The 72,089-nt window shown below is 33.6% G+C and overlaps 2 protein-coding genes across 2 annotated transcripts; one reads left to right on the top strand and one right to left on the bottom strand.

Moving 5' to 3' along the window:
* The first annotated feature begins 12,895 nt into the window (after positions 1-12,895).
* LOC131616754 (protein NRT1/ PTR FAMILY 5.4-like) lies at positions 12,896-17,598 on the top strand. The gene is made up of 5 exons (XM_058888187.1): positions 12,896-13,121; positions 13,198-13,415; positions 14,741-14,983; positions 15,116-15,399; positions 16,597-17,598. Exons 1-5 carry the CDS (start codon positions 13,028-13,030, stop codon positions 17,477-17,479), a joined length of 1,722 nt encoding a protein of 573 aa, XP_058744170.1. The 5' UTR covers positions 12,896-13,027; the 3' UTR covers positions 17,480-17,598.
* A 6,098-nt stretch (positions 17,599-23,696) lies between these two features.
* LOC131620120 (uncharacterized) lies at positions 23,697-37,073 on the bottom strand. Its single transcript, XM_058891139.1, has 3 exons — positions 36,941-37,073; positions 36,486-36,811; positions 23,697-23,726 (listed from the first exon to the last, which is right to left on the bottom strand). Exons 1-3 carry the CDS (start codon positions 37,071-37,073, stop codon positions 23,697-23,699), a joined length of 489 nt encoding a protein of 162 aa, XP_058747122.1.
* Positions 37,074-72,089: the final 35,016 nt, after the last annotated feature.

Raw genomic sequence — 72,089 nt, 5'->3', positions numbered from 1 at the left:
TTCTAATTTAATTAAAAACAAATTCTACTTGTTTCATTTTTCAAACAATTATGTTAAGAAGTTATATGATTACATGAAATTCTTATATATCATATGGGAAATACCATTTTAATCAAATATTAATAAGTTACTATTATTATAATTATTATATTGATAAAAATAGTATTAGTATTAATAAAATATTATCATAATTATTATTATTATTATTATTATTATTACAATATTGAAGAGAATTTTAGCATCGAACTAAATTAAACTTTGACCGAAGAATAGTTTTAGATTTTGAAGAGGTTGAGAGTCCGTTTGAACGAACTTTAAAAAAATAGAATTTTTTTTGGTATTTTTGAAAATAAATTTTCTTAAAAATTACAATTTTTTTATATTCGTTTTTTCTAAAGTGAAACACTAATTTTGAGATTCTATAACATAAAATGACATTATTAAAGGGATAAAACTTAGGTACAATTCTTTAGGGGTGATTCTTACTATTTTCCAATGAAAATATGACAAGTGTATAATTTCCTCTTACATGTATGCAAATTTCTCCTATTTCCACTCACTAAATGATATTTAAGTATATTTGTCATGTTTTCATTGGAAAATAGTAAGAACCACATCTAAAGAATTGTACCTAAGTTTTGTCCTTATTAAAGACCAAAACTTAGTCAAAATTATAATTTTTCAAAAATTTATCTTTTAAAAATAATTTTTTATGAAAATCTATTTGAAATAACTTTAAAATTAAGTGAATTTTTGAAATTTTAATATTCAATTTTTTTCGTAAATAGAAGAAATATCTAAAATTATATTTTAAAAATTTATAATTTTTTTTATACAAAATTATGTAACTCTATAAAAATCATTTAAAAAAAAAACAAACTGAACCTAAAACACAGTTGTGAGTTTTTCAAAAAAGTTGATGGGTAGCTGAAGAGAGAAAGATGCAATCCCATTGACTAATTTTCATAATTTTTCAATTGATATAATTTTAATTTTGATAATTAATACAATGTTAGTGTTAATTTTTGTAATTGATACAATGTTAATTAATATGTTAAATGCATTTTCTAATTTAATTAAAAACAAATTCTACTTGTTTCATTTTTCAAACAATTATGTTAAGAAGTTATATGATTACATGAAATTCTTATATATCATATGGGAAATACCATTTTAATCAAATATTAATAAGTTACTATTATTATAATTATTATATTGATAAAAATAGTATTAGTATTAATAAAATATTATCATAATTATTATTATTATTATTATTATTATTATCAATATTGAAGAGAATTTTAGCATCGAACTAAATTAAACTTTGACCGAAGAATAGTTTTAGATTTTGAAGAGGTTGAGAGTCCGTTTGAACGAACTTTAAAAAAATAGAATTTTTTTTGGTATTTTTGAAAATAAATTTTCTTAAAAATTACAATTTTTTTATATTCGTTTTTTCTAAAGTGAAACACTAATTTTGAGATTCTATAACATAAAATGACATTATTAAAGGGATAAAACTTAGGTACAATTCTTTAGGGGTGATTCTTACTATTTTCCAATGAAAATATGACAAGTGTATAATTTCCTCTTACATGTATGCAAATTTCTCCTATTTCCACTCACTAAATGATATTTAAGTATATTTGTCATGTTTTCATTGGAAAATAGTAAGAACCACATCTAAAGAATTGTACCTAAGTTTTGTCCTTATTAAAGACCAAAACTTAGTCAAAATTATAATTTTTCAAAAATTTATCTTTTAAAAATAATTTTTTATGAAAATCTATTTGAAATAACTTTAAAATTAAGTGAATTTTTGAAATTTTAATATTCAATTTTTTTCGTAAATAGAAGAAATATCTAAAATTATATTTTAAAAATTTATAATATTTTTTATACAAAATTATGTAACTCTATAAAAATCATTTAAAAAAAAAAACAAACTGAACCTAAAACACAGTTGTGAGTTTTTCAAAAAAGTTGATGGGTAGCTGAAGAGAGAAAGATGCAATCCCATTGACTAATTTTCATAATTTTTCAATTGATATAATTTTAATTTTGATAATTAATACAATGTTAGTGTTAATTTTTGTAATTGATACAATGTTAATTAATATGTTAAATGCATTTTCTAATTTAATTAAAAACAAATTCTACTTGTTTCATTTTTCAAACAATTATGTTAAGAAGTTATATGATTACATGAAATTCTTATATATCATATGGGAAATACCATTTTAATCAAATATTAATAAGTTACTATTATTATAATTATTATATTGATAAAAATAGTATTAGTATTAATAAAATATTATCATAATTATTATTATTATTATTATTATTATTATTATTATTATTATTATTATTATTATCAATATTGAAGAGAATTTTAGCATCGAACTAAATTAAACTTTGACCGAAGAATAGTTTTAGATTTTGAAGAGGTTGAGAGTCCGTTTGAACGAACTTTAAAAAAATAGAATTTTTTTTGGTATTTTTGAAAATAAATTTTCTTAAAAATTACAATTTTTTTATATTCGTTTTTTCTAAAGTGAAACACTAATTTTGAGATTCTATAACATAAAATGACATTATTAAAGGGATAAAACTTAGGTACAATTCTTTAGGGGTGATTCTTACTATTTTCCAATGAAAATATGACAAGTGTATAATTTCCTCTTACATGTATGCAAATTTCTCCTATTTCCACTCACTAAATGATATTTAAGTATATTTGTCATGTTTTCATTGGAAAATAGTAAGAACCACATCTAAAGAATTGTACCTAAGTTTTGTCCTTATTAAAGACCAAAACTTAGTCAAAATTATAATTTTTCAAAAATTTATCTTTTAAAAATAATTTTTTATGAAAATCTATTTGAAATAACTTTAAAATTAAGTGAATTTTTGAAATTTTAATATTCAATTTTTTTCGTAAATAGAAGAAATATCTAAAATTATATTTTAAAAATTTATAATATTTTTTATACAAAATTATGTAACTCTATAAAAATCATTTAAAAAAAAAACAAACTGAACCTAAAACACAGTTGTGAGTTTTTCAAAAAAGTTGATGGGTAGCTGAAGAGAGAAAGATGCAATCCCATTGACTAATTTTCATAATTTTTCAATTGATATAATTTTAATTTTGATAATTAATACAATGTTAGTGTTAATTTTTGTAATTGATACAATGTTAATTAATATGTTAAATGCATTTTCTAATTTAATTAAAAACAAATTCTACTTGTTTCATTTTTCAAACAATTATGTTAAGAAGTTATATGATTACATGAAATTCTTATATATCATATGGGAAATACCATTTTAATCAAATATTAATAAGTTACTATTATTATAATTATTATATTGATAAAAATAGTATTAGTATTAATAAAATATTATCATAATTATTATTATTATTATTATTATTATTATTATTATCAATATTGAAGAGAATTTTAGCATCGAACTAAATTAAACTTTGACCGAAGAATAGTTTTAGATTTTGAAGAGGTTGAGAGTCCGTTTGAACGAACTTTAAAAAAATAGAATTTTTTTTGGTATTTTTGAAAATAAATTTTCTTAAAAATTACAATTTTTTTATATTCGTTTTTTCTAAAGTGAAACACTAATTTTGAGATTCTATAACATAAAATGACATTATTAAAGGGATAAAACTTAGGTACAATTCTTTAGGGGTGATTCTTACTATTTTCCAATGAAAATATGACAAGTGTATAATTTCCTCTTACATGTATGCAAATTTCTCCTATTTCCACTCACTAAATGATATTTAAGTATATTTGTCATGTTTTCATTGGAAAATAGTAAGAACCACATCTAAAGAATTGTACCTAAGTTTTGTCCTTATTAAAGACCAAAACTTAGTCAAAATTATAATTTTTCAAAAATTTATCTTTTAAAAATAATTTTTTATGAAAATCTATTTGAAATAACTTTAAAATTAAGTGAATTTTTGAAATTTTAATATTCAATTTTTTTCGTAAATAGAAGAAATATCTAAAATTATATTTTAAAAATTTATAATATTTTTTATACAAAATTATGTAACTCTATAAAAATCATTTAAAAAAAAAACAAACTGAACCTAAAACACAGTTGTGAGTTTTTCAAAAAAGTTGATGGGTAGCTGAAGAGAGAAAGATGCAATCCCATTGACTAATTTTCATAATTTTTCAATTGATATAATTTTAATTTTGATAATTAATACAATGTTAGTGTTAATTTTTGTAATTGATACAATGTTAATTAATATGTTAAATGCATTTTCTAATTTAATTAAAAACAAATTCTACTTGTTTCATTTTTCAAACAATTATGTTAAGAAGTTATATGATTACATGAAATTCTTATATATCATATGGGAAATACCATTTTAATCAAATATTAATAAGTTACTATTATTATAATTATTATATTGATAAAAATAGTATTAGTATTAATAAAATATTATCATAATTATTATTATTATTATTATTATTATCAATATTGAAGAGAATTTTAGCATCGAACTAAATTAAACTTTGACCGAAGAATAGTTTTAGATTTTGAAGAGGTTGAGAGTCCGTTTGAACGAACTTTAAAAAAATAGAATTTTTTTTGGTATTTTTGAAAATAAATTTTCTTAAAAATTACAATTTTTTTATATTCGTTTTTTCTAAAGTGAAACACTAATTTTGAGATTCTATAACATAAAATGACATTATTAAAGGGATAAAACTTAGGTACAATTCTTTAGGGGTGATTCTTACTATTTTCCAATGAAAATATGACAAGTGTATAATTTCCTCTTACATGTATGCAAATTTCTCCTATTTCCACTCACTAAATGATATTTAAGTATATTTGTCATGTTTTCATTGGAAAATAGTAAGAACCACATCTAAAGAATTGTACCTAAGTTTTGTCCTTATTAAAGACCAAAACTTAGTCAAAATTATAATTTTTCAAAAATTTATCTTTTAAAAATAATTTTTTATGAAAATCTATTTGAAATAACTTTAAAATTAAGTGAATTTTTGAAATTTTAATATTCAATTTTTTTCGTAAATAGAAGAAATATCTAAAATTATATTTTAAAAATTTATAATTTTTTTTATACAAAATTATGTAACTCTATAAAAATCATTTAAAAAAAAAACAAACTGAACCTAAAACACAGTTGTGAGTTTTTCAAAAAAGTTGATGGGTAGCTGAAGAGAGAAAGATGCAATCCCATTGACTAATTTTCATAATTTTTCAATTGATATAATTTTAATTTTGATAATTAATACAATGTTAGTGTTAATTTTTGTAATTGATACAATGTTAATTAATATGTTAAATGCATTTTCTAATTTAATTAAAAACAAATTCTACTTGTTTCATTTTTCAAACAATTATGTTAAGAAGTTATATGATTACATGAAATTCTTATATATCATATGGGAAATACCATTTTAATCAAATATTAATAAGTTACTATTATTATAATTATTATATTGATAAAAATAGTATTAGTATTAATAAAATATTATCATAATTATTATTATTATTATTATTATTATTATTATTATCAATATTGAAGAGAATTTTAGCATCGAACTAAATTAAACTTTGACCGAAGAATAGTTTTAGATTTTGAAGAGGTTGAGAGTCCGTTTGAACGAACTTTAAAAAAATAGAATTTTTTTTGGTATTTTTGAAAATAAATTTTCTTAAAAATTACAATTTTTTTATATTCGTTTTTTCTAAAGTGAAACACTAATTTTGAGATTCTATAACATAAAATGACATTATTAAAGGGATAAAACTTAGGTACAATTCTTTAGGGGTGATTCTTACTATTTTCCAATGAAAATATGACAAGTGTATAATTTCCTCTTACATGTATGCAAATTTCTCCTATTTCCACTCACTAAATGATATTTAAGTATATTTGTCATGTTTTCATTGGAAAATAGTAAGAACCACATCTAAAGAATTGTACCTAAGTTTTGTCCTTATTAAAGACCAAAACTTAGTCAAAATTATAATTTTTCAAAAATTTATCTTTTAAAAATAATTTTTTATGAAAATCTATTTGAAATAACTTTAAAATTAAGTGAATTTTTGAAATTTTAATATTCAATTTTTTTCGTAAATAGAAGAAATATCTAAAATTATATTTTAAAAATTTATAATATTTTTTATACAAAATTATGTAACTCTATGAAAATCATTTAAAAAAAAAACAAACTGAACCTAAAACACAGTTGTGAGTTTTTCAAAAAAGTTGATGGGTAGCTGAAGAGAGAAAGATGCAATCCCATTGACTAATTTTCATAATTTTTCAATTGATATAATTTTAATTTTGATAATTAATACAATGTTAGTGTTAATTTTTGTAATTGATACAATGTTAATTAATATGTTAAATGCATTTTCTAATTTAATTAAAAACAAATTCTACTTGTTTCATTTTTCAAACAATTATGTTAAGAAGTTATATGATTACATGAAATTCTTATATATCATATGGGAAATACCATTTTAATCAAATATTAATAAGTTACTATTATTATAATTATTATATTGATAAAAATAGTATTAGTATTAATAAAATATTATCATAATTATTATTATTATTATTATTATCAACATTGAAGAGAATTTTAGCATCGAACTAAATTAAACTTTGACCGAAGAATAGTTTTAGATTTTGAAGAGGTTGAGAGTCCGTTTGAACGAACTTTAAAAAAATAGAATTTTTTTTGGTATTTTTGAAAATAAATTTTCTTAAAAATTACAATTTTTTTATATTCGTTTTTTCTAAAGTGAAACACTAATTTTGAGATTCTATAACATAAAATGACATTATTAAAGGGATAAAACTTAGGTACAATTCTTTAGGGGTGATTCTTACTATTTTCCAATGAAAATATGACAAGTGTATAATTTCCTCTTACATGTATGCAAATTTCTCCTATTTCCACTCACTAAATGATATTTAAGTATATTTGTCATGTTTTCATTGGAAAATAGTAAGAACCACATCTAAAGAATTGTACCTAAGTTTTGTCCTTATTAAAGACCAAAACTTAGTCAAAATTATAATTTTTCAAAAATTTATCTTTTAAAAATAATTTTTTATGAAAATCTATTTGAAATAACTTTAAAATTAAGTGAATTTTTGAAATTTTAATATTCAATTTTTTTCGTAAATAGAAGAAATATCTAAAATTATATTTTAAAAATTTATAATTTTTTTTTATACAAAATTATGTAACTCTATAAAAATCATTTAAAAAAAAAACAAACTGAACCTAAAACACAGTTGTGAGTTTTTCAAAAAAGTTGATGGGTAGCTGAAGAGAGAAAGATGCAATCCCATTGACTAATTTTCATAATTTTTCAATTGATATAATTTTAATTTTGATAATTAATACAATGTTAGTGTTAATTTTTGTAATTGATACAATGTTAATTAATATGTTAAATGCATTTTCTAATTTAATTAAAAACAAATTCTACTTGTTTCATTTTTCAAACAATTATGTTAAGAAGTTATATGATTACATGAAATTCTTATATATCATATGGGAAATACCATTTTAATCAAATATTAATAAGTTACTATTATTATAATTATTATATTGATAAAAATAGTATTAGTATTAATAAAATATTATCATAATTATTATTATTATTATTATTATTATTATTATTATCAATATTGAAGAGAATTTTAGCATCGAACTAAATTAAACTTTGACCGAAGAATAGTTTTAGATTTTGAAGAGGTTGAGAGTCCGTTTGAACGAACTTTAAAAAAATAGAATTTTTTTTGGTATTTTTGAAAATAAATTTTCTTAAAAATTACAATTTTTTTATATTCGTTTTTTCTAAAGTGAAACACTAATTTTGAGATTCTATAACATAAAATGACATTATTAAAGGGATAAAACTTAGGTACAATTCTTTAGGGGTGATTCTTACTATTTTCCAATGAAAATATGACAAGTGTATAATTTCCTCTTACATGTATGCAAATTTCTCCTATTTCCACTCACTAAATGATATTTAAGTATATTTGTCATGTTTTCATTGGAAAATAGTAAGAACCACATCTAAAGAATTGTACCTAAGTTTTGTCCTTATTAAAGACCAAAACTTAGTCAAAATTATAATTTTTCAAAAATTTATCTTTTAAAAATAATTTTTTATGAAAATCTATTTGAAATAACTTTAAAATTAAGTGAATTTTTGAAATTTTAATATTCAATTTTTTTCGTAAATAGAAGAAATATCTAAAATTATATTTTAAAAATTTATAATATTTTTTATACAAAATTATGTAACTCTATGAAAATCATTTAAAAAAAAACAAACTGAACCTAAAACACAGTTGTGAGTTTTTCAAAAAAGTTGATGGGTAGCTGAAGAGAGAAAGATGCAATCCCATTGACTAATTTTCATAATTTTTCAATTGATATAATTTTAATTTTGATAATTAATACAATGTTAGTGTTAATTTTTGTAATTGATACAATGTTAATTAATATGTTAAATGCATTTTCTAATTTAATTAAAAACAAATTCTACTTGTTTCATTTTTCAAACAATTATGTTAAGAAGTTATATGATTACATGAAATTCTTATATATCATATGGGAAATACCATTTTAATCAAATATTAATAAGTTACTATTATTATAATTATTATATTGATAAAAATAGTATTAGTATTAATAAAATATTATCATAATTATTATTATTATTATTATTATCAATATTGAAGAGAATTTTAGCATCGAACTAAATTAAACTTTGACCGAAGAATAGTTTTAGATTTTGAAGAGGTTGAGAGTCCGTTTGAACGAACTTTAAAAAAATAGAATTTTTTTTGGTATTTTTGAAAATAAATTTTCTTAAAAATTACAATTTTTTTATATTCGTTTTTTCTAAAGTGAAACACTAATTTTGAGATTCTATAACATAAAATGACATTATTAAAGGGATAAAACTTAGGTACAATTCTTTAGGGGTGATTCTTACTATTTTCCAATGAAAATATGACAAGTGTATAATTTCCTCTTACATGTATGCAAATTTCTCCTATTTCCACTCACTAAATGATATTTAAGTATATTTGTCATGTTTTCATTGGAAAATAGTAAGAACCACATCTAAAGAATTGTACCTAAGTTTTGTCCTTATTAAAGACCAAAACTTAGTCAAAATTATAATTTTTCAAAAATTTATATTTTAAAAACAATTTTTTATGAAAATCTATTTGAAATAACTTCAAAATTAAATGAATTTTTGAAATTTTAATATTCAATTTTTTTCGTAAATAGAAGAAATATCTAAAATTATATTTTAAAAATTTATAATTTTTTTTTATACAAAATTATGTAACTCTATAAAAATCATTTAAAAAAAAAACAAACTGAACCTTGAACCTAAAACACAGTTGTGAGTTTTTCAAAAAAGTTGATAGGTAGCTGAAGAGAGAAAGATGCAATCCCATTGACTAATTTTCTTAATTTTTCAATTGATATAATTTTAATTTTGATAATTAATACAATGTTAGTGTTAATTTTTGTAATTGATACAATGTTAATTAATATGTTAAATGCATTTTCTAATTTAATTAAAAACAAATTCTACTTGTTTCATTTTTCAAACAATTATGTTAAGAAGTTATATGATTACATGAAATTCTTATATATCATATGGGAAATACCATTTTAATCAAATATTAATAAGTTACTATTATTATAATTATTATATTGATAAAAATAGTATTAGTATTAATAAAATATTATCATAATTATTATTATTATTATTATCAATATTGAAGAGAATTTTAGCATCGAACTAAATTAAACTTTGACCGAAGAATAGTTTTAGATTTTGAAGAGGTTGAGAGTCCGTTTGAACGAACTTTAAAAAAATAGAATTTTTTTTGGTATTTTTGAAAATAAATTTTCTTAAAAATTACAATTTTTTTATATTCGTTTTTTCTAAAGTGAAACACTAATTTTGAGATTCTATAACATAAAATGACATTATTAAAGGGATAAAACTTAGGTACAATTCTTTAGGGGTGATTCTTACTATTTTCCAATGAAAATATGACAAGTGTATAATTTCCTCTTACATGTATGCAAATTTCTCCTATTTCCACTCACTAAATGATATTTAAGTATATTTGTCATGTTTTCATTGGAAAATAGTAAGAACCACATCTAAAGAATTGTACCTAAGTTTTGTCCTTATTAAAGACCAAAACTTAGTCAAAATTATAATTTTTCAAAAATTTATATTTTAAAAACAATTTTTTATGAAAATCTATTTGGAATAACTTCAAAATTAAATGAATTTTTGAAATTTTAATATTCAATTTTTTTCGTAAATAGAAGAAATATCTAAAATTATATTTTAAAAATTTATAATATTTTTTATACAAAATTATGTAACTCTATGAAAATCATTTAAAAAAAAACAAACTGAACCTAAAACACAGTTGTGAGTTTTTCAAAAAAGTTGATGGGTGGCTGAAGAGAGAAAGATGCAATCCCATTGACTAATTTTCATAATTTTTCAATTGATATAATTTTAATTTTGATAATTAATACAATGTTAGTGTTAATTTTTGTAATTGATACAATGTTAATTAATATGTTAAATGCATTTTCTAATTTAATTAAAAACAAATTCTACTTGTTTCATTTTTCAAACAATTATGTTAAGAAGTTATATGATTACATGAAATTCTTATATATCATATGGGAAATACCATTTTAATCAAATATTAATAAGTTACTATTATTATAATTATTATATTGATAAAAATAGTATTAGTATTAATAAAATATTATCATAATTATTATTATTATTATTATTATTATTATTATTATCAATATTGAAGAGAATTTTAGCATCGAACTAAATTAAACTTTGACCGAAGAATAGTTTTAGATTTTGAAGAGGTTGAGAGTCCGTTTGAACGAACTTTAAAAAAATAGAATTTTTTTTGGTATTTTTGAAAATAAATTTTCTTAAAAATTACAATTTTTTTATATTCGTTTTTTCTAAAGTGAAACACTAATTTTGAGATTCTATAACATAAAATGACATTATTAAAGGGATAAAACTTAGGTACAATTCTTTAGGGGTGATTCTTACTATTTTCCAATGAAAATATGACAAGTGTATAATTTCCTCTTACATGTATGCAAATTTCTCCTATTTCCACTCACTAAATGATATTTAAGTATATTTGTCATGTTTTCATTGGAAAATAGTAAGAACCACATCTAAAGAATTGTACCTAAGTTTTGTCCTTATTAAAGACCAAAACTTAGTCAAAATTATAATTTTTCAAAAATTTATATTTTAAAAACAATTTTTTATGAAAATCTATTTGGAATAACTTCAAAATTAAATGAATTTTTGAAATTTTAATATTCAATTTTTTTCGTAAATAGAAGAAATATCTAAAATTATATTTTAAAAATTTATAATTTTTTTTTATACAAAATTATGTAACTCTATAAAAATCATTTAAAAAAAAAACAAACTGAACCTTGAACCTAAAACACAGTTTTGAGTTTTTCAAAAAAGTTGATAGGTAGCTGAAGAGAGAAAGATGCAATCCCATTGACTAATTTTCTTAATTTTTCAATTGATATAATTTTAATTTTGATAATTAATACAATGTTAGTGTTAATTTTTGTAATTGATACAATGTTAATTAATATGTTAAATGCATTTTCTAATTTAATTAAAAACAAATTCTACTTGTTTCATTTTTCAAACAATTATGTTAAGAAGTTATATGATTACATGAAATTCTTATATATCATATGGGAAATACCATTTTAATCAAATATTAATAAGTTACTATTATTATAATTATTATATTGATAAAAATAGTATTAGTATTACTAAAATATTATCATAATTATTATTATTATTATTATTATTATTATTATTATTATTATTATTATTATTATTATTATTATTATTATTATCAATATTGAAGAAAATTTTTGATAATGTGACAATAACGCATCATCATGTGCAATTTTATATCATTAAGTTGGTCTCAAATTGAGGCTTAAAAATCCATGAATTTTTTTAAAAGAAAAGACTAAAATTGCGAAGTTTAAAATAGAATAATTAAAATAAAATAAAAAAAAGAAAATTAAAATTGTAATTAAGTTAAAGTTATTTTGTCAAGGTCTTCGATTTTTTTTGGCAAATCAAACCTACCTATAGATAAAATATTTAATATATTACATTAGTTTGACCAAATTAAAATAAAATATGATGCATTATATTTTTTAAAATTAATTATGATAAAAAATTAATATTTATGACATTTTTCTCCTATACTCCCTCCGTTTTTTATTATAAGTCGTTTTGGAAAAATATTTTGTATTTTAATATAAGTCATTTTACAATTTCAATGAATAATTAATGCTATTTTTTCTATTATATCCTTAAATATTTATTATTCTCTCTCATTTCAATTATATAAATTTATCTTCCACATGTCATTAATGAAGGATAATTTTGTAAAAAACTTCATAATTTCTCATTTTCATACAACAATTATTATTTTTCTTAATCTGTGTAAAAAGTCTAAAACAACTTATAATAAAAAACGGAAGGAGTATAAAACATTATTCATTTTCCTAAAATTCATTGTATTGTTTTCCCATTACTTCTCCATATACTCACCATGTTCAAAAAGTCCAATATGACCATACTTTAAGGTCAAGAGACATGAAAATTTAATGTATACAAGAAAAGTCAAAGAAATAGAATTAGAAAGAGAAGTAACCAAATTAAACAATTTTTTTATTCTCCACCCTAAATTTCTACTAGTGCTCTTTTTCTCACACCCCCACACCAAAATCCAAACATAGTAGTCCCATAATTTTCCTATAAAATCCCCAAATAACCCTCTCAAAAACATGATCTCATATTCCAACTCACCCTCACAAAACTCCACAACCAAAACCAAATCATGGCAGATAGCCCAAGCAAGAGCAAAACCAACTCCCTCATCCACCACACCACCTCCAAAAAGGGTGGTTGGAATGCTGCCATCTTCATCATATGTAAGTTTCCTCCAACACCCATATCCAATTTCCCCCCAATTTTCATGTAATTATTGATTATCTTCCTTTTGTATAGTTGTGGAATTTGCTGAGAGATTTGCATACCAAGGATTGGCTTCAAATCTCATAAACTACCTCACAAAATTTCTGAATGAACCCACAACTACAGCTGTGAAAAACGTTAACACATGGGTTGGTGTTTCCTCACTCTTCCCTTTGCTTGGCGGTTTCGTAGCTGATTCCTATCTAGGTCGCTTCAACACCATTCTCTTGTCTTCACTAATCTATCTTGTGGTAAATAATTTTTCTACCTCACTCAATACAGTAGTTACATGTCTCTATCAAAAATAACTGTATACACCACTTATTTAAATCACATTACATATTATTTATTATTTATTTTTCACTAAGATATCCGGTGGCATTCTTTAGTCAATTCAATCGATAGTTATGCAAGAACATCGGAGATAAGGAGATAAAGATGTAATAAGATGTTTTTTCTACAACTACCAAGTAAATTATTTTTATTTTATTTTAACAATTTATAAAATATTTTAATACAATATGATTGATATATGTATACAAATTTTTTTTTACACCGACACTATGTAAATTTAATACCTTTTTTACTAAATAACCACTCTGATATTAAAGTGCAATTTATAACTTTTTTTTCTCATGGTTCTTGATTCTGCTGCTGTAATCTATTGTGCTCTTTCCTCTTTGTGATGCAACACTTTTGTCGTTTATGGAGTTTATGTATTATGCATAAGGTCCCACATTTGTTTGAAGCAGAAATTAGGAATCATAATTCTTTAATATTATTTCTTTATTTAAATATGATTTTCCAATAAAAAAATTATTTTTAGTTAGAGAAATATTTAATAAATTTTTTAACTTTATTGCAATATATATAAAAATTTGTATATAATGTTGAAATTTTACTGACCATAATTCTTTAATACTACTACTATATTTAAATATAATTTTCCAATAAAAAATATTTATCTTTAGTTAGAGAAATATTTAATAAATTTATTTAATTTATTGCTTATATAAATTAATTTTGTATAAGTTTGAAAATTTATTGACCATAATATTACATGATAAGTTTATTATTGAGTTTAATAATAAGACAAAACTTAGCTATCATCTCATATGTATTCTTCACTAAAAATGTTGATAATTAATCAAAATCAATTAGTTTTCCAAAACTTTACTTGTTACATTTTTTAGAAAAGTACATTCTTACAAATATCAATCATGCTGTCACTAAATTATATCTTTAGCCAGAATAGAATAAAAATACAGGATAATAAAATAACTAATTAATCAGAAAGATGCTTAATAATCCAATATTTAAATGAAATCATTTTTTCCAACCATAAAAAATAATAATAATAAAATAGTGACTCATAATATCATGTTCTTTCTTGTGAGTACTTTTCACACACACAGTACAATTTAGGCATATCACATGATTTCAATATTCCTTTTCACGATATGCATATTTCCTGTGGATTATTTGTCCTCATTATACTTGCAAAATTTAATTATTCATAAAATATTTTATATTATTAATTTTGATGCATACGATAAAAATTTAATTTTCTCAACAGGGCATGGTTTTTTTGACACTTTCAGTGTCAGTACTAAGACACAAGACACTTTTCTTCTTTGCACTTTATGTGCTTTCCATCGGTGAAGGTGGCCATAAGCCATGTGTACAAACGTTCGCCGCCGATCAATTCGACGACGATACGCCGGAAGAGAAGGATGCTAAGAGTTCGTTTTTTAATTGGTGGTACTTAGGCATTGTCGCTGGTTCAACTGCTGCCGTTTTTTTACCTGTTTATCTTCAGGTAAATTAATCTAATTTTTGTGATTAAACATGTTAGTTGATAAATGTCTTTTGCACAACTATCAATTGAGCTAGACGTAATTATTGGGTGAATGGATTCTGATACTAACACTGAAAATTTGGAAAAACATAGGACAATGTTGGGTGGGGAGTGGGGTTAGGAGTATTGGCAGGTGTGTTGGCAATGGCATTGGCAATCTTCTTATTGGGAATCAAAAGGTACAGAAAAGAAGGCCCTACCGGTAGCCCATTAACAAGACTGGCCCAAGTTTTTGTCGCGGCATCTCGCAAGTGGCGCGTGCAAGACACCATTGGTACTAACAACTTTTGTTATAGTCAAGAGGAGAAACTTGAAGCTCATCATGATCATCCTCTTCAACCTAAATATCACACTTTGCTCCATACTCGTCAATATAGGTGGGTACCACTCTTTATTCCTTTCTTATATACTCATTCCATTTTTATGCAAGTTACAAAAATTCTCTAAATTTTAGTTTTGTACACAAAATGCTTTCTCTCTTTACACTAGAAGTTGAATTAGTTGGTTGATTTTTCTAGAGGAGAGTTAACTTTCTTTTGAATAAAATTTAACATACTTTCCGACAAAGAAATGTTGAGGATTGCAAGTCTAGTACTCTCTCTACACAAATTACCTATTTAGTAAGATTCTAATAGAAAAAGATAATCAATTATGGAATGAATGTTGGGGGAGTATTAGAGATAGCATTTCCAACACTTTTCAAATTTGTTTCACAATTATTATAGATATAATTTTAGAGTTAATTATGAGAAAACATTAAAATTTATAATGATTTAAAAGTTGTGATTGACCAAAACCGTATATGAATTAAATCCGATTAAGACAACTCAGTTGATATCTGTGCAAAGACATCTAATTTCAGAGATGTGTGTTTAAATTTGAGATATCTCTCTTATTTACTTTTAAGAGCTTGTCATTAGAGTACTAGACAAGATAAGATCAGACATGACAATATCAGAGAGAGTGCTGAGGCATGGAGAATTGGAGATTATATTAGATGGAGAAAGGAAGACCGAGAACAACTATAAGAGAAGTTATAAAGAAAGATATCGAGATTAATAATTGAGATAGAAGCATATTTATAAATAGAACATTATGGCTGAAGTTGATGCATGTAGCCGTCTTCACTTAATGACATAAAACTCGGTTGTTGTAGAGTATTAGCTTAGTAAATAATAGTGTCAACATATTACATATAACATATACAATAAACATTTAACAAGACTAAAGAGGGGCTTTATCCAATATTCCATTGGATCAATTGTTGAGAATGAACTACAGTGAGGCACAACACTTTAGAGGATCCAAATAGTTTAATATAAATAATTGCACTAAAGAATTTTTTTGTCAACTTGTTATACATAGAAAAGTCATGAGTTAATGAATTTGTTATTATGGGCATGTGGGGTTGGATCTTGGTTGGAAATTGGAATTGATCCCAACAATTCATTGTGGGTTCAGATTTTCTGTTCCCTCTGTGTATGTTGATTCTCAGTGACATTTTCTAATTTTCATAACCATATACTAAAATAATATTCTTGTGACCAAATTAATATATGATTAATTTGCAACAGATTTTTGGACAAAGCAGCAATAATTGATGAAGTTGATGCATCAAGCAAAAAAAGAAATCCATGGAGACTATGTTCAGTGACTCAAGTCGAAGAAGTGAAACTCGTCCTCCGCCTAATCCCGGTATGGCTAAGTTGTCTAATGTTCACCGTGGTCCAAGCTCAAGGACACACGTATTTCATTAAACAAGGCGGAACATTGATCCATACCATAGGATCAGATTTTCAGTTTCCACCCGCGTCACTTCAAGGCCTAGTCGGAGTCACGATCCTCTTCGCCGTCCCAATATACGACCGAGTTTTTGTACCGCTCGCTAGAAAATTCACAGGACACACCAATGGGATAACCGTGTTGCAGAGAATCGGAGTCGGTCTATTTTTGTCTATACTCACAATGTCCGCGGCAGCTCTCGTGGAAACGAAAAGGGTTAGCATTGCTAAAAGCCACGGTCTAATAGACGATCCAAAAGCAATACTACCGATGCATATTTGGTGGTTACTTCCTCAATATATGATCACAGGTGTTTCTGACGCGTTTACTATCGTCGGATTACAAGAATTGTTCTACGATCAAATGCCAGAGGGACTAAGAAGTTTGGGAGCCGCCGCGTATATAAGTATAGTAGGAGTTGGAAGCTTTGTTAGTAACATAGTTATAGTCATTGTTGAAGCAATTAGTGCAAAAGGTGGTGAGAAATGGTTGGGAGATAACATCAATAAGGCACACCTTGATGATTATTATTGGGTTATGGCTGCATTAAGTGCTTTGAATTTGGGTGTTTATTTGTGGATTGCAAAGTGTTATGAGTATAAAAAGGTAGATGAAGATGAAAGAAATAACCTTCAAGAGGGTCCAAGCTTCAATAGATATCGTTCTGGAGTGTAACACAAGGCAAGAAAAAGCTTCAGCCATAGCTATTGCTACCACAATTTCCACTTGAGTATATAGTTCTTGATGTGTTATAGTATCAATAAATTTTTAAGCTAGTTGCATCTTCTTTTCAATTCAACTTGATTGCAACTTTATTTTTCTGATACATTTGAGTAAATATTCAAATTAGTTCTCGACAATGTAGACGAAATGGTTATAATTATTAAAAATTCACACACACAATCCTGAGTACCAGGGTTCAAATTCTGATGAAGACGTTCAACCTAACAATATCGACTTCTGTTAGTTGAGATAAGACTTACAGACACGAAAAAGAGATATAGTATTGGTCCTTTAGAATCGAATGTAATATATAAAAGGACTAATTTGACCCAAATTATAGATTCTCAAGAATAAAATTGATAATAACAATGCAACAACATATCAGAATCTCTGCAAATCAAATACTAAAAGGCAACAAAAGGGTAGCTTGCTCCATGCTGCAAGTTCAACATCATGACAAGAACCCATATTCATTTGTTGGAACTGTCACTATCCAAAGGAATGAAATATCATTATTTCATATCGAATATCAAGCTTTTGTTCTATTGCAAAACTTGCTGCACAATATTATCATAAAGTGAGTAGCATTTCTAGAACCATCTCAAAACTTTACTGCCATACAAGAATTTTAGTGTCCAAAATTGTGCAGCCAGTGCTTAGAATTGAAAGGACAGTTAGAACATAAAAAAAGTCTTTCAAGATTTTAAATTGTGGATCACATTATACGGTTCGAATATGTATTTAACATGCGTAATATCTAAATATTTTCGACAGCCAAAACCGCGACAACAATTTGATATCATGGTGTCTTTATCCAAGCACTTGATCAGAATATTGGCAATCGTCATTCTGCATTTGATCTTCCATCCTAACAAGGCTATTACTATGCATGGATCAACATTGAAAAGACATAAAGCATAGATACTTTATGTCTACCACTTGTAGAAACTCTACCATAATTTAGGAATCATCAATATTAGCAAAACAAAATTGGGAGTAGGAAAGTTGTTAAGGGGATTTCGGGGCTAGGCTAAGGGAAGATTTTGATCCATCAAGCCACTGTCATAGTTCTTTCTTGAATTCTGTGAGATTATAATTGTACTAAAAAAAATTACACCAGTGTAATTTTACCAGCGAGGACCAGTAAAAGATCGTGAAGTGGATCCCAACCATCAAAGTGATCTGTCAGGCTTCCTTAGGCAACTAAGAAAAGAAAGAATGCTTTAGAGGGGGAAATTTATCAAGGTTTTGTTGGATTAATTATTTAATTAATCAATTATGGATTATCAATAATCAATTATTATTAATATAAATTATGGTCTATTATTGTTAAACACTTATTGATGAATTATTTAATTGGGCTTTTGTGTCTGAATTGACCGTGATGAGTTGGACCATTCAGTTAAGCCTAATGAGAGGCCTCTGCCATTAGCCGTTTAGTTATTTAAGCGTTGCCCCATTAGACGTTTAACGTACTGTAAAAAAACCCCTAGCCGGCAATGAGGATAGTAATCCTCTCATACTCATTCTCTCTGACGGTGTCTCAATTCAAAAGGTCTCTCGATTTCAAAAGGTACACCGTTCTAATTATTCTTGATTACATTATAATATTATAATATGCTATAATTTGTATCTATAAAATCAATTAAATCCATCAATTGGTATCAGAGTCTCGAAGATACATTTTATAGTTTTTGTTTGAATTATATGAATTGAATTGGTGTATGACATGTATATGTTTTGAGTCAGACAAGTTAAATAATTAAATCTGATATACTAATTTTATATGATTCATATTAATTGGTGTATGACATGTATATGTTTTGAGTCAGACAAGTTAAATAATTAAATCCGATATACTAATTTTATATGATTCATATTGAATGTTGATCGTGAGTTTCTTTTGAAACATGATTAATATTTATATACCGTATATTTCTAGTTTTTCTCTATAACCTTACTATTTGTCAATTTGGATGAAGGTTGTAAATTATATATAAAATTATTCCTTCATATAACCTTTCTGTCGTAGAGATTTTGCGTAACATGTTTTGTTAATTATTTAACTCTATAATTATCGTAACATGGCTTAGATGTCTAAAGGAAAACTTGATAAATAACATTATCAATCCAATATTAACAATGGTTAATTCTAATGAATTCATAATGTGTTTTAAATTATTATCTCTCATGATAATATCTAAATCTCATGTTTCAGTTTTGTATGGTTTAAACAAATATATTTATGCATAAATGGGTTATGTCAAATTTTCTTCGATAAACATATATTTCAATTATTATTCTTGAAGGTAATGATTTGTGAAATTTATTTGAGAGATTTGTTTGTCTGGATGGATATTTTAAAAGCATGTAATATCATTGTATTTCATTTGCTTGCTATGAAGAAAATATGTTGCTTTGTGTTGAAAAATTTAGATTTAATATTCAACCTTCAATGTGGACAAATCATTCAGTATATATGTTAATTTAGTAAGAAAGAAAAAAAAAACTTTAGAATGACGTGTGTATTATTTTAGAATGATAGTGTTTTTTGTGGGTTTTCTTAAAATAGAAGAAATTATATATAGATTTAATATTTCAATAAATTGGTCTATTGATTTTATAAATTTTTTGACGTTCTTTAAAATCCAGGTATATTCTACCTAGCATGTCTATATTTTAGACCTAGATTAATAAGCCGTGTTACGTCTCGCCCTTGTTTTAGGATTGGATTGAATTGTTAAACAATTGGATTTTGTTGTGTGTGGAATGAGAAACAATTGGATGGTTTCAAGAGAAATAATTTGGGTTGATTTATTTTAATATAGAAATTTTATGCTTTCAAATATGAAAGATATATTTCAAAATTATAATTTGTAAATTCTAGTGCTTTGAAATATATTTAAAATCGTGTTTATACTCATATCATATTCTTGAGTTTATTGTAATTATATATATTGCCTAATTATTTACGTGTCACTCATAAAATATTATAGTTATTTTGTACTACTTGAAGGCAATTTAAATTGTATCATCCTTAAATTATATCAATTTATAATTAAATTTTTATATGTTATATAACGATTTACTTTTTATCTATGAATTGATTTTGAGATGATTATATAATATTCTAAAAGCCATCAAAAGTTAATGAATCTGCATCCAGGAGTGAATGTCACATTCTCTGAGGTTAGTTGTAATTTAATTATAATATATTTTCAATCTCTTGTGACTAATTATATAATTGCATATAAGGAGAAATTATTTTTTTAATATTGTCCACTCCTTTTGAAAAAAATATAAAAAGTGCATTTATATAAAATTGTTAATCTTCTAGAATATTTTGAATTAAAAACACCTGATTTATTTTCATAAATTGATTTCTTGTTATATACTCAAATAAATAAATAAAATTTAGTTTTATGAGTATATTAAAATCTTATTATTTTGAGAGTTTTATTCTGGAAAATTAAGTAATCACTATTAATTTGTATAATTGTAATCTCACCTATCGTGGATACAATTATACAAATTTTCTTATTTTGAGTAAAATATAATTATTTTTATTTGTATGATTGTAACTAACCTATCACGTATACAATTGTAGAAATCTTGTGTGGTAAAATAATTAGTTTTATTTTAATTATAATAAATATTATATTGATAATGATTATATCCTATCGGTGTATTATTATTAATATAATTTATTTTGTTCAATGTACTTGTTATTTATGATTATGTAAATTATGATTCGAGTACTCTATCGGTATTAGAATTTTTGGTGACATAATATTTGTACATTGTTTTTATATTTCTTATTAGAGAAACTATTATTTAATAACTAAGAAATTATTTTAAACACATGTATTACTTTATGAAATCCAATAATTTGTTTTCAATATTTTTTAAATGGATTTCAATTCTCTTTGTGGTATGTAAGTGATGGACATACCCTATCGGTGTGACATTATTTGACATGATTAGTGTGTGATAGAGAAAATAATTGAGTATTTGTATAAATATTTTAAAACTTTTAGATTAATGATTCAACTATTTTTCCCTATCAAGTGGGAGAATTTAACATGTCAATTATATAGAAATAAGCAATAAATATTATTGATTTAATATAATATTATTTTATGGAGACTTATATTGAGGATAGTGTAGTCTTAAGTTATTGATGGAAATTTACGACTACTTGTATTATATCCTCAATATTAATTGAATCAAAGTCCCATATCTTTCCGCTGCGTATAACATAATATGTTTCTCAAATGTGTGTAGTTATATTTGTAGCATTTGAGTTTTGAGTGAATTATTAAGATGTTGTATATAATCATATATTTAAAATTATATGGATTTGATGTCACTCAAATGATGGTAAACCTTTTATATGACCATCATACTGTTTCATGTGAAATTATATATATAATATATAATAATATATATTCTGTTTATGTGCAAAATATGTGGTTGAGTTTGTAAAACTCTAGTGATGATATATTATACAACCACTTCTCTGTATAGTTTTGCACTAAAAATAAAATTAGTATCCCATTGAATAATTAGAGTATTTAATATTAGTGGGCTCTGATAAATGTATATCCAATTTTTTTTTTATGTTGGATCAGTGGGAGTGCATGTGTACACAATAATTTCTAAAAGGACTTCAAAATGTATAATAACTCTACGAAGTCTTATTCTATTATACCGAGAAATATATTATTCTTTTAATCTCGGGAATCATCATAATTTGATGTTTAGGTCGACATTGAAATGACAGAATAAATTTTTAGCATGCAATAATATTATGTTATTCTATCTTCAATTGTCCACTTTTGTCGGGTCATATTATGAAAGTAAAAGTAAATATTAATACTCCTATCGAGTATGATATTGTATTATGAAAATACTTATGGTTAAATGTAATTACTCTTGTAATAGGGTATGCCTATATGTAATTACTATTCGTAGACCTATGTGGATATTTTATGACCTATAATTTAAAACTCATTAGTATAATCACTACCCAAAGACTTATACACATGAGTAAGTCTTATGATATTTTGGGTTAGTGGGAGTTTATTAATAGCATTTTCATATGCTTGGGCCATTGTTTAATTACATATTTTTCTAATATGAAATATGTTTCTCTAAATTCATCTTTTTAATCTATAAATGTATTTCTTTGACTTGTATGATATGTTTTTCCTATCGGATTCATTTCTGCAATGTTGAAGTTTACTTTTGTTTTGTGAACATGTGTTTTGACCATAATTAAGATTCTAGTATTAAAATTTATATGTTTTTAATAATTGATTATTTTTATCCAAGTGGGAGAATGTTGGATTAATTATTTAATTAATCAATTATGGATTATCAATAATCAATTATTATAAATTATTATTAATATAAATTATGGTCTATTATTGTTAAACACTTATTGATGAATTATTTGATTGGGCTTTTGTGTCTGAATGGACCGTGATGGGTTGGACCATTCAGTTAAGCCCAATGAGAGGTCTCTGCCCTCAGCCGTTTAGTTATTTAAGCGTTGCCCCATTAGACGTTTAACGTACTGTAAAAAAACTCTAGCCGACAATGAGGGTAGTAATCCTCTCATACTCATTCTCTCTGACGGTGTCTCAATTCAAAAGGTCTATCGATTTCAAAAGGTACACCATTCTAATTATTCTTGATTACATTATAATATTATAATATGCTATAATTTGTATCTATAGAATCAATTAAATCCATAAGGTTTTTCCTATGACTAATGTCCGTCCACCTCCTGTTACTGAAAGTGTAGAGTCACCTCCTGCCAAGAGAAGTAGGGCAGATACTGATAAGGGGCTGATTGACTTGGATTCCATAACCTCCATAGATTTGGAAGCCAAGAGTTTCTTAGAAGGTGGTGGCAGTGCTGATCCAAAAATGGATCTTCCATCGCTGCTAGGGAAGAAAAAATCCACCTTTTTGGAGAGGAGTTTTAATGGGATATCGCTTATTTATGACCAACTCAACCTAATCTTCTTGCTCTGAGAATATTAATCAACAACAACATACAAAAGCAGTTATTAACAAAACAACATCATACAACAGAACCAAATATTATAAAATGTTTTTAGGATGCACCTTTTATTGAAACTAATCATACGTGGAACAGGAATCAATTATGAGATTTATCTAGGTTGTGAATCTATGAAAAATAAATATAAGGAGTAATAAGTTTACACAACAGCAACTTTCTTCGACACTTCGACATCTAATACAATTCGACACAAATTAAACTATTTTGACACAACCTTGTTCAATCGAGCAACACATTGCTTCGACACAAGGGATTACAGTCTCAACACACCACCTAATTCATTGTGTCTAAGTTATCAGCATTCATCATAGCTCTTAGTCTTCTTAATACTTCGACTTGCACTCCTTTCGACATGATGTCTGCAATCCGATTCTCAGTTCTGCAATGTTCCATATTCATCTTCCCTTTAGCTACCTGCTCTCGAAGATAATGAAACCTCATTTCGATGTGCTTCCTTCAACCATGTGCTATCAGATTCTTTGCCATATTGATAGTTGACATGCTGTCGATCTTCATGGTAATTGCTCCATGATTTTTCCATGTTATCTCTTCAACTAGATTCATCATTCATGTTGATTGACATGCACAAAGAGAGGCATTTATGTACTCTTCTTTACACGACAATAGTGCCACTACTGGTTCTTTTCTCAAACTCCAAGCAACTGCTGCACCATCTCGCATAAACACATAACTAATTGTGGTTTTTTCAATCCTCAACATCACTACATCAACTTGAGTCGATGTAACTCACTAACTTGCACTTTTCCCCTCATAAGCTACAGGAAACAGAATTCCATAGTCGAGAGTTCCTTTCAGATACCTTAGTATCCTCTTCATTGCTTCTAGATGTGATACCTTTGGCTTCTGCATGAATCTACTCACCATACCCACATTGTATGCTAAGTCAGGCCTTGTGTGATAAAGTTACCTTAATGACCCAATGAGTCTTCTATGATGGGTTGAGTCGACATCATCTTCATTTGATTCTTTTGACATTTGCAGTTTTGGTTCTGCAGGTGTCGAAGTTGAGTTGCATTCTTCCATCTCAAATCTCTTGAGATTTTCACTTGCATATCTTCTTTGATGCATCATCAAGCCTGTACTACTCTTGAAGAATTTGATGCCAAGGAAAATTGAAAGTTCGCCCATATAAGACATTTTGAATTCCTTGTTAATCACCTCTGAAGTATTCGATCTCTTTCTTACAGCTACCTATTATCAATAAGTCATCGACATAGAGACATAGTATAAGAAATTCACTCTTGTGTCTTCTTACATATACTCCATATTTAGTTGTACACTTCACAAATTCCTTCTCCCCCGGGAATCTGTCAATCTTCTTATTTCAAACTCGGAGCTTGTTTAAGTCAATACAGGGCTTTATGCAGCCTGTACACCTTTCTCTCTTCTCCATGTTTCACAAACCCAATTGATTGTGCAACATAGGCTTCTTCGTCTAAGGGTATATTCAGGAATGCACATTTTACATCTATCTGACATATGTGCCAATTGTTCATGTTTGCTAGACCAACAACCAACCCGGTTATTTTGATCCTAAAAACAAGTGTAAAAACTTCATTGAAGTCGACTATTTCTTTATGAAGAAATCCTTTTGCTACAAGTCTAGCCTTGTGTCGAGTTACTTCTCCTTTGGGATTACACTTCACCTTGTATACCTACTTCCCATGAATTGCTTTCTTGCCTTGAGGAGATTCGACAAGTGACCAAGAGTTGTTGTCTTTGATGGACTTTAATTCTTCATTCATAGCTTTCATCCACTTTGAATCCTTCAATGCCTCAGCTGCTTTGACGGGTTCGACATCTGGGTAGAAAGCGTAATGTACCAGCTCACCTTCATCATCAATCACATCATTTAATGTAATCACACATTCTTGCAGCCTTGTAGGCATGTGTCTTGTTCTTTGAGGTCGGCTTGGACCTGCATCACCTTTGACTTCTTCTTATCGAACTTCTTCTCTTTCGACTTCAGTGGCTAGTTCTTCACATAAGATTCTCACTGATTCCTTCTTGACATTCTCTGCCCAATCCTATTCCTTAAGCTTATATATGACCACGTCCATGCTTATCACTGCTTGCTTGTTCACTGGGTCAAACAACTTGTATCCTCCAATTGAATGATATCCTATTAGGATCATCTGACTCGACTTATCATCAAGTTTCCTTCTCAAATAATCTGGCACATGTCTATGTGCTATAGATCCAAATACCTTCATATGACTCAAGCTAGGTTTGACACCAGACCAACATTCTTCTGATGTGATTCCTTCTAGCTTCTTTGTCGTACATCTATTCAATATGTATGTTGTAACACCCCAAATCTCCCCAACAATTAGAATAAAATCAGAGTGCTAAAAGTTCAAACAAAATCTGAGGTATCACAATTCGACGTGAAAATAGACAGCATAAACATTCATTTCAACAGATACATAACACTCATGCAATCCAATGAACCTGTAATCCCATTGCAAAACAACATCTACCTTAGATGTATCTACAGCAATGCCATTACCAGATATGACATGACCAAGAAAATTGACCTCCTTCAACCAAAATTCTCACTTGGACAATTTTGCATACAACTTCCTATCTTTCAGCACTTGCAACACCGTCCTCAAATGATTCACATGATCCTCTTCTGACTTAGAATATATCAAGACGTCGTCTATGAACACTACGACAAATTGATCCAAGTAATCACGGAAGATACGGTTCATATACTCCATAAATACTCCCGGCGCATTAGTAACACCGAAAGGCATCACGGAGTATTCATGATGTCCATACCTTGTTCTGAACGCTGTCTTCTGAATATCTTCATCCCTCACTTTAATCTGATGATAACCCGATCGCAAATCAATTTTACTAAACACACTAGCACCCACCAATTGATCCATTAAGTCATCAATTCTTGGAAGCAGATACCTGTTCTTAATCGTCACTTTATTTAGCTGCCTATAATCAACACAAAGTCTCATGCTTCCATCCTTCTTCTTTACTAACAGCACTGGAGCTCCCCACGGCGACACACTTGGTCTGACAAACTTCTTCTCAAGTAGCTCTTCTAACTGCTTCTTTAATTCTGCCAACTCCGATGCAGACATCCTGTACGGTGTCATAGAAATAGGTCTGGTACCAGGTACCAGATCAATCCCGAATTCAACTTCTCTTTCTGGCGGTACATCTGGAATTTCATGTTAGAACAAGATTTGTTCTGATCAATTATCTTAGTTTTGATGATAACAATAATATGAATTTTGCTTAAGATAATATGGTACTCTAATCCAATGCAATTTCCTTTTCAGGAAATATATAAAGAGTATGCATAATTCAGCGCTCAGAAGCTTTGTCTCAAAGGGTTCAGCATGCAACATCAGAACATGGTCTGGCAAGACATCAGAAGATGGTCGAAGCAGAATCAGAACATGGGTCTATGGAAGCATCAGAAGAACATGAGATCAGAAGCACTGAAGTTCTGATGGTATCACGCTCAGAAGCACTTCAAGGTCAGAAGATCAGAAGATGCTTTGCACCAAGCTGTTTGACTCTGATGATATTCAAACGTTGTATTCACAAACATCAGATCAGAAGGAAGTACAAGTGGCAAGCTACGCTGACTGACAAAAGGAACGTTAAAAGCTATTAAAGGCAACGTCAGTAGACACAGCGTGAACAAGGCTCGAGGTAGTTGACAAAAGCGTATAACATTAAATGTGATGCTGTACGGAACACGCAAAGCATTAAATGCACTCAACGGTCATCTTCTCCAACGCCTATAAATATGAAGTTCTGATGAGAAGCAAGGTTAACGATTCTGAACAAAACAACTCATATTAACTTGCTGAAACTCTGTTCTACTCAAAGCTCAGAATCTTCATCTTCATCAAAGCTCACTACATTGCTGTTGTAATATATTAGTGAGATTAAGCTTAAACGTTAAGAGAAATATCACAGTTTGTGATTATAGCTTTTAAGAAGCAATTGTAATACTCTTAGAATTGATTACATTAAGTTGTAAGGAACTAGAGTGATCGTGTGGATCAGAATACTCTAGGAAGTCTTAGAGGTTATCTAAGCAGGTTGTAACTAGAGTGATCGTGTGGATCAGAATACTCTAGAAAGTCTTAGAGGGTATCTAAGCAGTTGTTCCTGGAGTGATCAGTGTGTGATCAGAAGACTCTGGAAGACTTAGTTGCTGACTAAGTGGAAAACTATTGTAATCCGTGCGATTAGTGGATTAAATCCTCAGCTGAGGTAAATCATCTCTGCGGGGGTGGACTGGAGTAGTTTAGTTAACAACGAACCAGGATAAAAATAACTGTGCAATTTATTTTTATCTGTCAAGTTTTTAAAGCTACACTTATTCAAACCCCCCCTTTCTAAGTGTTTTTCTATCCTTCAATTGGCATCAGAGCCTGGTTCTAAGGTGCAAGCACTTAACCGTGTTTAGAAAAGATTCAGGAAGAGAAAAACGCTTCAGTAAAAGATGGCTGATGAAACTGCAAAGTCTGCACCTGCATCTACATCTGGCTCTGCTGAGCAACACAACGGTAACAATGGTTATACTAGACCGCCGGTATTTGATGGTGAAAACTTTGAATACTGGAAAGATAAACTGGAAAGTTACTTTCTTGGTCTAGATGGTGATCTATGGGATCTTCTGATGGATGGTTACAAACATCCAGTAAATGCCAGTGGCGTAAAGCTGACAAGGCAAGAAATGAATGATGATCAGAAGAAGCTTTTCAGGAATCATCATAAATGCAGAACTGTTTTGCTGAATGCTATCTCTCATGCTGAGTATGAGAAGATATCTAACAGGGAAACGGCCTATGACATATATGAGTCTTTGAAAATGACTCATGAAGGAAATGCTCAAGTCAAGGAGACTAAAGCTCTCGCTTTAATCCAGAAGTATGAAGCCTTCAAGATGGAGGATGATGAAGACATTGAAAAGATGTTTTCAAGATTTCAAACTCTTACTGCTGGATTGAGAGTTCTTGACAAGGGATACACCAAGGCTGATCACGTAAAGAAGATCATCAGAAGCTTACCCAGAAGATGGGGTCCTTTGGTGACTGCATTCAAGATTGCAAAGAATCTGAATGAAGTTTCTCTGGAAGAGCTCATCAGCGCCTTGAGAAGTCATGAAATAGAGCTGGACGCAAATGAGCCTCAAAAGAAAGGTAAGTCTATTGCATTAAAATCCAATATCAAGAAATGCACTAACGCTTTTCAGGCTAGAGAAGAAGATCCTGAAGAATCAGAATCTGAAGAAGAAGATGAACTGTCCCTGATCTCCAGAAGGCTAAATCAACTCTAGAAGACCAAGCAAAGGAAGTTCAGAGGCTTCAGAAGTTCAAGGAAATTTGAACATGGAGAATCTTCTGATGAAAGAAGATTTGACAAGAAGAAGGTCATGTGCTATGAATGCAATGAGCCTGAACACTACAAGAATGAATGTCCAAATCTTCAGAAGGAAAGTCCCAAGAAAAAGTTTCATAAGAAGAAAGGTCTTATGGCAACCTGGGATGAGTCAGAAGATGATTCAGACTCTGAAGATGAGCAGGCTAACTGTGCGCTGATGGCGACAGAAGATGACGGATCAGAATCTACATCAGAATCAGATTCTGAAGAGGTATTTTCTGAACTTACTAGAGATGAGTTAGTTTCCGGTCTAACAGAACTTCTGGAATTCAAGTCTCAGATTGGTCTCAAATACAAAGAGCTGAAAAAGCTATTTGAATTTGAAACAAAGAAGCTTGAGTTGGAGAATTCTGAATTAAAAGAAAAACTTTTAAAATTATCCAATAATGTTGGATCTCCTTCTGATTCAGAAAAATCCACTCCTAGTCTAAACCATATTCTGAAAGAATATGATTTAAGTTTCAGGAAGTTCTTATCTAGAAGTATTGGCAGAAGTCAGCTAGCTTCTATGATATATGCTGTGTCTGGAAACAAAAGAGTCGGCATTGGTTTTGAGGGTGAAACCCCATACAAACTTGAACCTGTTGATGAAATGAAATTCACATACAAGCCATTGTATGATCAGTTCAAGTATGGCCACTCCCATGATATTAGGCACACTTCACATGCTCAAAGTTTTCACATAACACACACCAAAAAGCATGTGACACAACCTAGGAAATATCATGAAACTCACATTAAAAATTATCATGCTGTTCCTCCTATTGCTTACAATGTTAAACCCAAGTTCAATCAGAACTTGAGAAAATCTAACAAGAAAGGACCCAAGAAGATGTGGGTACCTAAGGATAAGATTATTCCTATTGCAGATATCCTTGGCTGCAAAAAGGACAAAGCACAACATGTCGTGGTACCTGGACTCTGGATGCTCACGACACATGACAGGAAGAAGGTCTATGTTCCAAGACCTGGTGCTTAAATCTGGAGGAGAAGTCAAGTTTGGAGGAGATCAGAAGGGCAAGATAATTGGCTCTGGAACTATAAAGTCTGGTAACTCTCCTTCCATTTCTAATGTACTTCTTGTAGAAGGATTAACACATAACCTCTTATCTATCAGTCAATTGAGTGACAATGGTTATGATATAATCTTTAATCAAAAGTCTTGCAAGGCTGTAAATCAGAAGGATGGCTCAATCCTATTTACAGGCAAGAGGAAGAACAACATTTATAAGACAGATCTGCAAGATCTTATGAGTCAGAAGGTGACTTGTCTTATGTCTGTTTCTGAAGAGCAGTGGGTCTGGCACAGAAGATTAGGTCATGCTAGTTTGAGAAAGATTTCTCAGATTAACAAACTGGATCTTGTCAGAGGACTCCCTAATCTGAAATTCAAATCAGATGCTCTTTGTGAAGCATGTCAGAAGGGCAAGTTCTCCAAACCTGCATTCAAGTCCAAGAACGTTGTTTCTACCTCAAGGCCATTAGAACTCTTGCACATTGATCTGTTTGGCCCAGTCAAAACAGCATCTGTCAGAGGGAAGAAATATGGATTAGTCATCGTAGATGATTATAGCCGCTGGACGTGGGTAAAATTCTTGAAACACAAGGATGAGTCTCATTCAGTGTTCTTTGATTTCTGCATTCAGATTCAATCTGAAAAAGAGTGTAAAATCATAAAGGTCAGAAGTGATCATGGTGGTGAATTTGAGAACAGATCCTTTGAAGAATTCTTCAAAGAAAATGGTATTGCCCATGATTTCTCTTGTCCTAGAACTCCACAGCAAAATGGAGTTGTAGAACGAAAGAATAGGACTCTGCAAGAAATGGCCAGAACCATGATCAATGAAACCAATATGGCTAAGCATTTCTGGGCAGAAGCAATAAACACTGCATGCTATATTCAGAATAGAATCTCTATCAGACCTATTCTAAATAAGACTCCTTATGAATTGTGGAAGAATAAAAAGCCCAACATTTCATATTTCCATCCTTTTGGATGTGTATGCTTTATTCTGAACACTAAAGATCATCTTGGTAAGTTTGATTCCAAAGCACAAAAATGTTTCCTTCTTGGATATTCTGAACGCTCAAAAGGCTACAGAGTATACAATACTGAAACATTGATTGTAGAAGAATCAATCAATATCAGGTTTGATGATAAGCTTGGTTCTGAAAAACCAAAGCAGTTTGATAATTTTGCAGATTGGGATATTGATATATCAGAAGTTGTTGAGCCAAGAAGCAACGCATCAGAAGCAGAGCTTCTCAGAAGCAAAGAATCTGAAGATCAAGTATCAGCTTCTCTGGAGAATCTAAGCATTTCTGAAGAACCATCTGTCAGAAGATCATCCAGACTCATCTCTGATCATTCAGAAGATGTCATTCTTGGAAAGAAGGATGATCCAATCAGAACAAGAGCATTCCTTAAGAACAATGCAGACTGTCAATTAGGCCTTGTATCTTTGATCGAGCCAACTTCTGTTGATCATGCTCTAGAAGATCCAGACTGGATAATTGCTATGCAAGAAGAACTGAATCAGTTTACAAGGAATGATGTTTGGGATCTTGTTCCTAGACCAGATGGATTCAATATAATCGGTACAAAATGGGTCTTCAGAAACAAGCTCAGTGAGAAAGGTGAAGTGGTAAGGAACAAAGCCAGACTGGTGGCTCAGGGTTATAGTCAGCAAGAAGGGATTGACTATACAGAAACCTTTGCACCAGTGGCCAGGTTAGAATCTATTCGTTTATTAATTTCATTTGCCACTCAACATAACATCACTCTCTATCAGATGGATGTTAAGAGTGCCTTCTTAAATGGTTATATAGATGAAGAAGTTTATGTCCATCAACCTCCTGGTTTTGAAGACTCTATGTCTCCTAATCATGTTTTTAAACTAAAGAAATCGTTGTATGGATTGAAACAAGCTCCCAGAGCTTGGTATGAACGCTTAAGTTCTTTCCTTCTGGATAATGGTTTCACTAGAGGAAAAGTGGACACTACTCTCTTTTGTAAAACCTTTAAAAGGGATATTTTAATTTGTCAAATATATGTAGATGATATTATTTTTGGAACATCTAATGCTACACTTGGAAAGGAGTTTGCTGAGTCTATGCAGGCTGAGTTTGAAATGAGCATGATGGGAGAACTCAAGTATTTCCTTGGAATACAAATAAATCAAACATCAGAAGGAACGTATGTTCACCAAACCAAGTATGTGAAGGAACTTCTGAAGAAGTTTAACCTTCTAGACTGCAAAGAAGCCAAAACTCCTATGCATCCAACATGCATCCTAGGTAAGGATGAGGTAAGTAAGAAGGTAGATCAGAAGTTATACAGAGGTATGATTGGATCTCTTCTATATTTGACTGCTTCTAGACCTGACATTCTGTTCAGTGTTTGTTTGTGTGCTAGATTCCAATCAGATCCTAGAGAATCTCATTTAACTGCTGTTAAGAGAATTCTAAGGTATCTGAAAGGTACTACTAATGTTGGCTTAGTTTACAGAAAATCTAAAGAATACAACTTAGTAGGATTCTGCGATGCTGACTATGCTGGAGACAGAATTGAAAGAAAGAGTACTTCAGGAAGTTGCCAATTTCTTGGAAGTCATTTGATCTCCTGGTATAGCAAGAAGCAAGCAACTATTGCTCTATCAACAACAGAAGCAGAATATGTCGCTGCTGCTGGTTGCAGTACACAGATGCTCTGGATGAAGAGTCAGTTAGAAGATTATCAGATATATGAGAGTAACATTTCTATATTCTGTGATAATACTTCTGCTATATGTTTATCTAAGAATCCTATTCTTCATTCAAAGGCTAAACATATTGAGATTAAACATCATTTCATAAGGGACTATGTTCAGAAGGGTGTTATATCTTTAAACTTTGTGGATACAGACCATCAATGGGCTGATATCTTTACAAAACCCCTGGCTGAAGATAGGTTTAAGTTCATTCTGAAGAACATCAGTATGGATTTATGCCCAGAATGAGAAGATGAGAAGTTCTTACGTATGAGTATCTTCTGAAATGAATGTGGATTTTTTTTTAAATCAGAAGTTCTGATTGAAATCTTTTAGAAATTATGATTCGGTTATTACTAACGTTTCATTGTCTAAGTTGATTCAGAACCTCTTTTAAAGCAAAACAGCTGTAACGTTTTATCTCGGGATGGTAAACCTGTCGTTACTGTTCATGGATAAGCGCGCGTGCAGTTGAAGGGACGCCGACCATAGGTAACTGTGCTAGTCACCTCATTTGTCTTTATTATCTCTCCTCATGTCACGTAACATTAAATGCTATCCATCATTTGTTTCATTTTATTTTCTTTTAAATACTCTTCAAACGCTTCTCCTTCCCTCTTATATTTTCTCTTTTACACTCTGTCTGTGTTCTCCTTCTCTATCTCTTTGCATTCCTCATCAAGTTTTTCTCTCTCTCTCTCTTCCGTTTTCTTCTCTTGCTCAAACAAAGTTTTTCTTTCCTTTAAAAATCCTAGTTCAAACCTAGCGTTCATCTTGAATCCTTTGTCTGGATCTCTTAATCATGCTCTAAGCCTGTTGAAGATCTATGACTCAAAGGCGGCAGATCTCTGCATATCTCGGGATGGCTCTCCTAATACCTCTCAAGTCAGACCTCTTCTTTGATGTTGTTATCAACTTTCACCCAAAGACAGAAGACTTTCTTGAGTTATGGGAAGAGGTTAAGAATGATATTCTTAACTTCTATGTTAAGGGAAAGCCCCGTTTGCAACAGCAGTTCTCTGTCTGTGAACTGTCCCTCTCTTCCTCTTTGGTCTCTTGAATCTCTCCTACAGTGGAGGTTCTAGTCTGGAAGACAAGAAGACCACGGGGATTCTTGATGGGTTGACACAGAATGTGTCTTGCTAGGGTTTTGTTTTTAATTTTTGTAGTCATTTCCTCTTGGAATGACTTTTTATGTATTTGCTAGGAATGTTTCTCATCTTGTTAAACATAGGAACCTTTTGTAATATCTTTTGATTATCAATGAAAAGTTTCTTTGTTTTTTACATTCCAGTGATTTTATTTGTCGTTTTATTCATCTGAATCTTTTGAAACATTCTTTTTGATGTTATGACAAAAAGGGGGAGAAGATAAATGATAAATGATTTGATTAATCTATCAGTTGCTGGGTAAAGCTCCCACACATTTACTAACAAGAACTGCAAGTTCTATATGGTTTAAGTGTTTTGCAGGTATAAAGAAGTGAAGAGAATCTTCAAAGCAAACACAAGAAGCAAACTCATGGAAACTGAAGCAAGCTGAGTGCTATCAAGCTTCAGAAATCAGAAGCAAGAAAGAAGAATGAATCAGAAGCACTGATAATGGAATTTGATTCATATTTGTCTATTTGCTCTGACAAAATTCTATTTGCTCTGACACATTATTTTAGCCTATATGGCTCTGATACATATTATGTATTCTAATATACATTTTATGTTCTGACTCGTTCATGCTGACTTTTGTCGTTTAGTTTTTTGTTCTGTAACATTTCAGGATGTAGAGATGCTCTGATGATGCTCTGGTACATTCAACAATGTTCTGATACAAATCTAGCATGAAGTGAGGTTGGTAGAAATTCAAGCTCTGAAGCTATCCGAGGGAAGCAGAAATCAGAAGCTGTGATTGTTCTAAAGATCCAGAAAACTCAAGTTCTGAAGCTGTCCTAAATGGAAGCAGAAATCAGAAGCTGTGAATGTTCTGAAGATCAAAGAAATTCAAGTTCTGAAGCTGTCCTAAATGGAAGCAGAAATCAGAAGCTGTGAATGTTCAGAAGATCAAAGAAATTCAAGTTCTGAAGCTGTCCTAGATGGAAGCAGGAATCAGAAGCTGTGAGTGTTCTAGGGATCTAAAGAAATTCTAGTTCTGAAGCTGTCCAATGGAAGCAGAAGTCAGAAGCTATGAATTCTCTAAAGACAGAAGCTTATGTGATCGTCTCTACCGAAATAATCAGGGAAGTCTTTTATTAAAGTTCTTCGAGTATTTATTTCAGGGGGAGATTATTTATCTCAGGGGGAGATTGTTAATCTCAGGGGGAGACATATTCATATGCTTATGCTATAGCTGTGTAATTTGTCTTTTGCCGTCTGCTCTTTCTGATCGCAAATTCATATCATTTATATATGTTTTTGTCATCATCAAAAAGGGGGAGATTGTTAGAACAAGATTTGTTCTGATCAATTATCTTAGTTTTGATGATAACAATAATATGAATTTTGCTTAAGATAATATGGTACTCTAATCCAATGCAATTTCCTTTTCAGGAAATATATAAAGAGTATGCATAATTCAGCGCTCAGAAGCTTTGTCTCAAAGGGTTCAGCATGCAACATCAGAACATGGTCTGGCAAGACATCAGAAGATGGTCGAAGCAGAATCAGAACATGGGTCTATGGAAGCATCAGAAGAACATGAGATCAGAAGCACTGAAGTTCTGATGGTATCACGCTCAGAAGCACTTCAAGGTCAGAAGATCAGAAGATGCTTTGCACCAAGCTGTTTGACTCTGATGATATTCAAACGTTGTATTCACAAACATCAGATCATAAGGAAGTACAAGTGGCAAGCTACGCTGACTGACAAAAGGAACGTTAAAAGCTATTAAAGGCAACGTCAGTAGACACAGCGTGAACAAGGCTCGAGGTAGTTGACAAAAGCGTATAACATTAAATGCGATGCTGTACGGAACACGCAAAGCATTAAATGCACTCAACGGTCATCTTCTCTAACGCCTATAAATATGAAGTTCTGATGAGAAGCAAGGTTAACGATTCTGAACAAAACAACTCATATTAACTTGCTGAAACTCTGTTCTACTCAAAGCTCAGAATCTTCATCTTCATCAAAGCTCACTACATTGCTGTTGTAATATATTAGTGAGATTAAGCTTAAACGTTAAGAGAAATATCACAGTTTGTGATTATAGCTTTTAAGAAGCAATTGTAATACTCTTAGAATTGATTACATTAAGTTGTAAGGAACTAGAGTGATCGTGTGGATCAGAATACTCTAGGAAGTCTTAGAGGTTATCTAAGCAGGTTGTAACTAGAGTAATCGTGTGGATCAGAATACTCTAGAAAGTCTTAGAGGGTATCTAAGCAGTTGTTCCTGGAGTGATCAGTGTGTGATCAGAAGACTCTGGAAGACTTAGTTGCTGACTAAGTGGAAAACCATTGTAATCCGTGCGATTAGTGGATTAAATCCTCAGTTGAGGTAAATCATCTCTGCGGGGGTGGACTGGAGTAGTTTAGTTAACAACGAACCAGGATAAAAATAACTGTGCAATTTATTTTTATCTGTCAAGTTTTTAAAGCTACACTTATTCAAACCCCCCCTTTCTAAGTGTTTTTCTATCCTTCATTTCATCGGGGAAAACTTCAGGGAACTCACACATTACCTGCAACTCATCAATTATAGCTTGATTCTCCATTGATAACGTTGCCATTAATGAGAACATCTCAACTTCTTCCTTCAGCAATTGTCGCAACTGCTTAGGCGAAACCAAACTAGCTTCTTCCTCTTCAGCGGTTGAAAACCTCACAGACTTGTTATAACAATTAATATGAACATAGTTATACTCCAACCAATTCATCCCCAAAATTACATCCAACCCACTTAACGGAAAACAAACTAAATCAACAGCGAAGTTCCTATCGATGATCGACAAAGGACACTTCAAACATACTAGAGAAGTAGTCACTGATCCTTTAGCTGGAACCTCAACTACCATCTCACCATTCATAGAAGATAACACAAGACCCAATCTTTTAACGCAATCAGCAGCAATAAAACAATGAGTAGCACCAGTATCAATAATAGTAATTAAAGGAGTACTATTTATGAAACATGTACCTCTGATAAGTCTGTCCTCATTCGGTGTCTGAGTTCCAGCCAAAGCAAACACTCTTCCACTAGCTTGTGCCTTCTTTGGTTTCAAACACTGACTTCCAATGTGTCCTTCTTCGCCGCAGTTAAAGCAGATCATCTCTTTGTGCTTGCAATCAGATATTGCATGCCCAGTCTTGCCACAACAGAAACACCTCTTCACATCAGTAGTACAACCATTACTTTTGTGACCGGCTTGCCCATATTTGAAACAAACAATACCAGTAGGAGCACCTCCCCCACTAGTTCTTGTTAGAACAAGATTTGTTCTGATCAATATTCTTAGTTTTGATGATAACAAGGATATGAATTTTGTGTGAGATAATGTGGTACTCTAATACATTGCAAATTCCCTTTTAGGAAATATATAAAGAGTATGCACAAATCAGCGCTCAGAAGCTTTGTCTCAGAAGGTTCAGCATGCAACATCAGAACATGGTCTGGCAAGACATCAGAAGATGGTCAAGGCAGAATCAGAACATGGGTCTATGAAAGCATCAGAAGAACTTGAGGTCAGAAGCAGAAGCACTGAAGTTCTCATGGTATCACGCTCAGAAGCACTTCAAGGTCAGAAGACAAGAAGATGCTATGCACCAAGCTGTTTGACTCTGATGATATTCAAATATTATATTCACAAACATCAGATCAGAAGAAAGTACAGGTGGCAGGCTACGCTGACTGACAAAAGGAACGTTGGAAGCTATTAAAGGCAACGTCAGTAGACACAGCGTGAACAAGGCTCGAGGTAGTTGACAAAAGCGTGAAACATTAAATGCAAAGCTGTACGGAATACGCAAAGCATTAAATGCGCCCAACGGTCATCTTCTCAAACGCCTATAAATATGAAGTTCTGATGAGAAGCAAGGTTGACGATTTTAAAAAAAAGAACCAATTCTGAAAAACTTGCTGAAACGCTGTTCAAACTCAAAGCTCAGAAACTTCATCTTCATCAAAGCTCACTACATTGTTGTTGTAATATATTAGTGAGATTAAGCTTAAACGTTAAGAGAAATATCACTGTTGTGATTATAGCTTTTCAGAAGCATTTGTAATACTCTTAGAATTGATTACATTAATTTGTAAGTAACTAGAGTGATCAAGTGTTGATCAGGATACTCTAGGAAGTCTTAGCTTGTGTCTAAGCAGTTGTAATTAGAGTGATCACGTGGTGGTCAGGATACTCTAAGAAAGTCTTAGCTTGTGTCTAAGCATTTGTTCCTAAAGTGATCAGGTTGTGATCAGGATACTCTAGAAGACTTAGTCGTGGGCTAAGTGGAAAACCATTGTAATCTGTTGCGATTAGTGGATTAAATCCTCAGGTGAGGTAAATCACTCCGTGGGGGTGGACTGGAGTAGTTTAGTTAACAACGAACCAGGATAAAAATAACTGTGCAAATTGTTTTTATCTTTCAAGTTTTTAAACTACACTTATTCAAACCCCCCCCCCTTTCTAAGTGTTTTTCTATCCTTCAATTGGCATCAGAGCGCCGGTTCTAAGGTGCAAGCACTTAACCGTGTTTAGAAAAGATTCAGGAAAAGAAAAACGCTTAAGTAAAAGATGGCTGGTGAATCTCAATCAAATCCAACTGCATCTACATCTGGCTCTGCTGAGCAATACAACGGTAACAATGGTTATACTAGACCACCAGTATTTGATGGTGAAAACTTTGAATACTAGAAAGATAAACTGGAAAGTTACTTTCTTGGTCTAGATGCTGATTGTCATACCCCAAAATTTGCCCGAATAGATCTATATCTTTTAATTCATCAAGGGTCAAAATTAAGAGCCATGGGGTTTGACATTCCTATTGTCAAACCCGCCCTCTTATAAAATATCCTGAGTTAAAATGTAGGTAAGGTTAGAAGGTATTTAGGCCCAGTCCTCTGGCCCATCTATGCCATTTTTTGAGGTTTTTTAGTCCATTCTCACAAATTATTCACATGGTTTATTATTTATATTAATAATTGGTTTAATCATTTTATTATTATAACTAGCTATTATTTTTAATTAATAGTGGTTTTAATAATATTATTATTAAGGTTATTATTATTATAAATATAATTAGTTAATGGATTAGTAATTTATTTGGGCTAAAATGATTAGTTAGATGATAGGCCCATTAGGGTATAAAAAAACCTAATTTGTAAATATAAGAGGGTGAATTCATTGACAAAGAGGGGAGGCGGCAGAACCAAAAGAAAGCTGAGAAAAAAAGCTCAAAAAAATCGTGAAAAAACAGAGGGGCTGTGGAGAAGGAATTTCGATCAAGTCCCAGCCAATTCAGGATAAAAAAACAACTCCTCGCCGCCTTTTGAAGGATTCCTAATCATTACTGTTCATCAAGACCTTACGAAACGCCATAGCTAAGCCGCGGTTTGGGGCTCGTGATTTCGAATTCGAATTCGCTCATTCATGCAATATAAATAAGATTTGAATGCATATTCTTGTTCTAAATGATATTTGCAAGGTGTCTGGGCTATTTAATTTGATTTTGGTTGCAGGTTGAAGGAACTACCATTGCTGGGGTTCTTAAGCTCTGATTTGGGATTTTTTAATTTGGGACGAGATTAGACAAAATTAAGGATATTATTAGACTTGGTAGAGTGTTTATAATTGATCTGGGTTGTTATTTGTTATTGTTTGTTGATAAATCACAGGTTTTAGGAGGGAGGCTAAGACCATGGACAAGAACCGTGGCCGAAATTTTCTGAAAGAATTCCATGAAGAAGAAGGACAATGGGCGCTATCCTTTTTTTAATTTTTTATTACGTCGTTTGATTGGTGATATAGGATTTGCGCCGAAATAATATCAGCAATCGGAACTGGCTGCGTTGGCAAGCGTCTTATGCTTTGAAGGAAGAAACCTGGGTTCAATCCCCAGGAAAGACAATTGTTTTTTAACACTAGCAACTTCTCAGATCCAGTGCGCGCAGCCCACTCAAATTTGTCATACGCCCTCAACTAGCAGCCACAGGATCTTGCAAGCAATCCGATCCAATGCTTGTGAAGAGGAAGGTACACCATGGGTATTCAAAGCTTGCCCACACACAATAAAAACCAGGTTTTTCTTTTTATTTTTTTATTTTATTCTATAATTGTTTAGATTAAGATATTAATTACTATTATTTAATTTATTTAGAATTAGTTTATTTAATTAGGATTAGAATAAAATTAGGATTAGGCTTAGAATATTTTCCCGATTATTTCTATTATATCGATTTAATTAATTATTAAAAATCACAAAAACCCTATAAAGGTGTAAACATTAGGGTTTGTCCAGTCCCATTGCTATTTGGCGAAAAAATTAACATTAATCTTAATATTAATTTTCTTCCCGAACCGACTATACCTATTAGTCGCAGTAGGCGAGAAATAATTTTGATTAAGTTAATTTATTTTGATTAATAATTTAATTAATCCTTTATTTTAATTCTCTCCTCGACCCGACTAAACCTATTAGTCGCACCAGACGAGAGATAAAAATAATAAAAACAATAAATTATAACTTCCCCTTTAACGGATAAATGGCGGATGAATATCTATTTCATCCCGCCTTCGAATTAGTCGACTCTCTATGTCGTACTGATCAAATATCTGAATAAAGCGATAAAAATATACATAAATTAAAATACGTTTAATTTGCTGCCCGCGACGATCAATCTATCGATCCGAGTAACCAGCAATGCCCATTAATCCGTTAACTATAATGATCAAACCTATTGATCACTGCAACTAACGGTGCCATATCAAATCAGGGTTGTACGCCCAAAACATCTAAAAAACACTAAACCACGATACTACGGATGTTCATCCTTTTCAAATTCACAACTTTCAAAACTACGACAGGCCATTCAAAAAGCCTTTAATCAATTTCAAACCACAAATTCAATTCTAAGGCGTACAACCCTGTGCCCGAACTACGTTGACTCTGATTCTCCCTAAGGAGATACGTAGGCACTTGGATAACCAAGGCGAGTCCCCCTCCCTAAAATCTCAATTTTCCCCTATTCATTTCTTTAGCCATTAAACCTGAACATTTTAGCCATTAAACTGTTACCTTAGATTCAAAGCCAATAGGAAAGGGTTGAGGGTGCCTAACACCTTCCCTCAACCTGATTATAATAACTTACCCCGAATCTCGTATCTGCGTAGGGTTTCCTATTCGCCCTTCAGAATAGGTGGCGACTCTAAAAGCTTCAATTTCAGGGCAGGTTGCTACAGCTGGCGACTCTGCTGGGGATAGTGATAACAAAACTGTAAATTATTATGCTCCTTTAGGTTTTGGCAAGGTTTAGGTTTTGGCGAATCATTTAGGTTTTTGGCGAATTTTTAGGGTTTGGCTAATTTGCCAGGATTAGGGTTTATGGTTTTTTTATATTTAAATTGTATTTATTTATTTATTTATTTATCTGCAATTTTATTTATTCACTACGATTTATTTATTTACCGCAATTCAATTAAATATTTATTTATTTGAATGTGTTGTTTTATCGCTTTCTGGGATATATAAATTGCGTTAAACTTAAGCGTGGGGATTATAATAATGACCAGAGGGGAAATACATCGCCTACGAGTCTTATTATAATTCCACTCAGAGTGGGTTGAATATCCGGAAAGGTCTGATACGAGGCTTGACCTTGTTGAGGGCTGGACTTGGTATTTGGCTGATCTCTCTGGGAACTAACCCCTAAAATTCGAACCTCATGGATTAATGAGTTGTTCCAAAATCCAAAGAGACAAAAAGTCTCGGCGGCTACGAACGATCCCATGAGACCTTCTAGAACATTCCTATGGGAAGGGTAGGCACCCTAAGCCGTTACGTCGAACCTATGAACCTAGGGCTTATGTGCTTACGTGCTTATTATATATGCAATTTATATACTGCGGATGCCTTGCATTTTAATTTTTGCAGGTACTCCTACGCGTTCCCTGGCTTGCAGGGACCCCATTTCTAAGACCATGTCCTTACTACGAAGGACATCTACATTTATGCACGTTGATTGGCCTCCCGATGGCCATGGGACTTAGTGACTGTCATGAACAGTCACTCCGCGCCCGCATCTACGCACCCCCTAACCTGTGGGGAGCTTCCTTTTATATCCTTGCATTTTACAGCTACGTGTCCTTCCCACGAAGGACATCTTCGTTTACGCACGTCGATTGGCCTCTCGATGGCCATGCGATCCAATGACTGCTTTGAACAGTCACCATGTGCTTACATCTGCGAGTTCCCTAGCCTGTAGGGATTATATTTCTAAAAAAGCATCCTTCATACGAAGGACATCTTTGTTAGCATACTTCAATTGGCCTCTCGATGGCCATACGATTCGGTGACTATCTTGAACGGTCACCCAGTGCTTACAACTATGTATTCCCTAGCCTATAGGGATTATATTTCTAAAATAACGTTCCTCATACGAAGGACAACTTCATTAACATGCGTTCGATTGGCCTCTCGATGGCTATGAGATCTAGTGACTGTCCTGAACGGTCACTCCATGCTTGTTTCCGCGTACCCTCTAACTTGTAGGGTTTGGATTTCCATCTATACATCTTTCATCCCTAGCCTGTAGGGATTTCATTTCATCCAATAATCATCCTTAGATAGGTTGTGTTCCGCATAGAGAAACCTTCCCACCAAGGACAACTTCATTGGTACACGTCGATTGGCCTCTCGATGGCCATGAGATTTGGTGACTGTCATGAACGGTCACCAGCCGCTACCTTCCGCATACTCCCTAATTTAAGGGATTTCCATTGGCGTGTCATAACATCTATCTCGCAAGAATTTCAATAGGGTCTAATGTCGCCTCTAAGGCTATCCCTAGGATTACATGTCACCCGTCTGCATTGCATACACGGAGTTACAATACAAGGAGTCCCGCATACCCATGCATTCGCATTTTCATGCAATCATACATTCACATCTACATTTACATTTCTATCTTCACCTGCATCCGCACCTACCGCGCTAGCCGGTTTCCCGAGACTCAAAAAAAATCAAAAGGATCGTAGACTACGGAGAAAGAAGGATAAATTATCGAGAACAAACTTGGTCTCACAAGGAGGATAAATCATTGGGAAGGAGCTAAAAAAAGGGGATGTCTTTCACCACGCCAGCCGCATGTCCATGCCTTTCCGTAACGGGTTGTCATCGAGCAAGGATTAGTTCAACAAAGAAGTTCCCTCATAGATACACTCAAGATGTATTTAGTCATAAAGGGGTTCATCTTAGAACATACCAAACTTACAAGGACGCTCTACGATAACCTAGGGGCAAGGGTCAGTCCAACTGGGGTAATACCCTGAACAAAGATGCATGACTATGATGGAGGGAATGCGACATATGTCAACCCCACACCAAGGGGAAAAAGGGTCATAGGTGATACTATCCTTAAGAAAAGCAAAAGAGGTTCAGTCAAAGGAAACTCATGAAGTTCCGATACGATGAAAACCCACCGCTAACGATTCATTCCCAACAGGTTTGACATGTCCAAGGAGAATCCGAGATTACCCTCACTTCTACAAGTTCTTTAACTAAGGAGTAAATCAAAGTCGGTGGATCTACAAAGGAGATTGTCCCTGAGATTAATAGGTGCTTATCATGTCAGAACTTCAACCCTTACGATCGCTAAGTGTCACTCAGGATAAAAGTTGTACCTTCGGATTAGCAATTCTAATGGGATGACCATGCAGGTTTTGGAGTCAATTCATTTTGCTCACCACTACGACTTTCCAGTCGCACACTCCTATTTTCAAATTTAGGAGTATTAACAAACGTGGGGGAGAATGAAGAATACAAATAACTAAGTCCAGCTAAATATATGCTTTCAAGGTAAGACCAAGCCGAGGATGTACAGGCATTGTTTCAATTCCCAAACATTGGAGATATAAGGATGTTAATCCCTCGTCACCCCCTCGAGCCAGGAGTTGGAGCTTGTTTCTACTTTTCAAATAAACCTTGATTTTAACCAGGGGCAGGGTAGATTTCGATTAATTCAATGGTGTATTTTGGTTGTCAAGAGAATCAATCAATGAAGCAAAGGTTCAAGCATAAGGATCAAGCAAAGCAAAGGTTCAAGCATATCTTCTTCCTCACATTCATCAAAAAAAAATGAGGAAGCAATGGAGTACACTCACAACATCTCCTCCCTCAATACATCAATCAAGATCGAGGAAGTATCAAAGGTGAAGCTTACGAATCAAAGTCAACATGGCAGTTACAACATTCAATATCCAAGGGTCAAATCGCAAAAGGAGCCTTCAAAAGAAAAACGCCCGCTAAGTCAAAAAGGAAAATTCCATGAAAAGAAAACAAAATGACTTAGGCAAAAATTAGGGTATCCCGATGAATCAAATCCAAAAAGAATTGGTTCATGCAAAATAAGGGAAAAAATAAAACAAAGGCGAAATACAAAGGATAATCTTGTGACTGCTAAACCATCAAAGCTTCACATCAATGCTTGGATCTTTACAACTGCTTGGATCTCTACTAAGTCTTCTGCTCAACATCAAGACTGAAACGATTCTCTTGCAAACAAAGCACATCCATTGGATTAAGCGAATTTTTAGGATTTGGAGAACATCAAGGAGAAAGGGGTGGGACAAATAAAATTTTGAGCCTTATATCCATTGTTTCTTAAAACATGAACCAGGCCAAGTTACAACAGTTAAAAGTCCTAATTGAGGCAAGGTTAACCACGAAAGCATACTAAGCAGGATTTTGTTATACTGACTCCTAAAGTTTGTTAAAACTACTTCTAATCACTACGCTTCTTCAAGCATTCATTTCTAAAACATTCAGTCCTAATTCATAACGGAGTTCAGTTTCAAAACTTGCATACGCATCGCATTAGAGTTACTTCCCGAAGAGTACAATGTCATCTACAAATATACACTTAGCATCGAGGAAATCTCAAGACTGGTTTAATCAAAAGCGATCATTTCGAATAAAGACTCTGGAATAGGGATAACCACATCTAGGGGGTTCTCCTAAACAGGGGCAAAAGATCAAGGATCGCAGGGGCATGCAATCGAACATCCTATTGACTAGGGGCATTCTGCCTAAGGTGCAATCGACTCGGGTCACATCTCGAAGCAATAACAATCAGGGGCATGTCAAACATGGGAAGAATTCAAATTCAAAAGGATAGAAGACTATGGATAATCCCTCCATATCCTGGAGATCAAGAGCACACCCTTCAAGCATCAAAGCATACGACAAGGTTATTTCTCGGGGCACCTCCTTCGTGGCGTGGAGATCATAAGCATTTTTTTCCACTAATTGGGGCATTGGATATCAAATCCATAAAGTAAACAATTCGAAAGGTTAAAGGCGTGGAGTAATTCAAAGGGGAAAACTGGGGCAAGGCACACAACAAAAGAAAAAGGTGTTCCCACACTTTACAGATCTTTCTCCTAACTACGGTCTTCAAAAACAGGTATCGGGGAATCGCGCTAGCATCACACCCCATCTTATCAAACAAACCTGCAACTCCAGCAAACTATATACGCTTTGGTTATTAATAACCTACCATTGAAGCCTCATACAAATACATACAAATCATGCATTACATACATTGGTTGATACATTACACCGTAACTTTTTTTATGTAGTCTTCTTTAAGACAAATCTCACGATCCTTTCTAGGAGTTTCCTCAAGCAGTCTTATTCAAGACGAACTGTCATCCTTTTCAGGAATCTCTTCAGGTAGTCTTCTTCAAGACATTCCTTTTCTAAGTACCTTTTCAGGTAGTCTTCTTCGAGACATTCTTGTTCTAAGTACCTTTTCAGGTAGTCTTTTTCAAAATAATTTGGCATCCTTTTCAGGAACCTCTTCAGGTGGTCTTCTTTAAGACATTCTACGAACCTTTCTGGGGGGTCTTTTCTAAGACATTCACTGTCCTCTCCAAGAACCTCTTTAGGTAGCCTTTGTAAAACATTTTCAGCCTTTTCAGGTGGTCTTCTTCAAGGAAAATTTCTATCTATTCTAAGAACCTCTTCAGGTAGTCTTCTTCAAGACATTCCCTTTTCTAAGTTCCTTTTCAGGTAGTCTTCTTCAAGACATTCCTTTTCTAAGTTCCTTTTCAGGTATTCTTCTTCAAGACATTCCTTTTCTAAGTACCTTTTCAGGTAGTCTTTGTAAAACGTTTTCGGGCACTCCAGGTGGTCTTCTTTAAGACAAATTTCTACCCTTGCTAAGAACCTTTTCAGGTAGTCGTCTTTAAAGACATTCTTCATTCCTTGCTAAGAACTTTGTCAGGTGGTCTTCTTTAAGACAAATTTCTATCTACTCTCAGAACCTTTTCAGGTAGTCCTTCTTAAGACATCTTTTAGCCTTTTCAGGTAGTCATCTTTAAAGGCATTCCTCATTCTTTGCTAAGAACCTCTCCAGGTAATCTTCTTTAAGACAAATACTCTCATCCATTCCGAAGACCTTTTCAGGTAGTCTTATAGAAGACATTGCTTCGTTCCACTCATTACATTAATCAACATATGCATGAGCATAAGCGTTATCCCATACATCGAGCCATTCAATTCAAAACTCTGGTGCTAAGCTATACTATCCACCTGCTTCCCGGTAACCTTACCGATGATAGCAACCTTGTTGTTCATTCACCGTGAGCATAAGCATTACCCGCATGCATAAACATTACCAAGCCGGCATAAGCATAGCCGTGGTGTAGGTGCAAATATGGTTTAAACAAAGAAGATAAAATCTAGGGGATGACATCAGCATCAACATCAACATACATACATACGCATTAGCATACGCATATCATTTGGGGCATTCACATACTACATATCACAGAGTCCAGTTCTCGTCCTGGAAAATCATTACAAAGTCCAGTTCTCGTCCTGGAAAATCATTACAAAGTCCAGTTCTCGTCCTGGAAAACCATCAAATCCAATTCTCGTTTGGTAGTCAGTTCCCGTCTGACTGTTTCGTCAAAATTCAAATCACACTACAAAAGCCGAGTCTCCAACCCTCGTGTTGTGATAGGTGTATTTTCTGACCCACGTGTCGTGAGTCTCCAACCCTCGTGTTGTGAAAGGTGTATTTTCTCCGACCCTCGAGTCGTGAGTCTCCAAACAGGTGAATCTTTTTCATGCAGGTAAATTCGCGATAGCCCTCGCAAATGATCCTAAAGGTGCAGGTAAATTTGCGATAACCCTCGCAAATGATCCTATTGGTGCAGGTGAATTCGCGATAACCCTCGCGAAGGATCCTATTGGTGCAGGTGAATTCGCGATAACCCTCGCGAAGAATCCTATTGGTGCAGGTGAATTCGCGATAACCCTCGCGAAGGAGCCTAATGGTGCAGGTAAATTTGCGATAACCCTCGCAAAAGACCCTAATGGTGCAGGCAAATTTGCGATAACCCTCGCAAAGGACCCTAATGGTGCAGGCAAATTCGCGATAACCCTCGCGAAGGACCCTAATGGTGCAGGTAAATTTGCGATAACCCTCGCGAATGATCCTAATGGTGCAGGTAAGTTTGCGATAACCCTCGCAAATGATCCTAATGGTGCAGGTGAGTTTGTGATAACCCTTGCAAATGATCCTAATGGTGCAGGTGAGTTTGCGATAACCCTCGCAAATGACCCTATTGGTGCAGGTGAGTTTGTGATAACCCTCGCAAATTATCCTAATGGTGCAGGTGAGTTTGCGATAACCCTCGCAAATGATCCTATTGGTGCAGGTCCTCGCTATGTAAGACTCAGGCTTTAGCAGGACGGTTCTTTTCTCTCACGCTCGAGCAACAATATTTTCAAAAGGTTTCTCAAACGGGTTTATCACGTTAGTCCCTCGGCAGTGATCTTCTCTGAAACATCATCAATAACAATCAAAGGTGTTATCTTTCTTTTCAGAATCACTAACATACTTCAATTAACATAACTAACAGTCATGCATCATTAAATAACATACATCATTCATACATAATGCATATACATACATCGCTCATTTATTTTGAGAAGTTCACTGCATCATACATCGCATGCATCATAACATTGCATAAAATTCAGGTTGCCTTTATAGGCCGTGCTACAACCAAGACACAGTGGTTCCTTTCAAAAGCGTTTGCTCCACACTCTGGAAAACGGCATTTACCTTGGATGGCATCTTTAAAGCCCATTTCCTGCGGAATTCTTTCCCAACAAAGGCAAATTTCAGGGCATTTCAGTGTTCAATCATCTTCCACCTTTTAGATCACGATAGACAGACGTGCCTATCTGCCTCTTCAGGTTTAAGAAGATTGAACAGGGGCAGCTGTCATACCCCAAAATTTGCCCGAATAGATCTATATCTTTTAATTCATCAAGGGTCAAAATTAAGAGCCATGGGGTTTGACATTCCTATTGTCAAACCCGCCCTCTTATAAAATATCCTGAGTTAAAATGTAGGTAAGGTTAGAAGGTATTTAGGCCCAGTCCTCTGGCCCATCTATGCCATTTTTTGAGGTTTTTTAGTCCATTCTCACAAATTATTCACATGGTTTATTATTTATATTAATAATTGGTTTAATCATTTTATTATTATAACTAGCTATTATTTTTAATTAATAGTGGTTTTAATAATATTATTATTAAGGTTATTATTATTATAAATATAATTAGTTAATGGATTAGTAATTTATTTGGGCTAAAATGATTAGTTAGATGATAGGCCCATTAGGGTATAAAAAAACCTAATTTGTAAATATAAGAGGGTGAATTCATTGACAAAGAGGGGAGGCGGCAGAACCAAAAGAAAGCTGAGAAAAAAAAGCTCAAAAAAATCGTGAAAAAACAGAGGGGCTGTGGAGAAGGAATTTCGATCAAGTCCCAGCCAATTCAGGATAAAAAAACAACTCCTCGCCGCCTTTTGAAGGATTCCTAATCATTACTGTTCATCAAGACCTTACGAAACGCCATAGCTAAGCCGCGGTTTGGGGCTCGTGATTTCGAATTCGAATTCGCTCATTCATGCAATATAAATAAGATTTGAATGCATATTCTTGTTCTAAATGATATTTGCAAGGTGTCTGGGCTATTTAATTTGATTTTGGTTGCAGGTTGAAGGAACTACCATTGCTGGGGTTCTTAAGCTCTGATTTGGGATTTTTTAATTTGGGACGAGATTAGACAAAATTAAGGATATTATTAGACTTGGTAGAGTGTTTATAATTGATCTGGGTTGTTATTTGTTATTGTTTGTTGATAAATCACAGGTTTTAGGAGGGAGGCTAAGACCATGGACAAGAACCGTGGCCGAAATTTTCTGAAAGAATTCCATGAAGAAGAAGGACAATGGGCGCTATCCTTTTTTTAATTTTTTATTACGTCGTTTGATTGGTGATATAGGATTTGCGCCGAAATAATATCAGCAATCGGAACTGGCTGCGTTGGCAAGCGTCTTATGCTTTGAAGGAAGAAACCTGGGTTCAATCCCCAGGAAAGACAATTGTTTTTTAACACTAGCAACTTCTCAGATCCAGTGCGCGCAGCCCACTCAAATTTGCCATACGCCCTCAACTAGCAGCCACAGGATCTTGCAAGCAATCCGATCCAATGCTTGTGAAGAGGAAGGTACACCATGGGTATTCAAAGCTTGCCCACACACAATAAAAACCAGGTTTTTCTTTTTATTTTTTTACTTTATTCTATAATTGTTTAGATTAAGATATTAATTACTATTATTTAATTTATTTAGAATTAGTTTATTTAATTAGGATTAGAATAAAATTAGGATTAGGCTTAGAATATTTTCCCGATTATTTCTATTATATCGATTTAATTAATTATTAAAAATCACAAAAACCCTATAAAGGTGTAAACATTAGGGTTTGTCCAGTCCCATTGCTATTTGGCGAAAAAATTAACATTAATCTTAATATTAATTTTCTTCCCGAACCGACTATACCTATTAGTCGCAGTAGGCGAGAAATAATTTTGATTAAGTTAATTTATTTTGATTAATAATTTAATTAATCCTTTATTTTAATTCTCTCCTCGACCCGACTAAACCTATTAGTCGCACCAGACGAGAGATAAAAATAATAAAAACAATAAATTATAACTTCCCCTTTAACGGATAAATGGCGGATGAATATCTATTTCATCCCGCCTTCGAATTAGTCGACTCTCTATGTCGTACTGATCAAATATCTGAATAAAGCGATAAAAATATACATAAATTAAAATACGTTTAATTTGCTGCCCGCGACGATCAATCCATCGATCCGAGTAACCAGCAATGCCCATTAATCCGTTAACTATAATGATCAAACCTATTGATCACTGCAACTAACGGTGCCATATCAAATCAGGGTTGTACGCCCAAAACATCTAAAAAACACTAAACCACGATACTACGGATGTTCATCCTTTTCAAATTCACAACTTTCAAAACTACGACAGGCCATTCAAAAAGCCTTTAATCAATTTCAAACCACAAATTCAATTCTAAGGCGTACAACCCTGTGCCCGAACTACGTTGACTCTGATTCTCCCTAAGGAGATACGTAGGCACATGGATAACCAAGGCGAGTCCCCCTCCCTAAAATCTCAATTTTCCCCTATTCATTTCTTTAGCCATTAAACCTGAACATTTTAGCCATTAAACTGTTACCTTAGATTCAAAGCCAATAGGAAAGGGTTGAGGGTGCCTAACACCTTCCCTCAACCTGATTATAATAACTTACCCCGAATCTCGTATCTGCGTAGGGTTTCCTATTCGCCCTTCAGAATAGGTGGCGACTCTAAAAGCTTCAATTTCAGGGCAGGTTGCTACACTGATCTATGGGATCTTCTGTTGGATGGTTACAAACATCCTGTTAAAGCTACTGGTGTAAGGCTCACGAGAAGCGAAATGACTGATGATCAAAAGAAAGATTTCAAAAATCATCACAAATGCATGACTGTTTTGCTGAATGCTATCTCTCATGCTGAGTATGAGAAGATATCTAACAGGGAAACGGCCCATAACATATACGAGTCATTGAAAATGACCCATGAGGGAAATGCTCAAGTCAAGGAGACTAAAGCTCTTGCTCTAATCCAGAAATATGAAGCCTTCAAGATGGAGGATGATGAAGACATTGAGAAGATGTTTTCAAGATTTCAAACTCTGACTGCTGGATTAAGAGTTCTGGACAAAGGCTACACCAAGGCTGATCATGTAAAGAAGATCATCAGAAGCTTACCCAGAAGATGGGGTCCAATGGTGACTGCATTCAAGATTGCCAAGAATCTGAATGAAGTTTCTTTGGAAGAGCTTATCAGTGCCTTGAGAAGCCATGAAATAGAGCTGGATGCAAACGAGCCTCAGAAGAAAGGTAAGTCTATTGCATTAAAATCTAATTTTAAAAAATGCACTAACGCTTTTCAGGCTAGAGAAGAAGATCCTGAAGAATCAGAATCTGAAGAAGAAGATGAACTGTCCATGATCTCCAGAAGGGTAAACCAACTTCTGAAGAGCAAGCAAAGGAAGTTCAGAGGCTTCAGAAGTTCAAAGAGATTTGAACGTGGAGAATCTTCTGGTGACAGAAGATCTGACAAGAAGAAGGCTGTCTGCTATGAGTGCAATGAGCCTGGACATTACAAGAACGAGTGTCCAAAACTTCAGAAGGAGAATCCCAAGAAGAAGTTTCATAAGAAGAAAGGTCTTATGGAAACATGGGATGATTCTGAATCAGAATCAAAATCAGACTCTGAAGGAGAGCAGGCCAACTTCGCGCTGATGGCTACAGAAGATGATGGATCAGAATCTACATCAGAATCAGATTCTGAAGAGGTATTTTCTGAACTATCTAGAGAAGAGTTAGTTTCCAGTTTAACAGAACTTCTGGAACTCAAGGCTCATCTTAGTATCAAATACAAAAAGCTGAAAAAGCAGTTTGAATTTGAAACTAAGAAGCTGGAATTGGAAAATTCTGAACTGAAGGAAAAAGTTTTAAATCTATCCAAAGATAGTGGATCTCCTTCTGAAACAGAAAAATCCATTCCTAGCATGAATCATATTCTGAAAGAATATGACTCGAGCTTCAGAAAGTTCTTATCTAGAAGTATTGGCAGAAGTCATCTTGCTTCTATGATATATGGTGTTTCTGGAAACAGAAGGTTTGGTTTTGGCTATGAGGGTGATACCTCACATAAATTTGAACCTCTTGATGATCTGAAGATCACATACAAGCCATTGTATGATCAGTTCAAATATGGCCATGCACATGATATTAGGCTCACTTCACATGCACAGAAGTTTAACACGTGTTCACTATTTCTGGACAAACGTGCGTTCAGTTGAGGGGACGTCTACTTAGGTAACTGTGCTAATCACTTCTTTTGTCATTATTATCTCTCCTCACGTCATGTAACATTAAATGCCATTCATCATTTCAGTTTCTTTTTATACTCTTCAAACGTCTCTTTTCCCTCTTATATTTCTCTCTCTCTCTCTCTCTCTCTCTTACATTCAGTTTCTTTTTCGTTCTCTCTCTTTTTGCATCCATATCATAAACCCTAGCAGTCTTCACTATCTGCAAAGTCATCATGAATCCCTCGTCAAGCTCTGGAAATCAAGAAACTGATCGAAAACAAAAGAGAAAGGCTACTGATGAACAAGAAATCAAACCAAAGAGAGTAAAGATCACCTATGACCCTCTCAAGGTGAATCCCTTTGAAGCTATGATGTCTGGAAACTACTCTAGACGTGTGTATCAACCCCTCGACGGTACCCCTCAATCACCTCCCTCTTCACAGACTTCCACCACCTCTTCCTCTTCATTCATCTTTTTGGAACCACCTTCTTCACCATCTGATATCTCCTCTCCTTCAACCCATCCCTCAGATATATCCTCATTTCTCTCACACCCTTTTCCCACCAGAACACCTAACCCCTACAGTTTTGTGTTTCCCGACTCCAGGTTCACTGTCAACCCTCCAACACCTACCACTCAATCATGTCTAGAGCTTTTACATTCTGATGTAAATAGCTGGTTGGAGATTCTGGGTGCTGCTCACCTTAATCATCTGGATGAGTATGCTACCTGCAACCTCTAGGAAGCCTTTCGCCAGGATTTTCTGGTTAGGGCTACGGATGTCCAGAGAATGATCATGACTGAAGCACCTGGGGCTCGTGGTCGTCTCTTGGAAGTTGGTGAAAGCAGCTATCACCATCTCATCAGGAACAGAAGAGTTCTTGAAGAGAGGATACCTGCAGATGAGATGGAAGAAGAAAATTCCTGCAGAGACATCGTGGTTTGGAGACCATGGTACCCTGTGCTGACTGGAGATATTCAGTGGCTGTTTGATTGGTTTAGAATGAACCCTTCTGCAAGTGCTCCTCACATGGTATTTCCAAAAGTGGTTTATCCTGCTGAAGTTTCTGGTCCTACTCCTCCAACAAACCTAGCAGCTATTCTTCAGGCGTTGGAAGTTGGAGCTTCTGTGTTGCCTGAACCAGAGTATGCTGAGGCTGCTGAAGACCTTCCAGAAGATTGTCCTGCTGAGATTGCTGTCCCTGTTGGCAGAAACTCTGGTGCTTCTTCTTCTGGTGTACCCTCAGCTCTGATGGAGACCTTGGAAGCTCTGCATCAGAATCAGGCTATGCTGGCTTCTCGTTTGGATGCGCAAGAAGCAGCCAACGCTGAGTTTCGCTCCTTCATGGCAAGACAAACTGAAAGCACTGACGGGGTTCATGACATTTTGGCGCAGATTTTGTCTAGGCTAGGGTCTTAGTTCTTAAGTCTTTGTAGTTCTCTTTCCTTGTTGCATCTGTTTTTCTGCATACATCGTTTGTAATCCTGTTTTTTTTAATCAATGAAAAGTTTATTTCTGTTTCTTTCCTTTGTCGTTTTCTACATCTGAATCTTTTATATTCTTTTTGATGTTATGACAAAAAGGGGGAGAAAATATATGATAAATGATCTGATTAATATTATCAGTTACTGGGTAAAAAGACCCCACATTTCTAACAGAACTTGCAAAGTTCTATGTTTTTAAGTTGTGTTGTTGCAGGAATCGAAGATTCAAGATCAACATAAGAAGCAACAAGATGAATCAAGTTCTTGGATTCTTGAAGCAAGCTGAGTACTATGAAGCTTCAGAATCAGAAGCAAGAAGGAAGAATGTTCAGATATTCCGATGATAGAATATGATCTGAAACATTATGTCTATTTGTTCTGATACATTTTATATGGATCTGATACATTCTATATGGCCTATATGGCTCTGATACATATTGTGTGTTTTCTGAAACATATTTTATGTTCTGATTCATTCATGCTGACTTTTGTCATTTAGTTTTGTTCTGTAACATTTCAGGTTGTAGAGATGCTCTGATGAAGCTCTGGTACATTCAACAATGTTCTGATACAATCTAGCATGAAGTGATGTAAGAAGAAATTCAAGCTCTGAAGCTGTCCCAATGGAAGCAAGAATCAGAAGCTGTGAATGTTCTGAAGATCAAAGAAATTCAAGTTCTGAAGCTGTCCGATGGAAGCAAAAGTCAGAAGCTGTGAATGTTCTGAAGATCAAAGAAATTCAAGTTCTGAAGCTGTCCGATGGAAGCAAAAGTCAGAAGCTGTGAATGTTCTGAGGATCTAAAGAAATTCAATGTTCTGAAGCTGTCCTATGGAAGCAGAAATCAGAAGTATTGAATGTTCTGAAGATCAAGCACTGTGAACGTCTCTACCGAAATAATCAGGGAAGTATTTTATTATTAAAATTCTTCTAGTATTAATTTCAGGGGGAGATTATTCATCTCAGGGGGAGATTGTTAATCTCAGGGGGAGACATATTCACATGCTTATGCTATAGCTGTGTAATTGTCTTTAGCCGTCTGCTCTTTCTGATTGCAAATTCATATCATTTATATATGTTTTTGTCATCATCAAAAAGGGGGAGATTGTTAGAACAAGATTTGTTCTGATCAATATTCTTAGTTTTGATGATAAGAAGGATATGAATTTTGTGTGAGATAATGTGGTACTCTAATACATTGCAAATTCCCTTTCAGGAAATATATAAAGAGTATGCACAAATCAGCGCTCAGAAGCTTTGTCTCAGAAGGTTCAGCATGCAACATCAGAACATGGTCTGGCAAGACATCAGAAAATGGTCAAGGCAGAATCAGAACACGGGTCTATGAAAGCATCAGAAGAACTTGAGGTCAGAAGCAGAAGCACTGAAGTTCTCATGGTATCACGCTCAGAAGCACTTCAAGGTCAGAAGACAAGAAGATGCTATGCACCAAGCTGTTTGACTCTGATGATATTCAAATATTATATTCACAAACATTAGATCAGAAGAAAGTACAGGTGGCAGGCTACGCTGACTGACAAAAGGAACGTTGGAAGCTATTAAAGGCAACGTCAGTAGACACAGCGTGAACAAGGCTCGAGGTAGTTGACAAAAGCGTGAAACATTAAATGCAAAGCTGTACGGAATACGCAAAGCATTAAATGCGCCCAACGGTCATCTTCTCAAACGCCTATAAATATGAAGTTCTGATGAGAAGCAAGGTTGACGATTTTAAAAAAAAGAACCAATTCTGAAAAACTTGCTGAAACGCTGTTCAAACTCAAAGCTCAGAAACTTCATCTTCATCAAAGCTCACTACATTGCTGCTGTAATATATTAGTGAGATTAAGCTTAAACGTTAAGAGAAATATCACTGTTGTGATTATAGCTTTTCAGAAGCATTTGTAATACTCTTAGAATTGATTACATTAATTTGTAAGTAACTAGAGTGATCAAGTGTTGATCAGGATACTCTAGGAAGTCTTAGCTTGTGTCTAAGCAGTTGTAATTAGAGTGATCACGTGGTGGTCAGGATACTCTAAGAAAGTCATAGCTTGTGTCTAAGCATTTGTTCCTAGAGTGATCAGGTTGTGATCAGGATACTCTAGAAGACTTAGTCGTGGGCTAAGTGGAAAACCATTGTAATCTGTTGCGATTAGTGGATTAAATCCTCAGGTGAGGTAAATCACTCCGTGGGGGTGGACTGGAGTAGTTTAGTTAACAACGAACCAGGATAAAAATAACTGTGCAAATTGTTTTTATCTTTCAAGTTTTTAAACTACACTTATTCAAACCCCCCCTGTCTAAGTGTTTTTCTATCCTTCAGTTCTCTGACCCGAAGCAGCTCTCTGTCTACCTCTACCAGCTGGAGCATCATATGGCTTACCACGATTCTGTTGTTGCTTGCCTCTCCTGTCAGTAACAACCTTGTAATGAGCATTGTTATCTTCTTCAAAGATCCTGCAACGGTCAACCAATTCTGGAAAAATACTAAATATTATATGGACTACTATATGTCTTAATGGACCTACTTTACAATACCCCTAATTTTTCTATTTCTCACACAGATAATTCAACCCAACTATTCAAGTAATAAACTGTCCTTTTGCTGTGTGTCTCATATTTTTTTTTGGTTTAATCTTAACTATTCGGAAAATTCCCAAAACGCTAAAATTTATTCTAATAATATTTCTAATACTAAAAATATCAAAATTCTTGATTAACTATCGCTCCGCTATCCCGAACTAATACCGACTAAATCGTCTCAAAACGCGAAAATTTCAATAAATATCACAAACGACTAAATTAAGAAATTAATCATTTTTCCGGGTGTTACAACTCTCCCCCACTAAAAGATTTTCGTCCTCGAAAATTTACCTGATTCAAACAACTCGGGATAAGAGTCTCGCATCTTGCTCTCCAATTCCCATGTCATGTTTTCTCTAGCAGCTCCTAACCAGACAACTTTCACCAATGCAATCTCTTTTCCTCGCAGAATCTTCATCTCGCGATCTACAATACGTACCGGCTTGGTTTCTACGGTCAGATTATCCCGTACTTGCACATCATCCATACGAATCTCATGAGATGAATCTGGAATATACTTCCGAAGTTGTGACACGTGGAATACATCATGCAAATTCGAAAGATTTGGCGGCAACGCCACCCTATAAGCAACATTTCCTACTCTGCCCGATATCTGATACGGACCAATAAATCGAGGAGTAAGTTTCTTCGACTTCAACGCTCGTCCAACACCGGTTACCGGCGTGACTCTCAAGAATACATGATCACCTTCCTGAAATTCCAAAAATTTCCTCCGCTTATCATGATAGCTCTTCTGTCTACTCTGGGAAGCCTTCATCTTTTCACGGATAAGCTTCAACTTTTCGGTAGTCTCTCGAACAAGTTCAGGTCCGAGTACTACACTCTCTCCTGTCTCATGCCAACACAATAGAGTCCTACATCTCCGACCGTTCAACACTTCAAAAGGTGCCATTCCAATACTAGAATGGTAACTATTATTATATGTGAATTCTATCAATGGAAGACAAGTGTCCCACGAACCTCTCTCTTCAAGAACACATGCTCGCAACAAATCTTCCAATGAATGATTCGTCCTTTCAGTCTGACCATCTGTTTGAGGGTGATACGCCGAACTCAATATTAACTTAGAGCCCAACGCTTTTTGCAAACTCTGCCAAAAATCGGATGTGAACCTCGGATCTCTATCCGACACAATACATAACGGAACACCATGCAGCTTAACAATCACATTAGTATAAATCTCCGCAAGCTTCGGCACAGGAAAACTGATGTCAATAGGTATAAAATGAGCCGACTTCGTAAGCCTATCAACAATCACCCAAATAGAATTATGTCTTCGTACAGTGTTAGGTAATCCTGTTATGAAATCCATCGAAATACTATCCCACTTCCATTCTGGAATTTCTAACGGTTGCATCAACCCTGCAGGCTTCTGATGCTCAACTTTCGACTTTTGACAAGTTAAGCATGCATACACAAATTGCACAACATCATGTTTCATCCCAGGCCACCAAAATAATTTCTTCAAATCCTGATACATTTTAGTAGATCCCGGATGAATGCTCAGTTTACTTCTATGACCTTCTTCAAGAATGAGTCTTTTCAGCTCCGCATCATCAGGAATACAAATTCGATCACGGAATCTCAACACACCGTGTGCATTCAAATTAAAATCACTATTCTCAGACTGATCAATTCCAACCATCGAATCTACCAGATTCGCATCTAACTTCCGCGCTGTCTTGATCTGATCCAGGAATTCATTATTAATCTTCAACATCCCTAGCATAACACTATGCGAAGTCGTTTCACAAACAAGGCTCATATCTCTAAATTGTTCAATTAATTCCGACTCTCTAACCATCATTGCTGACATATGCAAGGTCTTCCGACTCAACGCATCTGCCACTACATTAGCCTTACCTGGATGATAGTTCAGACCAAAATCATAATCCTTAAATAGTTCTAACCATCTTCGCTGTCTCATATTCAACTCTTTCTGGTCGAACAAATACTTTAAGCTCTTATGGTCACTGAACACCTCAAAACGAGACCCATACAGATAATGTCTCCAGATTTTCAGCACAAAAACCACTGCAGCGAGTTCTAAATCATGTGTAGGATAATTCTTCTCATGAACCCTCAACTGGCTAGACGCATAAGCAACCACTTTATTATTTTGCATGAGTACACCACCTAACCCCATCAGACAAGCATCGCAATACACAACAAAAGGTTCTCCTGGATTAGGCAATGTCAAAACTGGATCCGTCGTCAATCTCTTCCTCAGCTCAACAAAACTTTCTTCCCATTGCGTATCCCACACAAAAGCTCTACCCTTACAAGTCAACCTGGTCAACGGAAGTGCCAACTTAGAGAAACCTTCGATAAATCGCTTGTAGTAACCGGCTAAACCCAAGAAACTTCTAATCTCAGTAGCTGACTTCGGAGATTCCCATTGCAAAACAGCGTCTACCTTAGATGGATCTACAACAATGCCATTACCAGATATGACATGACCAAGAAAACTGACCTCCTTCAACCAAAATTCGTACTTGGACAATTTTGCATACAACTTTCTATCTTTCAGCACTTGCAACACCGTCCTCAAATGATTCACATGATCCTCTTCTGACTTAGAATATATCAAGACGTCGTCTATGAACACTACGACAAATTGATCCAAGTAATCACGGAAGATACGGTTCATATACTCCATGAATACTCCCGGCGCATTAGTAACACCGAAAGGCATCACGGAGTATTCATGATGTCCATACCTTGTTCTGAACGCTGTCTTCTGAATATCTTCATCCCTCACTTTAATCTGATGATAACCCGATCGCAAATCAATTTTACTAAACACACTAGCACCCACCAATTGATCCATTAAGTAATCAATTCTTGGAAGCGGATACCTGTTCTTAATCGTCACTTTATTTAGCTGCCTATAATCAACACAAAGTCTCATGCTTCCATCCTTCTTCTTTACTAACAGCACTGGAGCTCCCCACGGCGACACACTTGGTCTGACAAACTTCTTCTCAAGTAGCTCTTCTAACTGCTTCTTTAATTCTGCCAACTCCGATGCAGACATCCTGTACGGTGTCATAGAAACAGGTCTCGTACCAGGTACCAGATCAATCCCAAATTCAACTTCTCTTTCTGGCGGTACATCTGGAATTTCATCGGGGAAAACTTCAGGGAACTCACACATTACCTGCAACTCATCAATTATAGCTTGATTCTCCATTGATAACATTGCCATTAATGAGAACATCTCAACTTCTTCCTTCAGCAATTGTCGCAACTGCTTAGGCGAAACCAAACTAGCTTCTTCCTCTTCAGCGGTTGAAAACCTCACAGACTTGTTATAACAATTAATATGAACATAATTATACTCTAACCAATTCATCCCCAAAATTACATCCAACCCACTTAACGGCAAACAAACTAAATCAACAGCGAAGTTCCTATCGAAGATCGACAAAGGACACTTCAAACATACTAGAGAAGTAGTCACTGATCCTTTAGCTGGAACCTCAACTACCATCTCACCATTCATAGAAGATAACACAAGACCCAATCTTTTAACGCAATCAGCAGCAATAAAACAATGAGTAGCACCAGTATCAATAATAGTAATTAAAGGAGTACTATTTATGAAACATGTACCTCTGATAAGTCTGTCCTCATTCGGTGTCTGAGTTCCAGCCAAAGCAAACACTCTTCCACTAGCTTGTGCCTTCTTTGGTTTCGAACACTGACTTCCAATGTGTCCTTCTTCGCCGCAGTTAAAACAGATCATCTCTTTGTGCTTGCAATCAGATATTGCATGCCCAGTCTTGCCACAACGGAAACACCTCTTCACATCAGTAGTACAACCATTACTTTTGTGACCGGCTTGCCCATATTTGAAACAAACAATACCAGCAGGAGCACCTCCCCCACTAGTTCTCTGACCCGGAGCAGCTCTCTGTCTACCTCTACCAGCTGGAGCATCATATGGCTTACCACGATTGTGTTGTTGCTTGCCTCTCCTGTCAGTAACAACCTTGTAATGAGCATTGTTATCTTCTTCAAAGATCCTGCAACGGTCAACCAATTCTGGAAAAATACTAAATATTATATGGACTACTATATGTCTTAATGGACCTACTTTACAATACCCCTAATTTTGCTATTTCTCACACAGATAATTCAACCCAACTATTCAAGTAATAAACTGTCCTTTTGCTGTGTGTCTCATATTTTTTTTGGTTTAATCTTAACTATTCGGAAAATTCCCAAAACGTTAAAATTTATTCTAATAATATTTCTAATACTAAAAATATCAAAATTCTTGATTAACTATCACTCCGCTATCCCGAACTAATACCGACTAAATCGTCTCAAAACGCGAAAATTTCAATAAATATCACAAACGACTAAATTAAGAAATTAATCATTTTTCCGGGTGTTACAACTCTCCCCCACTAAAAGATTTTCGTCCTCGAAAATTTACCTGATTCAAACAACTCGGGATAAGAGTCTCGCATCTTGCTCTCCAATTCCCATGTCATGTTTTCTCCAGCAGCTCCTAACCAGACAACTTTCACCAATGCAATCTCTTTTCCTCGCAGAATCTTCATCTCGCGATCTACAATACGTACCGGCTTGGTTTCTACGGTCAGATTATCCCGTACTTGCACATCATCCATACGAATCTCATGAGATGAATCTGGAATATACTTCCGAAGTTGTGACACGTGGAATACATCATGCAAATTCGAAAGATTTGGCGGCAACGCCACCCTATAAGCAACATTTCCTACTCTGCCCGATATCTGATACGGACCAATAAATCGAGGAGTAAGTTTCTTCGACTTCAACGCTCGTCCAACACCGGTTACCGGCGTGACTCTCAAGAATACATGATCACCTTCCTGAAATTCCAAAAATTTCCTCCGCTTATCATGATAGCTCTTCTGTCTACTCTGGGAAGCCTTCATCTTTTCACGGATAAGCTTCACCTTTTCGGTAGTCTCTCGAACAAGTTCAGGTCCGAGTACTACACTTTCTCCTGTCTCATGCCAACACAATAAAGTCCTACATCTCCGACCGTTCAACGCTTCAAAAGGTGCCATTCCAATACTAGAATGGTAACTATTATTATATGTGAATTCTATCAATGGAAGACAAGTGTCCCACGAACCTCTCTCTTCAAGAACACATGCTCGCAACAAATCTTCCAATGATTGATTCGTCCTTTCAGTCTGACCATCTGTTTGAGGGTGATACGCCGAACTCAATATTAACTTAGAGCCCAACGCTTTTTGCAAACTCTGCCAAAAATCGGATGTGAACCTCAGATCTCTATTCGACACAATACATAATGGAACACCATGCAGCTTAACAATCACATTAGTATAAATCTCCGCAAGCTTTGGCACAGGAAAACTGATGTCAATAGGTATAAAATGAGCCGACTTCGTAAGCCTATCAACAATCACCTTAATAGAATTATGTCCTCGTACAGTGTTAGGTAATCCTGTTATGAAATCCATCGAAATACTATCCCACTTCCATTCTGGAATTTCTAACGGTTGCATCAACCCTGCAGGCTTCTGATGCTCAACTTTCGACTTTTGACAAGTTAAGCATGCATACACAAACTGCACAACATCATGTTTCATCCCAGGCCACCAAAATAATTTCTTCAAATCCTGATACATTTTAGTAGCTCCCAGATGAATGCTCAGTTTACTTCTATGACCTTCTTCAAGAATGAGTCTTTTCAGCTCCGCATCATCAGGAATACAAATTCGATCACGGAATCTCAACACACCATGTGCATTCAAATTAAAATCACTATTCTCAGACTAATTAATTCCAACCATCGAATCTACCAGATTCGCATCTAACTTCTGCGCTGTCTTGATCTGATCCAGGAATTCATTTTAATCTTCAACATCCCTAGCATAACACTATGCGACGTCGTTTCACAAACAAGGCTCATATCTCTAAATTGTTCAATTAATTCCAACTCTCTAACCATCATTGCTGACATATGCAAGGTCTTCCGACTCAACGCATCTGCCACTACATTAGCCTTACCTGGATGATAGTTCAGACCAAAATCATAATCCTTCAATAGTTCTAACCATCTCCGCTGTCTCATATTCAACTCTTTCTGGTCGAACAAATAATTTAAGCTCTTATGGTCACTGAACACCTCAAAACGAGACCCATACAGATAATGTCTCCAAATTTTTAGCACAAAAACCACTACAGCGAGTTCTAAATCATGTGTAGGATAATTCTTCTCATGAACCCTCAACTGCCTAGACGCATAAGCAACCATTTTATTATTTTCCATGAGTACACCACCTAACCCCATCAGACATGCATCGCAATACACAACAAAAGGTTCTCCCAGATTAGGCAATGTCAGAACTGGAGCCGTCGTCAATCTCTTCTTCAGCTCAACAAAACTTTCTTCGCATTGCGTATCCCACACAAAAGCTCTACCCTTACAAGTCAACCTGGTCAACGGAAGTGCCAACTTAGAGAAACCTTCGATAAATCGCTTGTAGTAACCGGCTAAACCCAAGAAACTTCTAATCTCAGTAGCTGACTTCGGAGATTCCCATTGCAAAACAACGTCTACCTTAGATGGATCTACAACAATGCCATTACCAGATATGACATGACCAAGAAAACTGACCTCCTTCAACCAAAATTCGCACTTGGACAATTTTGCATACAACTTTCTATCTTTCAGCACTTGCAACACCGTCCTCAAATGATTCACATGATCCTCTTCTGACTTAGAATATATCAAGACGTCGTCTATGAACACTACGACAAATTGATCCAAGTAATCACGGAAGATATGGTTCATATACTCCATAAATACTCCCGGCGCATTAGTAACACCGAAAGGCATCAAGGAGTATTCATAATGTCCATACCTTGTTTTGAACGCTGTCTTCTGAATATCTTCATCCCTCACTTTAATCTGATGATAACCCGATCACAAATCAATTTTACTAAACACACTAGCACCCACCAATTGATCCATTAAGTCATCAATTCTTGGAAGCGGATACCTGTTCTTAGTCGTCACTTTATTTAGCTGCCTATAATCAACACAAAGTCTCATGCTTCCATCCTTCTTCTTTACTAACAGTACTGGAGCTTCCCACGGTGACACACTTGGTCTGACAAACTTCTTCTCAAGTAGCTCGTCTAACTGCTTCTTTAATTCTGCCAACTCCGATGCAGACATCCTGTACGGTGCCATAGAAACAGGTCTGGTACCAGGTACCAGATCAATCCCAAATTCAACTTCTCTTTCTGGCGGTACATCTGGAATTTCATCGGGGAAAACTTCAGGGAACTCACACACTACCTGCAACTCATCAATTATAGCTTGATTCTCCATTGATAACGTTGCCATTAATGAGAACATCTCAACTTCTTCATTCAGCAATTGTCGCAACTCCTTAGGCGAAACCAAACTAGCTTCTTCCTCTTCAGCGGTTGAAAACCTCACAGACTTGTTATAACAATTAATATGAACATAGTTATACTCTAACCAATTCATCCCCAAAATTACATCCAACCCACTTAACAGCAAACAAACTAAATCAACAGCGAAGTTCCTATCGAAGATCGACAAAGGACACTTCAAACATACTAGAGAAGTAGTCACTGATCCTTTAGCTGGAACCTCAACTACCATCTCACCATTCATAGAAGATAACACAAAACCCAATCTTTTAACGCAATCAGCAGCAATAAAACAATGAGTAGCACCAGTATCAATAATAGTAATTAAAGGAGTACTATTTATGAAATATGTACCTCTGATAAGTCTGTCCTCATTCGGTGTTTGAGTTCCAGCCAAAGCAAACACTCTTCCACTAGCTTGTGCCTTCTTTGGTTTCGAACACTGACTTCCAATGTGTCCTTCTTCGCCGCAGTTAAAACAGATCAAATCTTTGTGCTTGCAATCAGATATTGCATGCCCAGTCTTGCCACAACGGAAACACCTCTTCACATCAGTAGTACAACCATTACTTTTGTGACCGGCTTGCCCATATTTGAAACAAACAATACCAGCAGGAGCACCTCCCCCACTAGTTCTCTGACCCGGAGCAGCTCTCTGTCTACCTCTACCTGCTGGAGCATCATATGGCTTACCACGATTCTGTTGTTGCTTGCCTGTCCTGTCAGTAACAACCTTGTAATGAGCATTGTTATCTTCTTCAAAGATCCTGCAACGGTCAACCAATTCTGGAAAAATATTAATTTTCTGATACCCAACAGCCTTCTTGATCTCAGAGCGCAAGCCGCTCTCAAATTTGACGCACTTAGAGAACTCAGCACCCGCTCTTTCATAGTATGGATAGAACTTAGCCAACTCAGTGAACTTTGCATCATATTCAGTCACTGACATATTCCCCTGTTTCAGCTCGAGAAACTCAATCTCTTTCTTACCCCGGACATCTTCAGGATAATACTTTCTCAGAAATTCCATGCGGAACACAACCCAAGTGATCTCTTCACCTGCCACCTCTAATCTCTGGTGAGTCTCTAGCCACCAGTCATCAGCTTCGACTGCTAGCATGTGAGTACCATAACGAACCTTCTGCGCTGGAGTGAAATCCATCACACGGAAGATCCTCTCAATCTCCTTCCACCATTCTAATGCGCCATCAGGGTCATGTTTTCCTTTGAAGACCGGCGGATTCTCCCTTTGGAAGGTCGCCAAACTACGAGATCCAGCATTCTCATCGGCATTTGGTTGATTTTCCAGAACATGAGCCATAGCCTCCAAAGCAGCAGCAATTGTGGCATCGTTTCTACCAGCCATTTCAACTAAGCACTACAACATAAACATCAGTCAGATAAAAGTAATTAACAATACTCGATTGTCAACGACATAACAACTTGGCCGGACGGACCGACCTGCTCTGATACCACTAATGTAACACCCTAAATCTACCCAATAATTAGAATAAAATCAGAGTGCTAAAATTTCAAACAAAATCTGAGGTATCATAATTCGACGTGAAAATAGACAGCATAAACATTCATTTCAACAGATACATAACACTCATGCAATCCAATGAACCTGTAATTGACGATTAAAATCTTCAAAATAATTCAACTTTATTTAAATAAACTCGTAGCGGATTCAATTTTAAAACTCCAAACAAAACATAACATCTTTGCTCAACAACTTAGACCAAATGAAGCATAAACCAAACCAAACTTCTCAAAATATTAACTGAGTTCCAAAAATAACAACAAAAATCAAATAAGTGTTCATTCCCCCCGAGTGCTACGTATCAGAGCAAATGACACCCACTCAAACTATTAGCGATAACAGCTGCTCTCCTTGGTTACCTGCACGTTACCAACAGAGGGTAACATTCAAACAGAAGGGGTGAGATATCGAATAATATAAACAAAAGTATGATAATTGATATGTTAGACTAAGATCATACAATTTTCACCACTTCTCAACAACATATAACAACAATTCAACAAAACACCATAATAGTAACAACAACTTCAAAATGCAACTTAAATGCGACTCGGCTGTGCAAATGCATGTGGTACCATCGGAGTAAAACTCCCAACTTAAAATGTGCCAGGTTATCGAGGCATCAACAAGGCATAAGCCTTCAACTTTCAACTTTTGCCAATCCAGGCCAACTTGATTGAGCATTCGCTCCAACTTAGAGAATGCAATGTATGTGACTATTATGAATGACATACAACGAAAATAACGACAACTTAAATTATGCATCAACCGCAACAACTTAAATCAACATTTGGTCATACGACCTACAACTCCAATATGCCCATATATCGGGACAAACATCAACTTATTCAACAGTACCTGTAAAACAATGCATTCGACATAATTCCCACAAAACGAACCAACCAAAATACCTACTAGTATATACTAACTACCCCGACAAATTTCGCCTAATTTCGAGCAACTAAATTTTCCTATTAATTCAGGTTATCCGGCTAAAAAGGTATTATTTTCAATAGACTGCTATTACTACTAATTAATCTTACTATTCTATTAAATTTAGTTTACTAATACAACTAATTTTCTATTTCTAAATCAACACTGTCACTAAAACTATATACACTGCTAAAATAATGAAACTGTTATTTTTTTGGTTCTGCTATTTATTCACATTCTACTAAGAATTATTATTTCTAATAAAAATGTAGCTCATACTAATACTAGATACATTTTATTTAATCCCATGTACTACTACACTATTTTAATATACTAGTTTCTCAATCTTTATTATTATTAGTATACTATATTATATGCTATAATGATATTATCCATCTAAGCCATGCCTAGCTACAAGAGTAACACATGAGACAAATAAAAAAAGTGCATCTGCCTACACAACAACACACACACGTGACATAAGCAAGAATTAAAGATACCCCATGTACCACAAAGTGTTATGGTCGGAACACTGCGCACACACACCGGTGCCGGTCGACAGTTCCTTCTGCATATAATTTTTCAGATCCAACACAATACATATATACCACACAAAATAAATGGGCAATAGAAATCAATAACAACTATCAATAAAATTCAACACCACACCCCAATTCCACATACCAATTATCATAATCTCGGTTACAAAATTCGATCCCCACCCTTACCTGATTGGATTGAAGGTAGCTCGAACTTTTCTGGTTGAATCTGAAAATTTGATTTTGACAGTAACCCTCCTAATTTTCTCCTCTCCCAATTTGCCTCAAAACCCTTATTTTTGGTCAGTCTGATATAAGCTACGTGAATTTTTTTTTCTTTTGGTTGGCTGCTACTTCTAAACTTTAATGTAGCGTAACAAATATAATAATAATATAACTAAATATTATATGGACTACTATATGTCTTAATGGACCTACTTTACAATACCCCTAATTTTGCTATTTCTCACACAGATAATTCAACCAAACTATTCAAGTAATAAACTGTCCTTTTGCTGTGTGTCTCATATTTTTTTTTGGTTTAATCTTAATAATTCGGAAAATTCCCAAAACGCTAAAATTTATTCTAATAATATTTCTAATACTAAAAATATCAAAATTCTTGATTAACTATCGCTCCGCTATCCCGAACTAATACCGACTAAATCGTCTCAAAACGCGAAAATTTCAATAAATATCACAAACGACTAAATTAAGAAATTAATCATTTTTCCGGGTGTTACATATGTCGCAGTCGACACAACTTCACCCAAAATTCTTTAGGAAAATGCTTTCCTTTCAACATACTTCTTACCATATTCATGATGGTTCAATTCTTTCTTTATTCAGTTCCATTCTGCTGTGGAGTATAGGGTGGTGTCACCTAATGCATAATCCCTTCTTTTTCACATAATGTGTCAAAGCCTTTCAACACATATTCACCGCCACCATTAGTTCTCAGAATCGTGAGCTTCCGCCCACTTTGCCTTTCGACTATAGATTTGAACTTGGAAAATACCTCGATCATTTCACTTTTCTTCTTGATCAGGTAAGTCCACAGTTTTTTATTGAAATCATCTATGAATGTGACAAAGTATTTGTTACCTCCATTCGAATCCACATGGATTAGACCTCAGACACCAGAGTATATTTCTTCAAGGATTGCATTTGACTTGCTTCATTCATTGTTTCTGTAATTATTCTTGTGATGCTCCGTCTGCACACGTTCCTCACACACTTTTCTTGAAATTTTAATTTCTGGTCATCCTGAAACAATATTTCTTCTTTTCAACTCTCTAATGTCATTAAAGTTTAGATGACCTAGTATAGTCCCATATCCATTAATCTCTGCTAGCTGCAATTGCCAGGAATTTGTGCTCCATCACATTAAGTTCAATCTTGAAGGTTCTATTTAAAGACACGAGAGCCTTCAAGATTAACTTTCCACTTGAGTCGACAACTCTCATCATCTTATCTTTGATCTACACCCTGTAGTTATTTTTGACCAAATCCCCTATGTTGAGCAAATTTCTCTTCTTGCCTATTATGTACAACACATTGGAGATTACTGACCTTTTGTCATATTTTCTCATAATCAGAGCATCACCACCAATATCTTCAGCTGCTAGAGTATTGTCATTTTCAAATTTCATCGTGTTCTTCATAGAGGTCTTTATATTGACAAACCAATCTTTCCTTCCAGACACGTTTGATGAACATCCAGAGTCCAAGTACCATTGGTCCTTGAATCTCTCTTCTTCTCTTGTTGTGACCATCAACATCATCTCTTCTTCTTTATGTTTTGCAAACTTTACATCACTTTCTTGATTCTTTTGTTTTTATGGACAATCACTAGCATAGTGACCATACCTCTGACAATTGAAACACTGAATGCGACTTTTGTTAAGTTTTAGACCACCACCTATTCCTCTACCTACAGAACCACCTCTTTAGTTTCTTTGGTACGGGGGCTTTCTCTGATTCGACAAGCTTCCTTCTTGCTGATTTCGACCAGTCGAATTGTTGTAGCCTCCTCTACCTTTATTTCCATTCAAACCTCATTTGCTTTTCTTTTCTTTTGTTGATTGAGCCTGCAAAGCCACGTTGCTTTTTGACCTGCCTGCAGCTCTTTCAGCCATTCTTTGCTTACGAAATTTAAGCATCCCTTGAAGCTCTTCCTTTGTCAATGTTGACAAATCTTTCGATTCTTCTATGGCTACCACCACGTGGTCGAAATTTGGAGCCAATGACCTCAAGATCGTTGCCACAACTGATCTTGATGTCAACATTTCTCCACATACCTTGATTTGATTCACTAGTTTCATAACCCTATTGAAGAAATCAGTTATGCTTTCACTTTCTTCCATCTGAAGAAATTCATATGTTCTTTTGTGAGTTTGTAACCTCACCTCTTTAACCTTTTATGCACCTCCAAAAGTCTTTTCCAGAATTTCCCAGACGTTTTTCGCTGATTCAACATCACTCTGCTTCTCAAAGTTATCTGGATCAACACATTGATGAATTATAAAGAGTGGTTTATAATTATTCTTCTTCATTTCTTTGTGTTCAACCTTTTCTTCATCTGTTGCATTTTCTGCCAAAGATCCTAAAGATCGTGATAACAGAAAACCACCTTCATCTTCTTGCACCATTTCTCATAATTCTGACCCTTAAGTGTTGGGAGACTCGTCGGAAAATGCCAGTTCGGATGATTCATTACCAACGTTCCTTTCTTCCCACAAATCGCTCAGTCAGTGCTCTAGATACCAGATGTTGGAATTAAACCCAAACCTTTGAGTAATTCCTTATCTCTACACAATGACAATGAAAGAAGAAAGAAAGAAAGAGAATTTGGGGGAAAGGTGAATTAGGGTTTGAACAAAATTAAAAGGAGGAAGAAGAATATTTTCTACAGAGTTTCTCTCTACCCAAAAACTGTAGAAAATTCGTATTCACTTTGCAACTGCAAAATTATGTGAATACAACTATATCTTAGAATAGGAGTTACTCCCTCTATTTATAGTTTTAGGTTGCGTTCTCCCTAAGTCAAAGCCCAAAATTACAAAAGTCCAAAATACCTATTTTGATATAAGTCGAAATCTTATGTGAAACAACCTGCTTCGACACTTCGAAATTTAATACAATTTGACACAAATTAAACTATTTCGACACATCCTTTTTCTGTCGAACAACATGCTATTTTGGCACAAAAGATTAGAATTTCAACCAAGATTATAGTTACTTCAAATCTTTCAAGAACAGTCACAAGTATTTTCTAAACTATTTTCTGAACTATCTTCTATCTAAAGTTCAAGAAAGTACTTTAGAGCATAATATTCTTGGATAAGAAAAACAAATTAACATACCCCCAATTAAACTTTTGGTCATATTCAATGGTTACAAGTCCTTATTTTAGAGCACAATTACAATGTCTACCTACTTTTATTTATTTAAAGTTTTAAATGCTTTAAAAAAAGTAATATGATAGGTTCTTTATATTTTTCTATTGTACTGTTTGAAAAAAATGCTATTGTAGAGACGATATTATATTATAAATTTGATATGGTAAATCAAAATTATTTACACACTTTACCTTTTTGATTTCACTTTATTTTTATGCACTTTTTGAACTATAATTCTTCTTCTCCTATTCAAATACATGTCTACTCATATCATCAAATAAAGTAATATTAGGGCACACAATGTCTAATAAAAAAACCATTATGAAATAAAATATTGAAGCTAGTTTGAGCATGGGAATCCCATAACTCTCTCGTGGGTGATTATTATATTAGTTCACGTATCTCATTTTCGATCATGAGTAATCCAACGGTTGAGATTAAATTTGCATGGTTAACGAGTATAATTTAATATAACTAGCATGGTTCAGTTATCAATTATTTTAAATCCAACATTCTTATAAATAAGCACCAATATCAACACACTCTCATGCCATTAACACAAATTCCTCTCACACCATTCTTCATTGCTTCTTCTATTTGGTTCATGTGATGTGCAACTGTGATCCATTCTAGTGTATCATACAATTCACACCTCAATATGGATTAATATTAATTCCAGTTTAATAATTTGGAATAAAAATGTTTACTATAAATTACTTTTTCTTATGAAATTTTTTTCTAATTTTTTTGTTTGAATATATAAAAAAATAGCACATGATATTTTCACCATTGGCATTTATTTTTATTTAGTATATAGAGTCTGATGATATATTTGATTTGAAAAAAAGTATATATGTGAAGATTATATATATAGTTTAATTAATAGTCTTTATTATGTGAAACATGTATAACCCTTAATTATAAACTGGAAAGAGGTTGGATATTTTTGATACACTAGAATGGATCACTGTTGTGGGTCATGTTGAAAATAATTGTTCTATTCTTTTTCTTAGAAGGTGAAGAAATCAATTTAGAACATATGATGCAGCTTTACTATAAAAGAGAAGAAGGTAATGGGATTATTGATGGCGGTGAGTTGAACATTCTTCTTGGATTGCCTTTCCAAATTTAGAATATTTCTTTCTTCCTAAATTGACTTATAAAAAATACGAAGGGAGTAGTTATCAACCATCACATTTTAAACTATATTAATTATTTAATTTATTATGAATTTTTTGTGCTAAAATAATATTTCTTATTTAACTAGTATATGTAAAATGTTTATTATCAACAATTTTATAGTTTATGTAAGAAAGGTTTTTCCATATAGAAACTTGTTTAAATGAGGGTGATGGTTGGTTTTGATGGAATTTCTTGTAATTTGTGTGGAGTTCAGTTCAATCAGGGATTTTTTTTTGTTACTTGTAAGTTAGCTTTGTTAGTATGGTATAAGATTTTTCAGTGATTTAATTTGTAGACAGTTCTTCCTGTTGATCATATGTTTTTTTTTCTTCTGTTTTTTCTTTCTCTAGGTAGAAGGGTCAAGTCTAGGGATTATTTTGTTATGATTTGACATAATTATATCTAGTTTACTTGGATTATCTTCAACGATGGTATTTCTATCCGTGTTTCAACAACAAAGAAAGACATGAAGAGAAGAGTATTTTATGATCTAAAAATAATGTTTAGGTAAATCATATATGAATTCACGCTCTTTCTCTAAATGACTTCAGAACTTTATCCTTTACTTTAACCTATGGAATCTCTTGTCCTTTGTGAGGAGTTTAGTTGAGTTAGTAGTCTTTTTGTCACTTGTAAGTTAGCTTTGTTTTTAGTGGTTTGATTGGTAGACGGTTCTTCTTGCTGATCATATGT

This window comes from Vicia villosa, linkage group LG7, assembly GCF_029867415.1.
Source record: "Vicia villosa cultivar HV-30 ecotype Madison, WI linkage group LG7, Vvil1.0, whole genome shotgun sequence".
In the NCBI taxonomy this organism is placed as follows: Eukaryota; Viridiplantae; Streptophyta; class Magnoliopsida; order Fabales; family Fabaceae; genus Vicia; species Vicia villosa.
This window is presented reverse-complemented; position numbering and strand designations above follow the sequence as displayed.

Coding starts and splice junctions, on each gene's coding strand:
- LOC131616754 (XM_058888187.1), top strand. CDS start 13,028: ATGGCAGATAGCCCAAGCAAGAGCAAAACCAACTCCCTCATCCACCAC. Junction 13,122..13,197: donor TGCTGCCATCTTCATCATAT/GTAAGTTTCCTC, acceptor CCTTTTGTATAG/TTGTGGAATTTGCTGAGAGA. Junction 14,984..15,115: donor TTTTACCTGTTTATCTTCAG/GTAAATTAATCT, acceptor GGAAAAACATAG/GACAATGTTGGGTGGGGAGT.
- LOC131620120 (XM_058891139.1), bottom strand. CDS start 37,073: ATGATCTGCTTTAACTGCGGCGAAGAAGGACACATTGGAAGTCAGTGT. Junction 36,812..36,940: donor TGAGGACAGACTTATCAGAG/GTACATGTTTCA, acceptor GTGAGATGGTAG/TTGAGGTTCCAGCTAAAGGA. Junction 23,727..36,485: donor CTATAATTGATGAGTTGCAG/GTAATGTGTGAG, acceptor TATTTTTCATAG/ATTCACAACCTAGATAAATC.